The 72,089-nt window shown below is 44.9% G+C and overlaps 1 protein-coding gene across 1 annotated transcript; it reads right to left on the bottom strand.

The window, feature by feature from the left end:
• Positions 1-32,438: 32,438 nt before the first annotated feature.
• Positions 32,439-57,722, bottom strand: FBXO9 (F-box protein 9; the record flags this gene model as incomplete). Its single annotated transcript, XM_080700269.1, has 12 exons — positions 57,633-57,722; positions 53,378-53,533; positions 52,480-52,537; positions 50,842-50,941; positions 47,169-47,299; positions 46,124-46,238; positions 38,311-38,429; positions 38,015-38,105; positions 37,309-37,404; positions 36,878-36,971; positions 34,826-34,977; positions 32,439-32,547 (listed from the first exon to the last, which is right to left on the bottom strand). Exons 2-12 carry the CDS (start codon positions 53,519-53,521, stop codon positions 32,439-32,441), a joined length of 1,209 nt encoding a protein of 402 aa, XP_080556395.1. The 5' UTR covers positions 53,522-53,533; positions 57,633-57,722.
• Between the last annotated feature and the right edge of the window lie 14,367 nt (positions 57,723-72,089).

Raw genomic sequence — 72,089 nt, 5'->3', positions numbered from 1 at the left:
GCTGGCTTCATACCTGTGCAATCCTCCTGTCTCAGCCTCCCAAGCGCAGGGATTACAAGCATACGCTACCACGCCTGGCTCCTATTTTTTATTCTTTATTTTGAAACAGGTTCTAACTAAGTTGCGGAGTACCTCACTAAGAAGCTGAGATCCTCTGGTCTCAGCCTCCCAAATTCTGGGATTACAAACATGCCCAGTTTATTCTTTATTTTGAAACAGGGTTTCACTGAGTTGCAAAAGGCCTAAGTAGCTGAGGCTGTCCATGAACCATGATCCTCCTGTCTCAGCCTACCAAATCTTGGAATGACAAGCGTGCACCACCAAACCCGGCTCCAGCTGATTTTTTTTTGGGGGGGGAGGGGGGTCTGGGAATGGAACCCAGGGGCATTCAACCTCTGAGCCCCTGCCCTATTTTTTATTCTTTATTTTGAAACCGGGTCTCACTGAGTTGCAGAGGGCCTCACTAAGTAGCTGAGGCTGTCCATGAACTGCGATCCTCTGGTCTCAGCCTCCCGAATGCTGGGATTACAAGCGTGCGCCACCATGCCCCACTTCCAGCCCGATTTTTATTTCTTGTTTTGAAACAGGGTCTCATTAGGTTGATTCTTGAGAGTCTTACTACTTGCTAAGACGGTCCTTGAACCTGTGATCTTCCTGTCTTAATCTTCCAAGTATAAAGATTACAGGCATGTGCCACCATTCCCGGGCTAAATAACTTTTTTCTTTTTTTGAGGTACTGGGGATGGACCCCAGGGGCATTCTACCTTTGAGCTATACCCCCAGTCTGATATTTTATTCTTTATTTTGAAATGGGCGTCACTAAGTTGCTGAAGCTGGCCATGAACCGGGATCCTCCTGTTTCAGTCTCCCAAGTACTGGGATTATAAACATATACCACCATGTCTGGCTTAACAGCTATATGTATGTATGCATGTATGTATGTATGCATGTATGTATGCATGTACGTATTTTGTGGTACTGGGATTGAACCCAGAGGCATTTCTACCTCTGAGCTAAGCCCCCAAACCTTATTTTTTGTTTGTGTGTGTGGTACTGGGGATGGAACCCAGGGGTATACTACCTCTGAGCTATACACCTCCACCCCTATTTTTTTTAGTCTTTTTATTGTTTTGAAACAGGGCCTCAATGAGTTGCAAAAGGCCTCACTAAGTAGCTCAGGCTGTCCACGAACTGCGATCTTCCAGTCTCAGCCTCCCAAATGCTAGAATTACAAGTGTGTGCCACTATGCCCGACCCTATTTTTTATTCTTTATTTTGAGACAGGGTCTCTCTGGGTTGCAAATGCTGAGTTTCTAAATGCTGGGATTACAAACATGAGCCACCACATCCAGCTAAACGGCTATTTTTAAAGTAATTGATCTTTTATTTGATTGGTAACAAAGGCGCATGAAACAAAGTTCAAAAGTCAAAGCAAAATCATTCTTAGCCTCCTTCCTGCCACACTGACCAATTTTTTGTCTGTACTTCTAGAGATTAGAGACATTCTCTACATATATAATATACAATTACATATACTTACAGTGTATATGATTACAATATGTTGTAATATATACATGTATATTCATATGCACATATTTGCATGTGTGCACACGTGCACACACATATAGTATGTGGTGTCACGCTAGATTCATTTCTAACATGACTTTTGTCATTTTTAGACACAATTTTTGCATTATGTCCTTAAAGGCAAATAAGACTATAGCTGCCTTATTTTTATTTTCCTGGACCCAGAGCCATTCTACCTTTGAGCTACACCCCCCAGCCCTATTTTTAATTCTTTGTCTTGAAACAGGGTCTCACTAAGTTGCGGAGGGCCTCACTAAGCAGCTGAGGCTCCTGTCTCAGCTTCCCATGTACTGGAACTACAAGCATGCACTAGCGCCCCTCATTTTTAATGGTACATAATTAACTACTATTACAATTAAATAGTCCTTTGGTGATAGAAGCTTCCATGGGTTAGAATCTACCAAGCTTCCTCAAGCATGAAACATACACTCAGTTGGGCAGTTTGAAAGCAGTTCTGGGTAAGCACCACCTGGGCCACAGAGCACACCTTCTGCCTCTGCAGGCCCTCGGTTGCAGTCCCCAGCCCTACCCACCCCTGATCGCAGCCCCTTGGGCACCTCAAAGGTGTGCATGAAGCTGGTTCCTAATAGTTCTGCTAATTCCTTATGGACTCCTAAACACTGGTTTGGCTTAGCCTTTGAGTGGAGGGAACCTAACAAACAGAATCATATATTATACTTTGAGGAATTGTTGATGTGTAATATGATACAGAAAAGCCCATAGGTCAGAGGTGTAGCTCAGTAAGTTGTCTAAGAACATCCCAGAGTAGCTACCATCTGGTTAGTGCATATTCTCTTATGGAACGTGAAGTATTGTTTAGATTAAGGGCAGGCTGTGCGGCAGCCATAGCTACCCACAAAGGTTGGCCTTTCAGTGAGGCTCTCTTGAATATTCAAAGGGCCAAAGAACCAGCAGGCTCAAGGTCACAGGAGCAGTAGGATGGGAAGGGCAGGACAGATTCCTCCTCCAGAAGGCCCCTGCAGCATTGGGAGAACTAAAGGCGGGGACTTTAATTTCTCCTGGTCTGAGGCTTTCCAGGTATTTCAAGCATTTTCCTTCCCAAGACTAAGTGCCCTTTTATCCTGAACCTTTTCTCACTTTAAAAAACCGTAATCTTGATATTCATCAAAGCACGAACATGTACATAGCTTTGAAAAAAAAATCAAATAGTGCCACGACTCTTATAAACAACCGCTCCAAGCGGTGTGCACTGCTGCTTCTCATTCTTAACTCCTGATGGCCAGATAACATGCTTACGAATCTGTTTTTCCATTTCCCCGCCATCCATCTACGGTGTTCTGACTGCAGAGTAGGGCTTAGGGCACACATACTATTACCATCCTCGTTCTTCCTATAAATTTTAGAGAACAGTTATATTAAAGTACAGTTTATGTACAATAAAATTTACTCTCTGTGTGTGTGTGTGTGTGTGTGTGTGTGTGTGTGTGTGTGTATTGCTGGAGATCAAACACAGAGCCTCAAGCAAGCTGGACAAGTGCTCTAACACTGAGTTACATCTGCAGCCTTTTATCTATCTATCTATCTATCTATCTATCTATCTATCATCTATTTATTTATTTATTCATGTATTTATTTTTGCGGTACTGCGGATTGAACCCAGGGGAATTGTACCTCTGAGCTACACCCCCAGCCCTATTTTTTATTCTTTATTTTGGAGCAGGGTCTCCCTAAGTTGGAGAAGGCTTCACTAAGTAGCTGAGGTTGGCCGTGAACCTGCGATCCTCCTTTCTCAGCCTCCCAAATGCTGGGGTTACAAGTGCAAGCCCAGTGGCCTCAGGATTTCGAAGTTCTCTCCTCCTCCCACAAATATTACATAGCAGCCACCTCCACAGAAGCTTTTTCTTTGACCAGGAGGGGTGACACATCACCCCCAGGATTCTTTCCCAGCTATCTTTTGCCCCAAGAAAAATTATAGAGGGAATCAAAAGCATCTTCTATTAACCCTGGAACTTTTTATTTGTCATAGAGAACCATGTTTATTTTGGTACAAAATAAAATACAGTAAGCTGGGTGTGGTGGCTTAAGCTTGTAAACCCAGTACTTGGGAGGCTGAGACAGGAGGATCCGGGTTCAAGGCCAGCCTAAGCTACTTAGTGAGACCCTGTTTCAAAAATAAAGAATAAAAAATAGGGCTGGGTGTGTAACTCAGAGATAAAATGCCCCTGGGTTCCATCTCCAGTGCAGCAAAAAAAAAAATAAATAAATAAAATATGATAATTAGACAGCTTGAGGTCTTTCATGTAGGTCTTCATCCATGCTGAGTTGATTTCTGTTCAGGGCAAGAAGGCGCAAGTTTCTCTATTCTGCATGCACATACCCAGTGTCCTTGTGGAAGAGGCTGTGCTTATCTCCAATGTATGTAGCACTTTTATCAAGAACTGGTTGACTGTAGGTACGTGGGTTTATTTCAGGGATCTCTATTCTGTCCCGTTGTATGTGTCTGCTTTTATGCTAATACCATGTTGTTTGGGTTACCACAGCTGTGTAGTATGCCTTGGAACTGGGTATTGTGATGCCTCCAGCTTTGCTTTCTGTGTGTTGTACTGATGATTGAACCCAAGGGCATTTTACCCAGGCTGGCCTCGAACTTGTGCTCCTCTTGCCTCTGCCTTCTGAGTCCCTGGGATTACAGGCTGTGCCACCGAGTCTCAGTCCAGTTTTGTTCTTCTTGCTCAAGATTACTTCGATTGATTGGGGCCTTTTGTGTTCTCATATGGGTTTGTTATTTATGTTCTTTGTTATGCTGAGATATCGTTCTTGTAGATTTGTTCAGGGTTTTTATTTATGATGAAAACATGTTGCAGTTGGTCAGATGCTTTAGGACTTCTTCCTAGTTCTGTGGAGAATGGCATTGTTGGGATTTTGATGGAGATTGCATGGAAATTGTATATCACTTTGGGTAATAAGTACATTTTTTTTTTTTTTTTTTTTTGGTGGTACTGGGGGTGGAACCCAGAGGCTTTCTACCTCCGGGCTATACTCCCAGACCTATTTTTATATTTTATTTGGAAACAGGGTCTCACTAAGTTGCTGAGAGCCTCACTAAGTAGCTGAGGCTGGCTTCGAACCCGTGCGATCCTCCTGTCTCAGCCTCCCAAGCGCGGGGATTACAAGCGTGCGCCACCACGCCCGGCTAATAAGTACATTTTAATAATATTAATTTTTTCAGTCCATGGACATGGTAGGTCTTTCCATTTTTTAGTGTCTTCTTTAATTATATGATCAGTGTTTTGTAATTTTAATTGCAGAGGTTTTTCATTTCCTTGGTTAAGTTTATTCCTAAGTATTTTATTTTACTTTTATGGCTATTGTGAGTGAGACTGCTTAGGTGATTTATCTCTCGGCAAACTCTGTTTAGTTTAGTTTTGTTTTTGAACCTAGGGGTGTTCTACCTCTGAACTATTTTATTTTTTATTTTGAAACAGGATCTCAGTAAGTTGCTAAGGACCCTACTAAGTTGCTGAGGTTAATTATGAACCTGCAATCCTCCTGTTCCAGCCTCCCAAGTACTGAGATTACAAGCGTGCACCACTGTGTGTGGTTATATTTTATTTTCTTTTGGAAATTTTTACATCCACATTCACCGTGGACATTGGTTTATAATTCTGTTGTTGTTGTGTATTTGTCTGGTTTTGGTGATGGGGTAATCCTGGCCTCAGAGAATGAGTTTGTAAGGGTTCTTTCACTTTCCAGTCTAAGATTGTTTGAGAAGAAATGATAGTAATTCTTTAAAACTTTGAGCAATTTTTGCAGTAAGGTCATCTGGCCCTGATGTTTTCTTTGTTGAGATTTTTATTATTATTATTACTGACTCAACCTCATTACTTCTTGTTAATCTTTTCAGGTTTCTTTTATTAACGATTTGATTTTGGCAGGCTATTTGTGTCCCAAAATGTGTAAAGATGTGTAAATGTATGCTAGGCCTTCCAATCTGACAGCATGCAGTTTTTTATAAGAATCCTTTGTGTTTCTGTGGCATGGTTAAATGTCTCTTTTTATCTCGAATTTACATTTGAGACTTCTTTCTCTCTCAGATAGCATAGCTAAAGGTTTGTCAACTTTGCTCAGGTTTTCAAAGAAGCAATTCTTTGTTCCACTGATCTTTGTTTCATTTCTTAAGTGTCTATTTTGCTTGTTTCTGCTTTGATCTTTCTCTCCTTCAGCTAATTTGTGGTTGTTCTTGCTTTTCTACCTCTGTGAGCCTTTTTTTTTTAGTACTAGGGTGGAACCCAAGGACATTCTACCTCCGAGCAATACCCTCAGCCTATTTTTTATTCTTTATTTTGAAACAGGGTCTCACTGAGTTGCAAAGGGCCTCACTAAGTAGCCGAGGCTGTCCGCGAACCGCGATCCTCCTGTCTCCTGAATGCTAGGATTACAAGTGTGCACCACCACGCCCGGCTTCCTTCTACTTTTTGATGTGGGCCCTCACTGCTCTCAGTTTCCCTTTTAGTACTTCTTTGGAGGAATCCATGTATGCTGTTTTTATTTTCACTTATTTTAAGGAACTTGTAAATTTTCCTTTTCAATTCCTCAGTGATTTACTGTTCTTCAAAGCCTGTGACTCAGTCTTCACAAATTTGTATAATTTTCAAAGTTTTTATTGTTGTTGACTTCTTGTCTGTTCAACTGACGTTTTTTCTTTCTTATTGTACTCATTTTCGAGATTTGTTTAGTTCTCTTTCAAAAATCTCTATCTCTACAGCCGGGCGTGGTGGCTGTAGAGATATAGATTTTGTAATCTATATCTTGTAATCCCAGCATTCGGGAGGCTGAGACAGGAGGATGGCAGTTCGCAGGCAGCCTCAGCTGCTTAGTGAGGCCCTTTGCAACTCAGTGAGACCCTGTTTCAAAATAAAGAATAGAAAACAGGGCTAGGGGGGTAACTCGAAGGTAGAATGCCTCTGGATTCCATCCCCAGTATGGCCAAAATAAATAAATAAATAAATAAAATCTCTATCTCTTTGCTGAATTTCTTTGCTTTCTTCCTTTTTAAAATTATTTTTGTGGCACCCAGGATTGAATCCAGGGGCATTCTTTCTCTAAGATATACACTAGTCCTATTTTATTTTTATTTGGAAACAGGGTCTTGCCAGGGTGCTGAGAGCCTCACTACTTGCTGATGCTGTCTTTGAACCTCCGATCCTCCTATCTCAGCCTCCCAAGTACTGGGATTATAGGTGTGCATAACCACGCCTGGCTGCCGAATTTCATATTTATATGTTGTATTTTCTTCCTAATTTAACTTAAATACTTATCTATTCTCTTGGATTTCATTGAGCTAATATTTATTCACTTATTTACTTATTTATTTATTTAGTGTGATACCGGGGATTGAACCCAGGGGAGTTTTAACTGGGGATTTAATTCAGGGACATTCTACCCCCGAGCTATACCCTTAGCCCTACTTTTTATTCTTTTATTTGAAACAGGGTCTTACTGGGTTGCAGAGGAGTGAACCTGTACTCCTCCCGTCTCAGCCTCCTGAGTACTGGGTTTATAAGCATGCACTGCCACATCGGCTTCATTTTATTTTTTAGTTTGACACAGGGTCTCACTAGGTTGCTGAAAGTCTCACTACATTGTTGAAGCTGTCCTCAAACCCGAGATCCTCCTGTTCTAGCCTCCCAAGTACTGGGATTACAAGCACGCCCCATCATGCCTAAAGAGGTCCGTTCGCTATATAATGCTGGCTCTGATTCTCCCCGGGCTCTGTTTCATATTCTCCCGGAGCTTTTTTGGCTAAGATTAATGGAAGTGCGGGGACCCACTGGGAGTCTAGGCAGGTGTATAGACAGTCTTGCTACTCCTGCACTGGGAATGGCTGTCCCTGTGAGGAAGTGGGGTTTCTCAGATGCCGCTGAGGCCAGCTCTGCCTCCACTGGCACCGGCCATCCTGCATGGCGAGGGGCCTGAAGCGCTTGACCTCTAGCCAGGCAGTGACGTGGGCCCAGATGCTGCCTGAGGTCCCCCGTAGGGCTCACACCGTTCCTGACAGCAGTGCGTGGTCTGCCTTGGTAGCAGCAGCAGGAACCTTGGCATTCCTCTCTGCCACTGGGTGACCATTCTTCTGGGCCTGCGAGCCCAGCTGTGGCTGGACAAAGGTCCTCTTGGGGCTCCTTCAGCCATGTGTGCCCAGGGCTGGGAGTCTTAGAAGGCTGCCCCAGCATGTCTCCACTGCAGAGCAGGCTCCTGGGCCTAGCAGGGCGGGCAGGGAGGGGCTGCAGGAACCTCGTGGGCACCTGCCTTTGGTCCTGGCACTGGCATGAGTCCACAGGTGGCTGACCATGCTCTTGGTCTTGGAGGGAAAGCACCCTGACCTCCTGGTTCTCAAGAGTGGCCCCCATTGCCCTCCGTGTCGCTACTCTCCTCCTTTCCAGGGCAGGGGACCCAGAGCCTTGGGTCACAGTCACCGTTCTGGGCCAAGTTGGGTTTGCAAAGCCGCTATACTGAAACAGTACATTGAGATGTCTGTGGGGTCTTAGAGTGGGACGAAGCAGGGGTTCCTGTCCCCGAGAGCAGTCCAGCTCCCCTCTCCAGGTGCTCCTGGCCTCAGCTTCCTGGGCATCTGCTGGCTCTTGATGTGAGAGCATTGCCAAAGCAAGGCTCCGGTGCAGATTTCAGCTTGCTTATCTAAGTGGGTAAGTGGGCTGTGCGCCTGTGAGGATTGCGAAACTTTCCAGTAGTTAGGGTGGCCATTATCTGGATTGATCGAGTCTTCTGGACTCTCTGTTTCACCTTTACCCCACAGAGGGGAGACTTCTCCTTCCTCAGCCGTGGAGCACCGTGGCAGACACTTTGGTATTTTGCTTCTCAGGATCTGTTGTCCCAGGTCTCTGTCTCTTCTAGGTTCCAGTCTCTCTCGTTCATTCCCGCTCCTGCTCTGCTCACTCACTTCCAAATGCAGCCACGTTCCTCTTTCTTTTTGTTCTTTGTGAAAGAGAAGAGGACTACAAGTCTCTCTCTCTCTCTCTCTCTCTCTCTCTCTCTCTCTCTCTCTCTCTCTCCTCTCTCTCTCTCCCTCTCCTCTCTCTCTCTCTCCTCTCTCTCTCTCCTCTCTCTCTCTCTCCTCTCTCTCTCCTCTCTCTCTCTCTCTCTCTCTCTCTCTCTCTCTCTCTCTCTCTCTCTCTCTCTCTCTCCTCTCTCTCTCTCTCTCTCTCTCTCTCTCCTCTCTCTCTCTCTCCCTCTTCTCTCTCTCTCTCCTCTCTCTCTCTCTCCTCTCTCTCTCTCTCTCTCCTCTCTCCTCTCTCCTCTCTCTCCTCTCTCCCTCTCCTCTCTCTCTCTCTCCTCTCTCTCTCTCTCTCCTCTCTCTCTCCTCTCTCTCTCTCCTCTCTCTCTCTCTCTCTCTCTCTCTCTCTTTCTCTCTCTCTCCTCTCTCTCTCTCTCCTCTCTCTCTCTCTTTCTCTCTCTCTCCTCTCTCTCTCTCCTCTCTCTCTCTCCTCTCTCTCTCCTCTCTCTCCTCTCTCTCTCTCTCTCTCTCTCTCTCTCCTCTCTCTCCTCTCTCTCTCTCTCTCCCTCTCTCTCTCTCTCTCTCTCTCGTAGTACTGGGATTGAACCTAGGAGCAATCCTACCTCCAAGCTACATTCCAGTCCTATTTTATTACTTACTTTGAAACAAGGCCTCGCTAAGTTGTGGAAGGCCTCGCTAAGTTGCTGAGGCGGGCCTTGAACCTGCAGGTCTTACTGTCTCAGCCTCCCAAGTACTGGGTTGCAAGAGTACACCACCCTCCCAGCTCTTGAAGACTTTTTAAACTCTGAAAAGAATATATCGCATACGATTCCTTTAAATAACAAGACAGGGCTCACTCCAGTCAATACAATGTAAATGCAACTGTCTAAGAAAAGAGAAACGGGGAGGTAAAATTCTCATTAGTCCTAATACTTGCGAGTTGGCAGAGTTCAGGGGCTGAGTAAAGCTCCTACTGTGAGTCAGCTGTCGAGTGGGGAACTACACCAACAGCAGCCGCTGCTCTGAAACAGACGCGCCAGCATCCTTGCTTATGGGACACCCCTGGGTTGTGATAAAGAGAACCTAGGCCTTAGCTCCAGAGCACCATGATGTTAGTCTAGGCGACTCCGGGGCACTGACGTTCCTCAGCCTGAAAACTAATGTCCATCACGAGGTACCTTGCTAGTCACGCATAAATGCCTGTTTGGCTTCTGTAACTCCTGCTTAGCGCACGCCTGCAGGGGAACAAAGGCCCTTAGGAACTTTCTATCCTTAAAACAATCAAAAGGTGGACAACAGAGGGACCCACACGGCTTGCTGAGCTCCTGCACAGCGCTGTTCCTGGCTTCTGTGCTTTCCTTGACTTGCACAGTGCTGAAAGAAACTGTTGGGAGTTGTCCATATCTGTGAGAACCTAAACGTGCACTCGTGACTTTTATGTATAAAAGGAGCCCTGAGAAAAGGCTCGGGGCTGCACTCAGGACTAAACACCCTGCAGTGCAGTCGCTGACCGGCTGGTAAAGACTTTCTATTCGGCTTAAACTAAGTCTGAGTGGTCTTCTCTGGTGGTTGCTCTATAACAAGGCCACCTAAGGACATGTGTTTCCCTGAATTGTGAGACTGTTTGCCACATTGACCCAAGTCCCCTCAATTCTATGAAAAAGTTGACTTTTAACCAGTGTCTAATAGTTCTAAAATACCAAGGCGCATCTTTCCACATTCTTGCATATATCCAGCATCGTGTTCTTCTTTTCTTTTATAAATTCCCATAAGAACTGTTAGTACAGTAATGGCTCATTTTACAATCAATAGCACCTAGGTATTAAGAACTCCAAGCAATCTCAGTTGGGCATGGTGGTGCATACATCTGTAATCTCAGTACTTGGGAGGCTGAGACAAGAGAATTGAAGGTGAGCCGGGTGTGGTGGCACATGCTTGTAATGCCAGCATTTGGAAGGTCGAGACAGGAGGATCGCAGTTCACAGACAGCCTCAGCTGCTTTGTGAGGCCCTTTGCAACTCAGTGAGACCCTGTTTCAAAATAAAGAATAAAAAATAGCTTGGGAGTAGAATGCCCCTGGGTTCCATCCTAGTAAAAAAAAAAAAAAAAAAAAAAGGATTGAAGGTTTGAGGCCAGTCTCAGCAACTTAGCAAGACCTTGTTTCAAAATAAATATAAAAAGGCTGGGGGGGGTATAGCTCAGAATGCCCTTGAGTTTAATCCCCAGAACAAAAAAAAAAAAAAAAAAAAAAAAGAAAAGAAAAAAGAAAACAGAAAGAGAAAAAGGAGAGAAAGCGAGAGAAACAATAGTCTAGACAACTGAAAATTTCAAGCACTTTTAGCTCCTATGGGCTCTAACTGCCAGCCCAGTCCTGAGCCAGATTCTTCTCCCCTGTATTTCCAGGGGTCCCAAGCACTGTCTGGCAGGTCTAGCCTAGGTGGACCATGGGTCCACCTGCCTGGGGACAGTCACTTGGGCAGTTTGTCTTGGAGTTCACCACACCTGCTATGTGGCTGTCGCCCGTCCTGCTGCTTCTTGAGCCAGGAAGTCCTCGAGGGGGAAGGGGAGAATGCAGCTCACAGACAGGCACGGCCCTCTTTGTAGCTCCTGGAACATACCTCCAGCCTCTGCTGGGATGGCTCTGCCCTGGGCCACCTCTGCCGGTCAGCTGCAGTAGCACCCGGGCCCTGTCTAACCTCTGCCATGGTGGGGGCTCATCTGCAGCACAGGGTGCTGCCTCGCCCTGACCTCTGACCTCCTGCACAGCACCTCAGTACCTACTTGCTCTTAATTTCTGGTGCTTTCCTTGAGCGGGGGCGAGTCCTTTCTTCCTCTTTCTCCTCCTTTTGGTTCTAGGGACTAAACCAAGAGACATTCTACGTCTGAGCTACACCTTCGGTCCTTTATTTTTATTTGGAAATTGGGTCTTGCTAAGTCACAGAAGCTGGCCTTGAACCTGTGATCCTCCGATCACAGCCTCCCAAGTACTGGGATCACAGGACTCTGCCCAGCTCCTCTCCTTCTTTCGTAGCTCTCTTCTCAGTGGAGCCCCACCTCTGAGAGGCCTGGGCTCTGATGACAGCCACTCCAGGCTGGAAGGCAAGGTTGGTGCGGTGCGCTGCCTCCGGGCCACAGTGTCCTGGAGCTGAGCCTAGCCTTTTGGCCGTACTCCTCGGCAGTCATGGTGATGTGTTCCATGGTGATCTCCACTCGTCCTTTCTACAGCCTCCCTCACAACAAGCCTCCCCGCCTCCTCAGTTCCTCAGCCAAATCTGCCCACCTAGATCTCAGCCACAGAAGCGTTCAAGGGCTCTGTCTTAGAACGCCTGACTCCCTTAAGGGTTTGTGACTCAGGAGGTGGAAAGATGATGGACAGCCACAAAGCCAGTGGAGGAGACGTCAAGACCAAGTGCTCAAATGCCTGGCCAGACCTTAACTCCAAGAGGGCGAGACAAGGGCATACCTGGCTTGACCCTACCACGCAGTGCCTAGGGACGCTGGACCTATGGCCAGGCATCTACAACATCCAGTGACAGTCATCAAGACTCCAACCGTGAGGCCCAGAAAATCCCCCTCTGCGATACTTAGAAATAAAACTTCTTCAAATGCCCCAGGGTCCTCAACATTCCAAGAAGCACACGCATTATCAATCATCAATCTATCTCTGTTGATCTGTTCAGTCATGATAGTTATGACTTATTGTGCTGGAGTTTATTTGTTCTTTGGTAGCAAAGGCTAACACAGGACTTAGGATAGACACCTGGCACTGTGGGCTGAGATGAAGAATTCTGGGCCTGAGCCAGGTGCATGGCACACGCCTGTATCCCCAGTACTTGAGAAGTTGAGGCAGGAAGGTTAAGGTTAGTTTGAGTCCAGCCTAGGCAACTTAGTGAGAATGTATCTCAAAATAAATTATATCAGGTTGGGTGACAGAGCCCTTGCCCAGGATGCACCTATTAAGAGGTTGGAGGTGAAGCCGGACGGGTGGTGCACAGTTGTAATCCCAGCATTTGGGAGGCTGAGACTGGAGGATCGCAGTTCGCGGACAGCCTCAGCTATTTAGTGAGGCCCTCCGCAACTTAGTGAGACCCTGTTTCAAAAATCAAGAATAAAACATAGGATGGGGGTATGTGGCTCAGAGGTAGAATGCCCCCTGGGTTCTACCCCCAGTACTGAAAAAAATAAAAAAGAGGTTGGAGGTGTAGCTTGTAGGTTGGTGGTAGGTGGAACACTTGTCTAGCAAGACCCTGGGTTCAATCACCAGTACCACCAAAAATAAATAAATATTTTAATAAATTCCTGGGTGGTGGGAGCACGCTTTGGGTGAGGTCAAAAGACGAGAGACATTAAGTGACGCTTAGAAACGCTTGTCATTTCCCAGAGAGCATCAAAGCCTGGCATTGTTTGCATCCTGGAGTAATTGGACTGTAAGCAAAATCCTCTTTGAACTAGTCTCTGGCTATGATTTCCACTGGCTGAGCCACATAGCACATTGATGAGCTGCAGGCCAGGCAGCTGGCTTTGGGCTATTGACTCTGAAAAATGCTCCCAAGACCCTGGGAAAGGCTGCCATGACGATGGATCATGGATTGCTAGCTCGCCTCACAAGATAGCAGCCGGGGTGTGACAACGTCAGGTTTGGGTGGAAGGGGCAGATGAGGCGTGGGGACTGAGCCAACGACCTGGGCAATGCTGCTGCCATCTGCATAGGAGCGTGGTCTCAGCATGATGGAGAAGCAGAGAGAGTGCGGGGCCGAGTGTAGGGGAAGGGCAAACCTTTTCCCTATGTTCTCAAGTTCTGCACATGGGGCCCTGGATATTAACCAACAAACATCAGATTATCAGGCAGAAAAGGATGGATGACCTCATGAAAAGGAAATGAAATGAAAACCCCAAAGATGGGGGTCTGACCTAGAGGCTTAAATGCCATTTTATTTTATTTTATTTATTTATTTTTGTGGATCTGGGGATGGAACCCAGGGGCATTCGACCTCAGAGCAACAGCCCCTGCCCTATTTTTTATTCTTTATTTTTAAACCGGTCTCACTGAGTTGCAGAGGGCCTCACTAAGTAGCTGAGGCTGTCTGTGAACCGCGATCCTCCAGTCTCAGCCTCCCAAATGTGGGATTACAAACGTGCGCCACCACACCCGGCTTCTAAATGCCATTTTAATGGCAGGTCGTGAATTTGTGAAGTGACAAAACTAAGGGAAAGAGCTTTCTGTTTGTTTGTTTTTATACTGGGAATGGAACCCAGGGGTGTTCTTCCTCTGAGCTATGCCCCCCTAGCCAGCCCTATTTTTTATTTATTTATTATTATTATTATTATTTTTTTTTTTTTGGTGGTACTGGGGTTCCTGGAAGTCCTTCTACCTCTGGGCTACACTCCCAGACCTATTCTGTATTTTATTTGGAAACAGGGTCTCTTAAGCCAGCGTGGCTGGCTTCGAACCTGCGTGATCCTCCTGTCTCCGCCTCCCAAGCGCGGGCATTACAAGCGTGAGCCACCACACCCGGCTGAGCCAGACTATTTTATTTTTTGTTTTGAAACAGGGTCTAGGTTGTGGAGGGCCTTGCTAAGTTGCTGAGACTAGACTTGAATCTGTGATCCTCCTGTCTCAGCCTCCCAAGTACTGGGATTACAGGTGTATGCAACTGCACCCAGCCAAGCATTTTGAGATAGGGTTTGGATCTGAACTGTCCCCACAAAGGCTCATGACTTAAGGGTTTGGCTCCCACTGTAGCAACGGCCAAAGGTGAAGCTCTTAGGAAATAAGTGTATAATGAGAACTCTGACTACATCTATGGATTTATCTATTTAAAAGATGAATAATTAAGCTGGGCCTGGTGGCATACGCTTGTAATCTCAGTACTTGGGAGACTGAGACAGAAGGCTAGCAGGTTCATGGCCAGCCCAAGCAACTTGTGAGGCTCTCCACAATTTAGTGAGACCCTGTTTTAAAACAAAGAACAAGCGGGGCGTGGTGGCACACACTTGTAATCCCAGCACTTGGGAGGCTGAGACAGGAGGATCACGCAGGTTCGAAGCCAGCCACGCTGGCTTAAGAGACTCTGTTTCCAAATAAAAAATATAAAAATAGGTCTGGCAGTGTAGCCCGGAGGTAGAAGGGTTTCCAGGAACCCCAGTACCACAAAAAATTAATAATGTGAATGAATTCCTGGGAGGGGAGACCTAATGAAGTAGGTCTTCAACTCCCTCTCTCTCTCTCTCTCTCTCTCTCTCTCTCTCTCTCTCTCTCTCCTCCTCAGCTGCCATGAGCCGAGCGGCTTTCCTCCACCAAGCCCTTCTGCCATGACGTCCTCTGTCACCTGAGGCCCAAAGTCATTGAACCAGCAGATCACGGACTGAAGCTGTGAGCAGCAGGGGAACTCTTTCCTCCTTGAAGTCGTTTGTGTGGGGTGCTTGGGTCACAGCAATTAAAAGCTGACTAACACAGGCGTCCAGAGGCAGTGGATTGTGAGAAAGTAAATATCTGAAGGAAGTGAAGTGTAGATAAGGATTATTTTTGAAAGGTTTGTTGCATAGATACCCCAGTGACTAAGAGTCCGTCTGCCTTTCCTAGTACAAGAGAGGGGAAGAAGAGACCTTCAGCAGGAAACATGCACTCTGATTCTAAGAAAACCGTGGGATGTCAAAGTGGTTTTTCTACAGTCTGATCTTTCACAATTTCCTTCGGATAAAACCTTTTTTTAAAAAATTTAGGAAATGGGGATTGAGCCCAATGGCATTCTACCTTTGACCTACATCTTCAGCTCTATTTTAGTTTTTACTTGAAACAGGTTCTCACTAAGTTACTAAGGGTCTTGCTAAGTTGCTGGGGCCGCCTCAAACGTTCCATTCTCCTGTCTCGGCCTCCCAGTTATAGGGAATTACACATGTGCGCCACCATGCCTGATCTCCATTCTAATTTGTAAAATTCACGGACAGTCTCTTTACTGAGAGGCAGGAAGCAATCCCGGGGTGGGGCCCATCTCTCCTGTTACTATTGCATCTTTAGAAACTAAACTCAGTGCCTGGTTCATTTATGTGAACTGAAAATGAATGAACAAATAATTCTGAGCTTTAAGCTTCCGTTTCTTTATCTGTAAAATGAAGGCGATGATCTTGTCTTACCATCTCAAACATCCATTCATACACTGACTTACTCCTTAGCAGAGGTGCCTGCGGTAGGCATGAGAGTGACCAGAGTAATCTTATTTTGAAAATACAAGTGTGTAGAAATGTCTTTGTTTTTCTTTTGCAATTGCACAGAAAACTGGTACCTATTTATAGGGTACACATAACTTGATATACGTATACAATATGTTAGATGTCTTTCTTTGGGTTATTTGCTTTTGGGGACCCCTCCTTCCCATGTCTTCTCTCATTCCCTGACTTAAAACAAACTTTCATATTTCTATACCCTTCATTAGTCCTTGTATTTCATTTATCAAAATCCACTGGACAAGAACCCTCTAAGAGGATGCACCCCCATTTCCGTCATGGTGCATTGGTGATGGTAGGGAAGAGAGTGCTGCTTCTGAAGTTTATGTGAAGAAAACAATCTAAAGCTCTTCCAGCTAGGTAAATCACATGTGGCCCTTCTGGCCACACTGACAGATGAAACTTGTCACACCACCAGAGCCCCAAAAGACGAAAAGAAACCCAATAAGTAAAAGGATATTTATAAACATTTAAAGGGTCTTCTAAAAGTCACATTAAATGCATCGATTCTATGTTTTAAACAATTGGGTTTTCTTAAGATATTGGTCTGCTTTGGGTAAACATTTTTCAAAAACAAGGCAAGGGAACAAAATATTACATGTCATCAAGACAATTTCCCATGTTTCCTGCTGTCTCTATTTTCTGTGTCTAAAACCATAATGATTTAGGTGTTTGTGATCCCAAAATGTACAGGACTTTTAAAATACAAAACATCAGAAAACACCTTCCCAAGCTAATAGCAGCTAAACAGAATTGGAAATATAATGGCCTTTCCAAGTTTATATTTATATAATAAATAATGTTATAATTCTACCTCCTAATTATACCCCCAGCCTGATTTTTTATTCTTTATTTTGAAACCGAGTCTCACTAAGTTGCAGAGGGCCTCACTAAGTCCCTGAGGCCTCACTAAGTCACTGAGTGAGGCCCTCTACAATTTAGTGAGACCCTGTTACAACCTGCGATCCTCCTGTCTCAGCCTAACCAAGTACTGGGATTACAAGCGTGCGCCCCCATGCCTGGTGAACTTTCATATTTCTTAAAAACTTGTCTTTTTTTTCCACTTAAGTGCTATTTTGCCCTCATTTGATTGTTGCTAGGGAGATACAATAAGCAATGATGGAGGCTGGATCAGTCTAGATCAGAGCACCTCTCAGTACATCCACTCCTGGGACAAATGTTTTCCTGGAGCCTGCAGTGTGCAGAGGGCATCCAGGCACATCCCACTCATCCTCCTTGTGCTAAGGAAATTGGACAGAGGAAGGGCATGGCCCGAACTGCCGATGTCACACTGTGAACGCTGCAGTCACAGAGGAAGGAAGGTCAAGGTGAATCGGAAATACCTCTGCAAAAGGGAGTTTTTAAAAATTCGATCTGGAGACAACTCACCTGTGCTTGCAAAACATCTCAAATGGTAGTGGCAAATCTATGGCCCAGTGGGAAAATGTCCTCGGAGTTGGAGTCAGATGTCCTGGGTCCTATCCAGAGCTCACCCTCACCTTGTCCTGCCCAAAGCCATGCTCCTCTGGGCCTCCTTGAGCCTAAATATCTCTAAGGCCTCTCTTGCCTCTGACATTTTAGGATGGTAACAGCAGTACCAAATTAGATCAGACAACTCCAGGTGCCCGCCCGCCCTTCCTTTCTCTCTCTTTCTTTCCTTCTTCCTTTCTTTCATCCATTTATTGTGGAATTGGGATGAAACTCAGGGGGATTCTTCCTCTGAGCCACACCCAACTCTAAGTTGCATTGGGCCTCACTAAGGTAGCTGAGGCTGGCTGCGAACCTGTGATCCTCCTGTCTCAGCCTCCCAAGTATTGGGTTTACAAGCGTGCGCCACCATGCCTGGCAGCACTGTTTCTTTAGGACATCCTGTTTCCAGGAGATGCTGGCTCCCCCTACCGGCCAGAAGGAGTAGCAGCTGCATCCACTCTCCGCCGGGAGCCAGGTGGCTCTTCCTTCATTCCTTTATCAAGGCCTGTTGAAGGGACGCAGGAGGAGATGCTGGCCGTGCCGTGGGAGGAGTGGAGCGCTAATTCTTCAGAGGGATCAATGGTGGAGAAACTCATTGGAGCCAAAGTTCCAACTTAATTCATTCAGGGAGAAATGTGAGCCAAGGTGTACGCAGACCTTGATGATTAGTGAAAGAATCTACCTCTGAAACCATCTACAGGGTAATGTGACCAAACCTCTCGCCCATCCTCCTTCCTTCAGGACAACCCAGTGATCCCCCCAGGGCAGGGATGAGGTGATTTTACCCCTCCGGAGACACCTGGCAGCCATGTGTAGAGAAATTTGGGGTTGAGAAACTGAGTTGTGACAAGTTGCCACCTATATCTGGGGGACACAGGCCAGGAATGTTACTAGACCCCTGCCGTGAACAACAGGGCGTCAGGGTAAAGCATTACCCAGCCCAAGAGGTCAACGGAGCCCAGCTGAAAAGCCCTCAGGTGGACAAGAGTGGGTCAGCCTCTCACAGCCAGCGAGTCAGAAACACACTCTGTGGGCGCATCAGTAAAGGCAGCGGCCCTCGGATGGGTCCCCTCAGTCCTGAACATCTGGTGGTCCCTTCCTCTGCCCACAGTCCGGACCAACCCCAGCTCGGGCATTTATGAAAAGCACTTCTGGTGAGAGTGAGTTCCAATTCAGAGTAGTCTCTAACTGTGAAGGAGTGTGCTTTCTGTGAAGCACGCTTCACACCTGTGGTCTTCCTACTGCTGGTCCTCCAGACATGCCGGGGCCATTCTGACACCTTACTCCTTTGATCACATCTTCCCAGAGCTGAGCAGAGAATTCCAGAGCCTTATTTCTAAGGGCTAATCCTAGGATAGCTCCTAAGTAAGCCTTCTCCCTCCATATTTCCCCATCACCCCTATCTACCAAAGAAAACCAGGTAGCCACAGCCTGTCTAGAGAAGCCCGGTCTAGCAGTGGGGCACAGGGCGGAGCCCAAGGCTAAGGTTTAAAAACCATTCACAAAACCTTGCTAGAAAGCCAGGCGTGGTGGCATACGCTTGTAATCCCAGCATTCGGGAGGCTGAGACCGGAGGATCACGGTTCACGGACAGCCTCAGCTACTTTGTGGGGCCCTTTGCAACTCAGTGAGACCCTGTTTCAAAATAAAAAGAATAAAAAATTGGGCAGGGGGTGTAGCTTGGAGGTCGAATGCCTCTTGCCTCTGGGTTCAATCCCCAGACCTGCAAAAAATCCAAAAAAACAAACAAAAAAACTGTACTGGTATTGGGAAGAGGGTTTAAAATGTATTAATGTGTCAATACTGGGAAAGTTGTCCAATCTTGAAATATATCTTCTTTACTAAGAAAGCCAGGGTTAGCTAACATGTCCTTGCATTCCTAAGAACAATTTAACACATTTTGGGGGAGAAGATGAAAGGTAAAAGCCTGTGTCTGGAGACAGAGATTGCCTCCCTCTCAGGCCATAAATCTGAGCCTGTGTTTGGAGACAGATGTCTCCCCCTTTAGGCCATAAATTCGGCTGGAGAGTTAACAGAAGCAGAGCCGGGGTTGGAGATAAGGGGTAACATGATCTCCAAAATCAGAGGGAACTGCTGGACTTAGGATAAAAACTCAGTAAACTGGAGTTCGTTGGCATTTTCATTCAAATTGCCCCCCTGTGCCCCGCTCCGGCACAGGGCTGTAACTATCTCTATATTTCTATCTTTTTAATAAACTTCTTTAAATCTTCAGCAGCTGTCCAAGTGATGAATACTTATTCTTAGCTTAGGACAAGAATCCACGGTTTTTCTGTTTGTCTATCTGTGTGATAGTGTGTGTGTGTGGGGGGATTATTTCTCCACACACACACACCACGCACCTTTCCCCCCCAACCTATCCCCTGCAACAAAACACCCTGCTGGATGCTGCAATAAGTAGGGTGCATATAAGTAGGGTTTGGACATAACTGAATCATTGCTAGGGAACTTTGCACAGCTGATCGGGCATAGAGGTTTCCCCACCGTACCTAGGAGAAAATGGGGCCATTGAAGGAATGTGTCTCAAACCCTGAAGAGTGGGGTTAGCTCTGTTTCTAGTAGGTGAACTACCTATCCCTCATGGAGGCTATTAAAGACTTATCTTCACCTAATTTGTGCCCAGTCCAACCAGTAAGTACTATTGTTGCACCTCCAGTCCTAGTGCAGCAAACGCACACCGTGCTTTTAAGTCACTTTGCATGACCCCAATTCTCCTTGTGGCAACCGTTCCTTCTGCCCTTGCCTGCCATCTCCCCCAGCCCAAACCCTGCCAGTACTGCTCCTGGTGAAACACCGGCAAAGAGACACTAAGAACATCTCCCTCACTTGCCGACGCCCACAGCACACATGCCCAAGAGTGGCCAGGGTGCCCATCCATCCATGACGGCTGTTGGCCTGACCAGTGTAAACAGTGGTGATCTCTGATGGTAGGCTTATGAGTAATTCCTAATTTCTTCTCTATGTCTCCCCACATTTTCCAAAGGGAATTTATTAATTTTGTACCAGAAAAAATGGTTTTTGGGTTTTTTTTTCTTTCTTTCTTTCTTTTTTGTGTTACTGGGGCTGAAACCTGGGGCATTCTACCTCCAAGCTACACCCCAGCCCTATTTTTATTCTTTATTTTGAAACAGGGTCTCACTGAGTTGCAAAGGGCCTAAGTAGCTGAGGCTGTCTGCGAACTGTGATCCTCCTCTCAGCCTCCTGAATGCTGGGATTGCAAGCGTGCACCACCCTGCCTGGCTTAAAAAATAGTTTTGAAATACATATTTAAAAAATAAAAAAAAAACAACCAACCACAAGAAGCCGGGCATGGTGGCACACGCTTGTAATCCCCGCACTTGGGAGGCTGAGACAGGAGGATTACTCAGGTTCTAAGCCAGCCTCAGCTACATAGTGAGGCTCTCAGCAACTTAGTGAAACGCTGTTTCCAAATAAAATATCAAATATAAAATATCAAATAGGGCTGGGAGTATAGTCCGGAGGTAGAAAGCTCCTGGGTTCCACCCCCAGTACCAAAAAAAAAAAAAAAAAAAAACCCACAAGAAAGAAATAAGTTTAGAACCTACATCATGTCAAACTGAGCCTGGCTGCGAACTTAATCATGTTTGCCAAAAAGTTTAGAAAAATCGCCGATGCTTCCCAATCGGCCGTGCCATTTTGAAGTACTGGAGAAAAAAGAGGAAGGGATATTGAGAGTCCCAGGAAGATGAGGGGCATACTGGGCCACGGGCAGGATGCGTGGCCCTCAAGGGGACAAGCTGAGTGGTGACCGTGTGGGCAGTGGTCCTCACACACTTGATGGTAGGAAAAGCCTGTCACCAAAACACGTTCTAATCCTAAAGCAAAACCTCTTGATCTCTGTATTTCTCTTGATTCTTCAAGCTCTTCCAGCTCGTTCTTCATGTCAGAGTCTGCTTTAAATACAGCAATTTTGAGCCGGGCGTGGTGGCGCACGCTTGAAATCCCAATATTCGGGAAGCTGAGACCAGAGGATCGCAGTTCATGGACAGCCTCAGCTACTTAGTGAGGCCCTCAGCAACTTAGTGAGACCCTGTTTCCAAATAAAGAATAAAAAATAGGGCTGGGGGTGGAGCTCAGTGGTAGAATGCCCCTGGGTTCCATCCCCAGACCCGCAATAAATAAATAAATAAATAAATAAATAAATAAATAAATAAATAAATAAATGGGGTAGGGTATATTTCAGAGGTAGAATGACCCTGGGTTCAATCTTTTTTTTTTTTTTTTTACTCTATCATTAAAGAAAAACAAGATCGTATCCACCCAATTCTTAAGCCTTCTCATAATAGATTTATTGAGACAGCCAGTACTTGGAGCGAGGACATTGGATTTTGGGAAAAAGCTTTAAATTTAGGAACATTAGAGGTTTTCTTGCTTCTGGCATTTTGGCTATTTATAAACTGCTGCCTCTTAAACTAATGTTTTCAAGACAATATAGGCCATATGCTTCAGTGTGTGTGTGTGTGTGTGTGTGTGTGTGTGTGTGTGTGTGTGTGGTACTGGGGTTAGAACCCAGGGGCCTTATACCTCCAGGCTATACCTCCAGCCCTAATATATATATATATATATATATATATATATATATATATATATATATATATATATTATTTATTTATTGGTGGTACTGGGGTTCCTGGAAGCCCTCCTACCTCCGGGCTACGCTCCCAGACCTATTTTTATAATTTTTTTTAAAATTTGGAAACAGTGTCTCTTCGAACCTGCGCGATCCTCCTGTCTCCGCCTCCCAAGCGAGGGGATTACAAACGTGCGCCTCCACGCCCGGCTATATTTTTATTTTTAAATGAGTCTCACTAAGTTGCTGAGGCAAGCTTGGAACCTACAATCCTCCTGTGTCAGCCTCCTAAGTACTGGGATTTCAAGCGTGCGCCACCACGCCCGGCCCATTTGCTTCAGTTTGATGTTCTCTACCATGACCATGAATGCTCTTTAACTGGGTCTTCTGTGGACTTACTTGGGGTTTCTCAATATTCTGAATTGACTTATTCAGGCAATTTCTCAGGTTCTTTCGACTGTCTGCTGGGGCTGTTCCTGGGTAGAGTTAAGGAAGTCATAAAATTTGCCCAACATACCATCCAGGATTTCCTGTGAAATATGCCCAATATACCACCAGTATTTCCTCTTAGATATGCCTTTGGAGCACCGCTGCCTTTCATTTATTTTCCTAAACTAGCCCAAACTTGAGTTCTGCCCTAGACTTCCAGATTCTTGCCTGTAAGGGTGGTCTCACCCAATGGAGGGAAAGGAGCAAAGGGTAATTGTGTAGTAGACGTGTCTCTGCCCCCAATTCTGTGCTCAGAGCAGGCATCACTAATCAATCATTCATGGCTTGTTTCCCCAACACCGAGTGCAGTCTTGGCATCAGAACCCTTCCCAGTGAGCACTTGAGGCAACCATTACCAATCAGGCTCAGTTACTGGTTTGATAAGTTAAAACTTACTTGCCCTGGAATAAACCGCCCAGTTCAGATATAGGTCACGAGTATGGTCTTCATTATTGTTGTTTTAGGTTTATGGATTTAGAGTCTTCTTTCTAGGGACTCCCAGTCCTTGGTCCCTTTTTGATATGGAGCTGCCTTCTCCACTGACTCTTAAGTGTTACTGTCCTTTATAATAGTGAAGGGGAGAAATTATAATTTTCCCCCTCACCCTCAAAAGTTAAAAGTTGGGACAGATTGTTGCAATACAAGACATATTAATAAGAGAAAAACAAGTAGGTTTATTGATTTTGTGTGTGTGTGTGTGTGTGTGTGTGTGTGTGTGTGTGGTACTTGGGGTGGAACCCAGAGGCTTTCTACCACTGGGCTATATTCCCAGGCCTATTTTATATTTTATTTGGAAACAGGGTCTCACTAAGTTGCTGAGAGCCTCACTAAGTAGCTGAGGTTGGCTTCGAACCTGTGCGATCCTCCTGTCTCAGCCTCCCAAGCGCGGGGACTACAAGTGTGCGCCACCACGCCTGGCTATGGTTTATTGATTTTAACATGCACCTTGTGCAGGAGAAAAGTAACTCAAGGTTTAGAGGTCTGGCTTAAACAGTATTTCAACAAGAACAATGCATCTCAGAGAACTGAGAAGACAAAGAAGAGCTGTTCCAGGCTTTGGAGGTGGGGGAGCTGTGAGAAGGTAGATTTATGAGAAGAAGCTCTGCTTGCGGATTTCTTTGGTGCCACCTTCTCTGAAATGATAAATGTTATGAGGAATTTACATCCTGTTTTTTGGTGGAAAGGGGTACAGAAAAGATCCTTCTCCTCCTTCTCCTTCTCCTTCTCCCCCCTCTCTCTCCTTCTCTCCCCAGCACTGTGGGTTGGACCCAGGGATTCTACCTCCAAGCTACATCCCTAACCCTTTCTATTTTTTTTTTTTAAATACAGTCTTGCTAGGTTGCTATGAGTCTTTCTGTGTTCCTGAGGGTGGTCTCAAGCCTGTGCTCCTCCTGTCTCAGCCTCCCAAGTACTGGGATTACAGGTGTGCACCGCCGCTCCGCGCTGGCCTTTGGGTTTTGAAATCTTGGTTCTGCTTTCAGGTAAACAGAGGGAGAGCAGAGTTCCCTGGATTTTTTGAATGTCTCCAGCTCAACGGCCCTTTATATTTTGGGGATGAATCTTTAGGCTCCTTCAGTGGCCTCCCTATATAGAAGGACTGTTTGTTATGTGTTTAACCTCTGTAGTAAATTTTATTGCTACAGCAATCCTGAAGGCAGTTATCATTGTCCCTAGTTTACAAAAGAGCCCCCTCCAGGTCATTTGGAGAAGGACCACAGATGGGGGCCAAGATGGGAGAAGGCAGGAGGGGGAGACTCTGCTTCTAGCCCTAAAGAAACTGCAAGTCACCAGGCAAGGGGAGGGCATCTCTTGGCAGCTGCCCACATGAACGTGGGGTTATAGGTCCACACTGGAAGGAATCAGCCAGTCGTTAACAACATCAGACTGAAGTCAGGAACAAACACAAGAAAAGCAGAAACTGACCCGTGGACTCGGCACCTTTTCAAGCTGTCTGTAATGCCGACGCTGAAGCCTGCGTTAGCCAAATGCGGAAGGCGGTGGGCCTTCTAAAGGCTTCCAGAGTGGAGCCTCTGGGAAGTGGATCCACAGCAAAACTAGGGAAGGGGTGGAGTCTCCTGAGAGCCACTCTGCTCTGTGTATACTAGGAAACACCGCAGGCACTTCCTTTTCTGTCAGAAGAAAGAAAGATAACAAGAATGGAACAAAGAATCCTCAAGTTAAATCTAATGTAAAGCCAGTTGTAGTACAATGGAGAGAGAGAGAGAGGGAGACAGACAGACAGACAGACTGACCATCTTCCCAGTTTGCCCAGGAGAGAGCCTGCTTTCTGATTGTTGTCCTGTGTAATTATCAAAAAACAATGGTCTTCCCACTAAAAAGTGTCCAATGGTCTTCCCACTAAAAAGTGTCCTGGCTTTAGCGATAAACTGACCATACCACCGCCTTGCTTCTAGAGCAGGCGTCGGCCGACTGCTCTTCTGGCCTGAATACAACAACTTGGGTTGGACATACTGCCAGGATCTGAGGAAAGGTTTTTCTGCCCGGAAAAGTCATTTTGTCAGAAAAAAGCTGATGCTCCTGAGTAAATTTCTATGCAATTGATTATTTCTCAGTCCACCGTGTGTGTGTGCGTGCGCGCGTGCGTGCGCGCACACACGCGCGCGCGCACACACACACACACACACACACACACACACACCATATCTGGTGTAGGTCCGTATTTTTAGAAGTCTTGCATGCTTTTCTGAATCTGTTTTGCTGCTGAATGGATTGACAGCAAATAGGTGTGGATGTGGCAGCCTTGAGTGGATTTAAATAACAATCCGCTAAAATCTCTGCCCTGAGGAAAAGATTGCAGGAAAGGGATATTTCGGCCTCCCCAGATGGTCCCTGATGGGGCCACTTGCTTGTCAACCTGAGGCAGGTTGGCTTATCTTCTCACTCCCTCTTAATTTCCCCAAACCTAGGATCCTTTTTCTATTCATTCCAAAGTAGAATATTCAATTTCCTCCAACAGCCAAGACCAACTGGCCAGAGAGAAAGTGACCAAGAAAACGGATTTGTTGACGCGTTGTTGAGGAATTCCACTGCATCATTTAAGCCCTCTTCCCAAGGTGGCATTTCCTTTTAGAGAGCACCTTAACTCACACATCACTATTGGCAGCTTTGAAGGCCAATGGCTGAGGGTGCTTCTACTTTCTCTCGGGTGATGGAAACCAGCTCCCCCAGCAGGGACCACAGAGAACCGAAAAGAAACAAAACGCCGGGGACAAGAGCGCCACCTGGTGGCAAGAGCATGCCTCCTTCACTTCTTTTAGGAAGAGCCCGCGGAACATGCTTGCTTTGTGGAGATTTATTATCTTCAATATTCACAGTGCTGATGTGCTTTGGAATCAAGGATTTAAAAGAATTAGGCCCCGTCGTCAAAGAACCCACAGTTTGATGGAGGGTATTGACATGTGAAGGCAAAATGAGATTGGATTGTGGAATAAGGGTTCTAGTCAGCTTCCTTCAGCCTGCAAAGTCTGGGGGCGAACCTGAGCAAGTGTAGGTTTGCTTAACCTCCATTTTCTTATCCATAAAATGTGGCAGTGAGCCGGGCGTGGTGGGCACGCTTGTAATCCCCGCGCTTGGGAGGCGGAGACAGGAGGATCGCGCAGGTTCGAAGCCAGCCTCTCTGATTTAAGAGACCCTGTTTCCAAATTTTAAAAGTTTAAATAGGTCTGGGAGTATAGCCTGGAGGTAGAAGGGCTTCCAGGAACCCCAGTACCATACACACACACACACACACACAAAGTGGCAATGATACCTGTGTTTTGTGATCATAAATGAGATAACTCTACAAGCTAATGCCTTTTGCCCCATACTTAACGCATAAACGTTAAGATTCTAAACAATTTTCATAGAGTATTATTTACATATAATAAGTTCTTTCTCCATGTTTAATTCTTAAATGTTTTGGTATTGGGGGTTCAACTCAGGGGTGTTCTAGTCCAGAGCTACATCCCCACTAAGCCCTATTTTATTTTTGGTCTTGAAATACGGTCATACCAAGTTGCTGAATGTCTCACTAAACTGCTAAGACTGGCCTTGAATCTGAGATCGCCCGTTTCAGCCTCCTAAGTACTGGAATTACAGGTGTGTGCCACCATACCTAGCTCCATATTTATATTTTAATTGACTAATAATAGTATACATCTGGGGTACAATGATGCTTTGATACTTGTGTACATTGTGAAATGATAAATCAAGTCCATTAACACATCCATCATGACACATTCTTAACCTTCCTTTATGGCAAAAACACCTGAAATTTATTAACAATTTTGAAATATACTTTAGTAACTGTGATCACCATGCGTACACCACCACACCCAGTTTACAGTAAGTTCTCAATGAAAATTGAGACTAAATTTTCCTGAGTACTGATCACTGTCCATCCCTTTGCATTAAACTTTTTAATTTTATTTATTTATTTATTTATTTATTTATTTATTTATTTATTATTTTGGTGGTACTGGGGTTCCTGGAAACCCTTCTACCTCTGGGCTAAACTCCCAGACCTATTTTTATACTTTTTTTTTTTTTTTTAAATTTGGAAACAGGGTCTCTTAAGCCAGCGTGGCTGGCTTTGGCTTTGAACCTATGCGATCCTCCTGTCTCCACCTCCCAAACGTGGGGATTACAAGCGTGCGCCACCACGCCTGGCTTTCTAACTTTTTTTTTAACCTGGTTCTACCAACGACTTCACTCTTCAAGATTCCTTTTGTGATTAGACACAGAATGTCCCCTGAGGAACTCAGGTATTCGTGTTTAGAGTTGATATACTTAAGTCGTGAGGGTTGCAGTGGACTTAATGGGTGATGGTGGTAACCTAGGCAGGTGTGGTGAGTGAGGACGTGGGTCCCTGTGTGTGTGGCCTTAGGGACTGTGCTCTGTCTTTGAATTTCCTCGCTTGCTGACTGTCTCTTGCTTCTGGTCTCCATCATGTGGGAGCAGAGCTTTGAGGGCTCATGCACACGCTTTCCCTGTCTGTCTGTCTGTCTGTCTGTCTCTCCCTACATCTCTTTCCTACCTCTATGCCCTGAGCTCTGTATGTCCACTCGGCCTCACATGGACTAAACCCAGGGCCCTCTAAAAATTGTGAGCAAATAAATATTGCTTCCTCTAAGTTGAGGCTGCTGAGACAACCCTCTTTTCCTCACCTCCATATGGGGCTAGTTGACCAATGAATGACTTCTAAGTAACTTCTAGCTTTCATATCCTGTTTCATCTGAAATTTAAAAGAATTCTAAATTATTGACGTGGTGGCATACACACATAGTTCTGGAACTTGGGAGAGGTCGAGACAGGAGGATGGCAAGTTTAAGACCAGACTCAGCAACTTAGCGAGACCCTGTTTTCAAAACAAAAGCTAATAAAGGTTGGAGGTATAGCTTGGAGGTAGAATGCCTCTGGACTCAATCCTCAGTCCCACAAAATAATAAGTTTACCTATAATATTTGTAATAGCCCAAGGATCATGTCCCTTTTCTGTTTATTGGCTAAGTTTGATTCTCTGTGTCCCATGTTCAAGATTTTCTCTTCAAATGCATGGCATTCCTTGTTAATCTGAGACGCTAACAGGAGACTGTGTGGGTGGCACCTGTGAACTCTGGGAGGTGCGGGCTTGACCATTTTGTTGAGACTCTTAAATCCCAGTCTCTGTAGATCTGCTGTTGAGTGGTGAGAGGGGCTGTCTTCCCAGAGAGGAAACCTCACTTGCCTGCCTGGTGGTTGTTAGTCTGGCAATTTGCTCTTCCCTGCGGGTCTTGCTTTTCCCTCTTGCACCTTACCTCTCCCTGGAGGTCAGTGGTGTGCATTTGCTGTTTTGAGCATCCCGTGCATCTGGCTCTTGGAAGCGTTTCTGCAGCAATAACAGACATACCAATAAATATAATGGTTGCTATTTGATCAGGATGTTGTCCTAAGCAATTGACACAGGGTGCACCTTTCCTGCCTCTCCACTCTTTGGGTAGGTATAATTATCTCCTCCAATACATGGGTGTGACGTGGAGAGCTTATGCAACTTGCTCACAGCCACCACTTAGTCCACTTTGTGTTGCTGTGACCAAAATACCTAACAACAACAACTCAGAAAGCCGGGCGTGGTGACACACGCTTGCAATCCTACTACTTGGGAGGCTGAGCCAGGAGGATCACAGGTTTGTGGCCAGCCTTGAGGCCCTCTGCAACTAGGTGAGACTGTTTCAAAGTAAAAACATAGGGCTGGGGGTATAGCTTGGAGGTAGAATGCCCCTGGGTTCAATCCCTAGTTCCAAAAAACAAAACAATTTAGAAGAAAGATTTATTTTGATTCGTGGAGGTTCAGTCCATGGTTAGCGGGCTCCAAGGCAGACATAACATGTTGGGAAGGTGTGGTGGAGAAGGGCTGCCCAGTTCATGATGGCCATTAAGTAGAAAGCGGAAGAAGGGACCAGGGACAGGGATGGCCTTGCCCCCACACCCCAGCCAAGTAAATGTGTGGTTTTTTTTTTTTTTTTTTTTTTTTTTTTTTTTTTTCCCGTGGTATGAGATTGAAGCACCCGGGTGCTTCTTTCTACCCCCAAGCTACATTCCTAGCACTTTAAAATTTTATATTTTTAGTACTGGGGATTGAAGGCAGAGGCATTCTACCTCCAAGATGTACCCCCAGTCCTATTTTTATTTTTTATTTTGAAGCAGGGTCTCACTAAGTTGCCGAGGTTGGCCAAGCCTGCGATCCTCCTGTCTCAGCCTCCCGAGTACTGGGATTACAGGTGTGTGCCATCATGCCCAGCTTGGTAAATTCGCTAACCCATCAATGGATATATCCACCGAGGTTAGAACCCTCATCATTCAGTGATGGCACCTCTGGATGTTGCTGCGTTGCCTAAAACATGAGGTTTGGGTGTCACGCCAGATCCAATCTGCCAAAGTCTCAAAGTCAGAGATCCAGAAACTCAATCCAGTCAAACTGCTTTTTACTGAAAAACACTCATCTCTCTTATCAGAGGCTAGTGCCTCTTCTATTCTCATCTTGGAGGACTTAAGCCTTTTTCTTCTTTATTGCCATTTTAGTGGGGTTTCGGGAGCGAGCAGAGACAAGTGTACCAGTTTTGTTTACATATGTAACCAAAGATTGAAACTACTTTTTGGATGGAGGTGGCCTTCGTGACCGGTCACGATGACTGACAGATGATCACTCGTGTGGGATCCCACCGCGATGCCCTGACTTATTCTTCTCTGATCCATTAGATGCTATTGTCAGAGAAGACTCAGGAAAACGGAAGGCGTTTCTCTGTATGGTTGAAAAATCACACATTCATGTATAAGGTCAGAGTGACTTATACCAAAAAGTGAATAGATTCTGTTGGGTGAAATGACTAGATGACTTATTGTCCTTTCTATTCATCCATTTTCCAATTTTTCTATGTTGTATATGGTATTTACCATTTCCAGAAATGTTTAAGGTATTTAAAAATTCGCTTTGATCCAGTGGTTCTACTTGGAAACAACCTAAAGAAACAAAGACCCATGTGAAGATTTAACTACAGTAACATTAATTCCCGAAATGATTATATAAGTATTAAAAAAGCAAAATAGCTAAAGAGAAGTTTAAGGTTGGACTATGAAGCCATTAAAAGTATTAATGAAATGATGCATATGACCTACAATGAGGGGAAGGCGGCTTAAAAAGCATTATGTACAACATCATCTTTGTGTATGTGTGCACACAGGCAAATGTGGGAGATTGAATCTAGGACCTCAGGCGTGTTAAGCCTATATTCTACCACTGAGCTGTCTCCCCAGCCCATAATCCTATTTTTAACAGATGAATAGAACAGTCAAAAGACAAATACCAGAAGGTTGACAGCAATTACTAGAGAGTCAGGGAGAGAGGATTCAAGGCTAATGCTTTGCCCTAGATACGCAATTCAGTCCACGACCCCAGCCCCAAGGGTCCTCAGCAATCCCATTTTATTACAAAGGAAGCTGAGAGGAAAACACAAGCAAGGAAGAGGTGATCTGACACATCGGTGCTTTTGCCAGATCCCCTCTGAGGACACCTGAGCATAGACAGTACAAAGCAGGATATTATAAAATGCAATTTTTAGAAAATGTTTTTGTTGCTGGGCGTGGTGGCGCCCGCTTATAATCCCAGCATTTGGGAGGCGAAGACCTGAGGACGGTGGTTCGCGGACTGCCTCAGCTACTTAGCGAGGCCCTTTGCAACTCAGTGAGACCCTGCTTCAAAAAGAGGGCTGGGGGTGTGGCTCAGAGGTACAAAGCCCCTGGGTAAGGATCAATCTGGACACGGCTGTCAGCTTTTCACAGTACTGGTTTCTGTAATGCCCAAAGAGCAAAGGATGGCCTCCTGAAATTAAAAAGCTTCTACAGTGCAATCTAGAGAACAGGGGAAAGGGCAAATATTATTCCTGGTTATCTTTGGGTGACAGGATTATTTTTTTGTGTATTCTAATTTTCTCACGATTAAAAAAAAAAACACTATTTGAAATACACAGAAAATGTGATCTGTAAAAAGCTGCTATTTCCAGGCTAAGGAAGAGAAGGCGTTTAGCATCGCCAGTACCCTGAAGTTTGAAGCTGGTATATACCGGCTGGCTATAAGACATCATTTGATTTAGGAATGAATTGCAAAACACTGTCTCTTCAAATTCTGCTTTTCTTGGGAATATATTTTTCTAGCCTTATTTGACTAGGCCCTAACCGTAAGTTCTATGAATTGTCAAAATAGTTAACAGCATGAAGAGCTGCCTTATCGTAGACACCTGGCTTTTCTCTTTTCCAACTTGAGAAAACAGTCCGTGATTTCTGCCAAGAGCCAAGGGAAGTGGAAATCTCTTTTTTCTGTATATACTGGATGTGTGATTTTCATCTTTAACATAATGTCTGAAGACTTCTGTTTTCATTTTGATGCTGGGTATTAAACCCAGGTCCTCTACCACTTATGCCCCTGCCTCAGTGAGCGAGCTTTTTTTTTTTTTTAATTATAGTTTTTTGTGGTACTGGGGTGGAACCCAGAGGCTTTCTATCTCCGGGCTATACTCCCAGACCTATTTTATACTTTATTTGGAAACAGCGTCTCACTAAGTTGCTGAGAGCCTCACTAAGTAGCTGAGGCTGGCCTTGAACCTGTGCGATCCTGCTGTCTCAGCCTCCCAAGTGCTGGGATTACAAGTGTGCACCACCACACCTGGCTCGTGAGTGAGCTTTTAAAGATGCCTGACCCAGAGGGAATTGTGGGAACTTATGAAGTGTCTTTAATGCCAATACGAACTTGACCCAGTGGCTATAGATGTTGATTTCTGAAGCTCCATGTGCACTTGACTCTACCAGGTTTGGTGTATTCGAATCATCCAATATAGATCTGAATCTGCTGGAGGTCTACCAGAGACAAACTCTGAAATTCAACACTGACAGGACCACAGTTTACTAGAGAGGGTGCTCCTTGAGATGAAACGGTCACACGACTTACGAGGTGCTGGCTTTCTGTGCACATGGTTTGTGTGTGGATGCTTTGTCTGATCAAGTGCTCTTTTATGAAGAAAGATGACTCGGGGTGAGCTGGCTGAGCCCTTGAAGTGCTCCCGTGCTGAGGGATTTCTTACTCATGCACTCATAAGGCACCTGGCTGAGACATTTATTTATGATCTTTATTGGTTAAACAATTTCAAACAAATCCAGAAAAGGTTTTCACACTTTGCACCTGAGTGCAAAGACACGATGTCATGCGGGAAGTAAAATCCTTATCCAGTGAAGCTCCCCTGATGCACTGAAATACCAGAATGATCACGAAGAGGAATTATGAGACAGATCTGCTCATAAATGGACATGATTTAAACCTCTAGTAAGGTTTTAACAACATAAATGTGCTCAAACAACTTATAATTTCAAAATAAAACACCCAAGAATCAACTATCTCTTTAAATAAAAAAAATAATCAATTTATACTCCTCTTAAAAGAATCCCAACAATTTAAAATAAGTTCCAATTCCATATATATATATATATGTATGTACATTTATAACTTAGGTGCTCTCTTGCGCTATAGACTTGAATTCATGCAACGGTGACGGGACGTGCGGCTCTAGAGCGGCCTTTCCGAGAAGGCCGTGTAGCTCCTCACTCTGGCGAAGAACAAGGGCGTGTACATCTTGTCGATCTCAAAAGCACTGACTGCAGTCTCACCAGTGGACCTGGAGAGGAAGACACGATTACCAGGACAGGGGAATCCGACTGCTCTAAAACGCTTGAGCGTTGGTGGGCGTGGGTTTATTTGATGTTTTAGCCTTTATTTTTAATTCATTTCAGTATATTCTAAGTAATACAGGCACACTGTAGAACATTTAAACCATTTAGAAAAGCCACTCATAATTCTACTATCCAGATATAGCCAAGTAAAGCATTTTCCAGTGTTTGTGAGACCACACTGTATAAGTAACCCTGCTTCTTTTAACGTCCTGACGTGTGGATTTCCTCTGCAGAACTATTTTTATGGCTGCTCTGTATTACATTGGCTGCTTGTAGCACAACTTACTTAGTAATTCCCCCTTTGGAGATTTAGATTGTTTCCAATTCTAGGCAATTAAAATACTGTGATTCTTTCTGTTCAGTGCTACAGATGGATCCAGGGCCTTGCTCGCTCTGGGCAAATGTTCTACCACTGAGCTATATCTCTAGCTCTTTTTATTTTCTTTTGAGACAGCGTCTCACTAAATTGTCCAGGATGGCCTTAAACCTAAGAAATCTGCCTTGTGAGTAGCTGGGATTATAGGTATGCACCTCCAGGCTGGTAAATACGCCATTTAAAAAAAAAATATGACCTTTAAACATATTCCTAAGAGAAGTTCTAACTCAAAGGCCATAAACAATTTAATGTTCTTGTCAAATTACAGGAGAGGCAGGCAGGTAATAAATCATGCTACCAAAGCATTTTATGACTCCTCTCCTTCACAAAAGAGAAACAGACACAAGCGGAAAAGTGATTGTTGACTATTATGAGGGTCAACACAATCACTAACAGTTACACACAATGCCTATTATGATATCTTGTTTGGGTTCCTGGAAATCCTTCTACCTCCGGGCTACACTCCCAGATATAAATATGTTTTAATTTGGAAACAGGGTCTCTTAAGCCAGCGAGGCTGACTTCGAACCTGCGTGATCCTCCTGTCTCCACCTCCCAAGCGCGGGGATTACAAGCGTGCGCCACCACGCCCGGCTGATATCTTGCTTTCTCCTAAAAACCAATCCTAATTTGCAAATGGCTCAAGCAGGAACCACCAGCTTCTAGCTTTTTTCTTTGAAAAGAAGGGGAAAAAAATCTGCATCAGATTACAGAGAGAAGGAAAAAAGACGCCGGACTGGTAGCTTTAGTGTGAACACGCCCCTCCCCCCCAAAAAAGGGAAAAAATGCTTCTCCTCAGTTACTAGGGCCTTCCAACTGAGCAGGAAAAGTCACCTGTAAGGTGGACATTTGACCAAGTCTGCAACTATGTGGTCATGGCTGTAAAGAAAGCTGACTTCAAAGTCTCAGAATTCTGGATTCCTCCTGAATGGACAGCCCTGAGTCATGCACCAATATCCTTTCAAATCCACCACTGCTAAGCTTAATATCTATGCAAGTGCATTTCCGTTCCTTGATTCCTTTTTAAATGTTTGCTCATTCTCTATTGCTTCTCTCTCTCTCATACACTCTTCAGTTCGTTAATGATCCCACACTGTTTAAATTCTATCTTACAGGACAAAGTGCTTTAAACAGGTCTCACCCGATAGATCTGCCTTTGGAATCTATGAGCTTTTATTTTTTAGAACTCCGGGTGTTTCAAAAGTGCCCGAGTGAGCGCCACCTGCTGTGTGTGGGGGCGCCGGCTCCCGCGGGCTCTCCGCTGAGTTGTCAGCTCAGCCTTCTGCAGCCTGACCCTCTGCTGGGTTTGTAGCAGTGTCACGTTACACCAGCTTTCACTTTACAATGTTAATTCTGAGGATTTCAAAACATCCTTGAGTTTCCAAGCTGGATGCGAAGTATATACACTTATGCTGATCTTGTTCTTTTTTTTCTTTTTTTCTTTTTGTGGTACTAGGGATTGAACTCAGGGGCATTCTACTCCTGTCCTATATCCCCAGGCCTATTTTATTTTTTTTAAATTTTCTTTCTTTTTTGTGTGTGTGGTACTGGGGGTGGAACCCAGGGGCTTTTCTACCTCCCGGCTCTACTCCCAGGGTCTCACTCAGGAGCTGAAGCTGGCTTTCAACCTGTGTGATCCTTCTGTCTCAGCCTCCGGAGCGCTGGGATTACAAGCGTGTGCCACCACGCCCAGTTCTATTTAATTTTTGAAACAGGGTCTCACTGGGTTGATGACTTGCTGAAGCTGTCCTTGAATCTGAGATCATCCTGTCTTAGCCTCTCAAGTACTGGAATTACAGACATGTGCCAACAAACCCAGCTTGATGTTTTTTATTACATTTACCTACTTGTAAGTAATGTGACAAGAATGATGGATCCAGATGAGTTTGTTGAACCTCTGGTGTCCACTGGAACACAGCTGTAGGCCCACATGGAAACTGTGATCTGCTTCTTGGACAGGGACACGACGAAAATATCTGTATTTATAGTCAAGTGGTTTCTATAAAAGAAAAAGTACATGAGCTATTAAAACTTATTTCACTTGTATATAATGTTTATGGGAATAGGTTACATGAGAGTGACACAGAAATAACATAATATTTGCACACTATGAAGAGCCATCTTGGTTAGGATTTGAAAATATCTATGTGTGCTTTGAAAATCTACAATTACCTAAGGTTTGCCTCAAAAATATCAGGTCCCCCCCTTATCGGTAACACATGATAAATATTTCCGCATAATTTCTACTTAAGGGCTGAAAACATGATGATCTAAGGAGGGCAAACATGTTAACCAAAGTTAAACTTTTATCTCCTAAGTGTAGTATTTCCTGTACCTTAGAAAATACTTCGAAGCTGGGCGTGGTGGCGCACGCTTGTAATCCCAGCACTCGGGAGGCTGAGACAGGAGGATCCCAGGCTCCCGGCCAGCCTCAGCTACTTAGCAAGGCCCTCTGCAATTTAGTGAGACTGTTTCATAATAAAGAATAAAAAAATAGCACTGCGGTGTAGCTCGGAGGTAGAATGCCCCTGGGTTCAATCCCTAGTACTGCAAAAGAAAAAAACCCAAAACAAAATGACAACAAAAACCTTAGAAATTTTGAAAGAGAGGAAGTGACAGTGGTAACTGGTGGCAGCTACATGAAAAGCAAATGGCAGCGCTTGTGTTTGCAGTGATCAACAGATAGCAGATGTAACAAGGCTCATTAAAAACCACTTTTGCAAATAATGCTGCTGAAGCACAAAACATGTAAATACTGTGAATGGTTCCTTATAAAAGAAAACAGAGCCGGGTGTGGAGGCGCACGCTTGTCATCCCAGTACTTGGGAGGCTGAGACAGGAGGATCATCGTGGTTCATGGACAGCTGCAGCTACTTAGTGAGGCCCTTTGCAACTCAGTGAGACCTTGTTTCAAAATGAACAATAAAAAGATAGGGCTGGGTGTAGCTCAGAGGTAGAATGCCCCTGGGTTCAATCCCTAGTATCACACACAAAAAAGAAAACTGATGATCTTAATAAGATTCCTAAACAACTTTCATTAAATAAAACCTAAATAACTAGGGCCTTTCATAATTCTCAAATTTGACCTCCGGAAACTCCTGGTCACAGTCAGAGCAACTATCTCTGTCCTTCAGGACGCTGCCCCAGTCCCCGGGCCTATCGCTGGGCGTGAAGAGCCAGTGACAGATGGTCACAGGGAGATAGGACTCACAGATGAAATGCTGCCCTGTTTTGATACAGGTGGCTAGAAAAGAGAGAGATTTCATGTAAGGCAAATTTCTTTCCCAAACTACTACTGACAAAGGAAACAGGCAAATATTTATCTCTCATAACTGACTTCTTGGATATATATTCTGTTTCTTAACTAGATTTGATAAAATGCACTAGAAGAAAGTTGTGAAAAAACTGGGCCTTCAGTCCGTTAATTCTAGCACTCTAGAATATAATGTCAGTAATCACATTTGCTTGATTTTGTTTTTCTTTTGCAAGAGAAGGAAGAAGTAAAGCTTATTTCCGATAGAAACTGAAGTTCTAAGAATGCCTTTGTGAAAAACTCATCTGTATGGGCTAATTAAGGAAGAAAAAAACCCTCTATGATTCAGTATGAGAAAAGCCAGAAAACAAATTCAATATAATTTTGCTAGTTATTTCACAGGAGACTTTGGCTTTACCTTTTCCTGTGTAAAAACAGTGGCCCAGAGAAGAAAATCATTAGAAGAGAAATAAGCTGATCCAGTTAAAAAAACAAAAACAAAACTTAGAAAACTCTGTAGCTCTCTTCAGAAATATGTTAGAAGTCAGTATGCATTGTTCTATAGTGAGGCAGTATTTTATTCCAATTGAGAATGCATAAATGAGTGGGTTATTGAAATAAACTCAATTCTACCCCATATACTCACTTCTTCTTTTTTCTTAGTTATCACAGCAAATACTTTGGTCTGATTGTCTGTATCTTGTGACAAGCGATAATGACCCAGGAGAATTGCATCAGTTCTAAAAAATTAAAAATACACTTAAAATCTAAACCTACTAGTACTCTATGTATTTAAGTAATCTAGGAAGCTGTGAATTACAACAGCATATACTCAGCTTGCTGAGAAGAATTAGCAAGGATATGAGTAAACCTCGATCCAAAGCCCTTGAAGCCTGCTGCAGCGGAGTCTCTGTGGAGAGGCCCAGGTATTTCTCAAGTGAGAAACAGGCCCACACCCCGTACTGGTTTCTAATCATCCAGTATTAAGTCAGTGAATGCATTAACGTATTAATCATCCAGTATTAACGTGAGCTTAACGTGAAATGTGACTTGGAGAAAGCTACAGAAAAGCATTACCTGGTATTCCTAGTTCTTAACCGGGGGACGATGGACTGAGGCTCCTCGGGGGTTGTCAACATCATCACGTGGCCGTCAGGAAAGAATCTTATGTACCTACAGAAAAAGAAAAGAACACCAAACACACCACACCAGGTATAAAACATGTCCTTACTTTTCAGGACCTAGCCCTATTCGTAGCTATGAGACATCACTAAAACAAACATGGCTGACAGTCCAGCAACAAAGAATGAAAGCCCTTTTACTGTCTTCCTTACGGAATTGGTGAGCGTTAATTTTACTCACTGAATAAAATTAAGTATTGCTCTTTTATTAAAGTCCTGTGGCTTTCCTAAAGCACTGATCAATGTCAAACAAAAGTGAGATGCATAACACACACAGTGGTTAACATAAGTCTATTTCTGTATGACATTAAGATTTGGTGAACCGAGGACTGGGCAAAAAGCACAAACTCACTGAAAAGGCCAATGGGCACACCCATCGCAACAATGAGGGAGCGCGCCGAAACAGAAGCAGAAGCTAGATGAACTACATCATCCCCGGGGAACTTCGGTTGAGCACAGGTCCTATGTCATGGCATGTTTAGAAAACAGCGAAGGCCATTTTGTGGATACACCGAAAGCAACAAAAGAACAGACCAACTAAGTCCTGAGCTACTACTGGGAGAGAGAGAATTTTCCACTCACTCAGTTTACTACAGTTCTACCTGTAATATTCCACTTGGTGCCAGGCTCTATAGAAACCATCAAGAGACTGTTCCCCTTGGCGAATGTATGTGGTTTTACTGATATATACTCCTGTTTAAAAAAAAAGTAACTTTTTAAAGAACATAATCAATGAAACTGTAAGTTACAACCATATAACACATTTCCAGCTTCATTTCTATTGTGGTTTCCTTTAAATATACTCATAGCACTTAGGCCCATTTCTGAAAATTAAACCACGAACTCATCAAACCCATTACAGCTCACTATGTCTCCTGCATTCTAGAATCCAGCTTACCATCAAACCGAACACGAGGCCGTTCCAAAAACATCTCTCTCCAGGATGAGTATGGCACAAGTTTGACACAGCTTCTGCCCCATACCTTCAAGCAGGCCAGACGCCATATTTCAGGGTCTCTAGGTTAAAAAGCACATCAATAAATATGAAAAGACAAGACCCTACAGGCAGCTATAAATACTTTTGCCTTCTTCTATTCAACAAGATTTGCTGGGTATTTGCGAGGTGCTATCCAACAGCTGGGCAGACGATGAAAGGCAAGGCAAAGGTCCCACTCTTCCTGGTGGGAACGGCGGGGCAGAGTTTCAAGCAGTAAGCTCAGTGTGGAAATTCAGCCAAGAAAGTAGAGTAAGCAGACAGAAATGATGGTGCTGAGGCGGCAGACTGCTGGGAAAGCAGCCACTGTGGTGGGGAATGCTCGCCGGCAGCAGCTGTAGTGAGTGCGAGGAGCTCGGGTTTGACTGGCGGGCTCAGCAAAGGGCCAGAAGGAGCAGGTGGCTGCAGCAGAGAGGAGAGTGAGTGGGTGTTTACACGAGGCGAACGCCACTGGAGGGCTCTGAGCACTCTGCTGCTGTGTGCGGACGTGTGCGCGCGTGTGCGCTTGTACTGTGCGTGTGTGTTACTGGGGAGTGAATCCGTGGAATTCTACCTCTGAGCCACGTCCCCAGCCCTATGTTTTATTTTGAATCAGGGTCTCACCAAGTTGTGGAGGGCCTTCCTAAATTGCTAAGTCTGGCCATGAACCTGCAATCCTCCTGTCTCAGCCTCTCAAGTACTGGGATTACAGGTACGCGCCACCACGCCCAGCTCTTACTTTTGCTTTTAAAGATCATCCGGGAGAGAAGGCAGAGCAAGGTGGCAGGTTAGGACTCCATCAGAGAAATTTAACAGCAAAATTGAAATGAAAATATCAGAACTCCTAGAACTAAAAAAGAAAATGAAATGAATGATCAAATACAACAGGGGATATAAACAGCAGAATTGAAGAGGCAGAATTATGAACCTGAAAACATTGTCAGAAGAAGGAAAAAGATGAAAGAAAAAATATTACAAAAGTTATGAGTCAGCATCAAAAGAGCAGAGGCACTAATCAGTTATTCAAGACTAATCAGTTATTCTCTATGCTTAGAGAATGATGAGGGGCAGGAGAGTTGTTAAAAGAATTAACTGCAGAGCCGGGCGTGGTGGCGCACGCTTGTAATCCCCGCCTTGGGAGGCTGAGACAGGAGGATCGCACAGGTTCGAAGCCAGCCTCAGCTACTTAGTGAGACCCTGTTTCCAAATAAAATATAAAAAAAGGTCTGGGAGTATAGCCCGGAGGTAGAAAGCCTCTGGGTTCCACCCCCAGTACCACCAAAAAAAAAAAAAAAAAAAAAAAAGAATTAACAGCAGAAAACTTTCCGAACCTGGAGAAAGATGCTAAGATCTAGGCACAGGTAAAGGTTTCCAATCAGATTTCCAAATTAAGACTGTCTTAAAATATACTACTCATCTGCCAAAGGTCAAAATAAAGAAAGGGCAAGCCGCTGTGGTGGCGCACACTTGTAATCCCAGCATTCGGGAGGCTGAGTCCGGTTCTCAGACAGCCTCAGCTACTTAGTGAGACCCTCTGCAACTCAGTGAGACCCTGTTTCAAAATAAAGAATCAAAAGTAGGGCAGGGGTTTTAGGTTGGAGGGTGAATGCCCCTGGGTTCTATCCCCAGACCTGCAAAAGAAAGAAAGAAAGAAAAAAGGGTACTAAAAGCAGCAAGGGAAAAAAAAAACAAGTGACCTATAAAGACGTCTACTTTACCACTCTTATTTACTACAGTACTGGAAGTCTTAGCAAGGATATTTAGGCAAGAAAAAGGAATAAAGGGCATCCAAACTGAAAAGGAAGGAGTTAAATTGTCCACATTTACAGTAAAGTTGCAGAGCACAAAATCTGCATATGAACAAAGGACTGACATCCAACAAGGGATTGATATCCATAATATATAACTATATTATACTACAATAATAAGCAGAACACAAAAAGGAAAAAAAACCTTAAATAATAGAATTTAAAAATGGGCTAAAGATCTGAAAAACACTTCTCAAATGAAGACACAAAATGGCCAACAAATATATGAAAAAATGCTCAATTTCACTAACCAGGAAAATTCCAATTGAAGTCAGAATGAGATATCATTTCACCCCACATAAGATGATTATTATCAAAAATCAAAAAAGAGGACCAGACGCTTGAGAAAATGGTGACCGTGGGACGCAGCACATATCAGTAGTTGTGGCAAACAAAAATCAACTATCGAGAAGGCAGGTCTTTGACAAGAAAACAAAGCAGTGAAGATGATACGAAGAAAAACACAAAAATGGGAACTATGGCAGAATACAATCCAGTAGTCAGAACTTCAGACGGCAAAGAGCCCGAGCATGCGACTGACCTGGTGTGCAGGCCGCACCGTCTCGGGCTCTGTGGCCCTAAGAAAACCCCCGGCAAGGAAGTCAAGGACTTGAGGTCAAGTGAGCGGCGGCAGAACTCTAACATCTTAAGTCACCAGCACCATGCCTCAGGGATGGAGGGGGAATAAAAGATCCACAGCCTATGCGCTCACCAGAACCCTGCACCTACACAGCTCACTGTGCCCTCCGGAGGTCCGGGCCACAGGTCAGTATGATAACTCTATTTCTCAGTGGACGACCACACAGAGCAGCCCCAGGGACTCTGGTGCGCTAGGATCTGGCAGCCCAGCCCTGAGGTCGGGTTATAACCTACAGAGACATAGGAAAGGCCCATAGTGCCCAGGGCGCAATGCCCACGTAAGGTCACAGGGGGCAGTGTGGGGGGTAGTTTTGAGATTACCCTGGACACCCTCTGCCAGTATGGGTAGGGAGGTGCAGTGGAAAACGCAGAACCCTGCGCTTACACGAAACTCATTTACCGTGACACTCGCCGCCCTTAGGCCTGAGTGCAAAGCGCTGAGAGGCGGGAGAGGGGCACAGACACTCCAAGAGTGGTTCCCAAAACTGACAATAGGTTACTGAAAGATACTGGAACATGCTCCAGAACCTACTACAGTGAACAGACATTAAACAGCTCAAAGTACCCCTGCAGAGGTCAAGTGGGCCCTTTATACATAAATCTGCAGTATTGTTTTTTCCCATCGTTCTTTATTTTTTTGGTTGGTTTTGTTTTTGATTTGCTATTGTTACTGTTAGTTTCTTGGTTGATGTTTTGTGCATGTTTGTTTCCTCCCTCTATCCTACCTACTCTCATCTTTCAAAACTTTTTTCTTTCTGTATCTCCATGTTTTATATTCAAGCTATTTCATATATATATATATATATATATATATATATATATATATACATACACATATATTATATATATGTATACACTCATTGTACAATGACTACAAGAATCCTACTATATATTCAATATCTCTCATCTCAACCAGATACTAATTATACTTAAACTCTTACTCAACTTGATCATAACCTCTACTTTACCCTACTCCTGTACCCATCACCCCAGCTCCCCCTCACCTAACCCTCACCATTAAAAACAATACTACTTTCCCGTGATGTTCTGAAACAGTCTCACTAGGTTTCTGAGAGCTCACTATGTTGCAAAGGCTGTCCTTGAACTTGTGATCCTCCTGTCTCAGCCTTCCATACCTGGCTCAGTGTGGGATACTACCTGCTCTGGAAAGAGTCACCATGGCTGGAACAGCCTCAGGCTCCCGCATCCTATCTGTGGTCGCCAGCACTGGCAGGCAGTCACATGCTGAGCTCACAGCACAGCACTGCAGTAGGGCCAAGGCCCACACCGCCATGGCTACCTGTTGCTGAAGTGTACCCATGGCCCAAGAGTGCTGTGACCAGCCACAGGCGATACTGGCCGGAACAGAAGCCTGAGAGATTGCTGCCGCACATCTTCCTGTGGCAGTGGATCGGTCTAGACTCTGGGCAAGCCTGGGGCTAGAGACCAAGCGTTAGGCCTCACCACTCAAGCACTAAGTTCCATGGCTCACTCTGTGCTTACTACCCCGCCCCCAGCAAATGGAGTCTTGTGTCACTCCGTGCTGCCCAAGGTTGGGGTAGTCCTGCTGAAGGCAATGCTGCCTACATGTTGCCACGTATGCCGGTGCTAACCTGGGTCATGGATGCTAACAGACACAGGATGTGAACATCTCGGGTGCACCTGCGTCCATATCACAGCTGGCAGTGATGCTGGGGCACTGGCCTGGAGACAGCTGTGCTGCCCAAGGTTGGGAGAAGGGTCCTAGAGATGGTCCCTTGGCTAGTGCTCAGTGGGGCTGCTCCTGAGCCTCCCAGCTGCAGGGGATGCACAGACTCTGGAGAGGCAAGGTGTGTCCCAGACCCACTCCAAGGCTGGCGCGGATGCAGGCCCAAAGCTGCATCTGTCCTCCGGTGCACAGGTCTCACCTGATGCCAGGGCTGTTCTAAAGTCTCCGTCTCTGAGCTCTGGCCTGTATACAGAGTCTTGAGTTTCTTTTTAAGTGCTTGGTTTTACTGTAGTACCCCTGCTGCTGGGCTCCAGAACAAAGCCCCGGGCCGGCTTTTGTCCCCCACCCTGCCTGAGGTTGAAGGAGGGTAATGAGGCCGTCGGCCGCCCGGCCTAACTCAATTCCAGCTGCTCGTCCTCAGGCATTGGCCGGGCAGTAGGGGTGGTGAGGGATTCCCCAAAATTGGGTTTCACCATGGCCAGCCTGGTACTGAGTTTCCAGTTCAAAGCCTGGACTTCATTCTCTCTCCCTCCCCCTAGTGGGAGGCAGCTCTTCCCACGCCGGCCGCTGGAGTTGAGGGAGGTGTGACTTGGACACTTCTTTCTAGACTGCCTTCTTCATTGTATCTTTAGCATTGTTATACGAAAAGCAGGCACTGTGGTCTCTCATCTGTCACACGCACAAAGAGAATGTAATCCATTGGCATTCAGAGTAATTACTGATCAGTGAGGCCACACTGTAGAAGACAGTCTCTTCAATAAACGGTGCTGGCAAACTGAACATCTGCACACAGATTAGTGAAGCTAGATCCCTGTCTTATACCAGCTACAAAAAAATCGCTCAAAACGGATTAAAGACTTACAGTAAGACCAGAAACGATGAAGAAAACAGGGGAAAGAACTAAGGAGATTGGAATGAACAAGGATTTTTTGGGAAAAGATCCCCAAATCAAAAATTGACAAATAAGACTGTATCAAATTAAAAAGCTTTTGCATAGCAAAAACAATGAACAGAACGCAGAGACAAACCACAGAATGGGAGAAATTATTTGCAAACTACACAACTGACACAGGGTTGATATCCAATTTATAAGGAACTCCAAAAGTCAACAGCAAAAAACCAAATAACCCAATTAAAAATGGGCAATAGATCTAAATAAACAGTTCTGAAAAGAAAACATACAAATGATCAATAGCTACGTGAAAAAACACTAAACACACAAACAAGAAAAGAAATGCAAATCAAAACCGCAGTGAGAATGTCCTCACCTTAAGTAAGAAGGCTAATGTCAAGAGGACTAAAGCAGCACCAGGCGTGGTGGCACACGCCTGTCATCCCAGCATTTGGGAGGCTGAGACAGGAGGATGGCGGTTTGTGGACAGCTTCAGCTACTACTTAGGCCCTTCTCAACTCAGTGATACCGTGTTTCAAAATAAAGAATAAAAAATAGGGCTGGGGAAATGCTCGGAGATAGAAGCCCCTGGGTTCTATTCCTAGTACAGCAAAAAAAAAAAAAAAGACTAAAGATACCAAGTGCCAATGAGGACGTGGTGAGAGGAAACCCTTGCCACTGTTGGTGAGAACCAAATTAGTACAGCAGCCATTATGGAAAACAGTGCGAAAGTCCCCAAACTATTACAACTACAACTCCCATTTCATGATCATTTTCAAAGAAAATGAAATCAAGACGTTGAAGAGGTATCTGCATTTCCATGTTGGTCATCAACCAATAAATGGACGAAGAAGAAACATGGCAAACAGAATACTATTCAGCAATAAAAAGGAAAAATCCTGCCGAATGTAGCAACATGGATGAAGCTATATATCATTATGTTAAGTGACATAAGTCAGGAACAGAAAGACAAGTCACACATGATCTCACTCCTGTGTGACATAAAGAGTTCACCTCACAGAAGTCGTGAGAAGATGGTGTGACCGAGGTCTGGGAGAGCTCGGGGTGAGGCAGGAAGGGTGATTGAAGGCACTAACGTCCAGCTGGACAGAGGCCAGCGGCACAAAGGAAACGGCAGACAGCAAAAGGGGCATCTCAAGAAGCTGGAGGAGCGGGCTTGGTGGTGCTGACTGTGCGCTCAGTACTCCGGAGGCGGAGACAGGACAATCTCAGGCTCAAGGACAGCCTCAACAATGTAGCAAGATTCTCAGCAATTTAGAGAGGCATAGCTCAGAGGTAGAATGTCCCTAGGTTTGATCTGTAGTACCACAAAAATAATAAATACAAACATACATATAAATAAATTGAAGGTAGTGGAATCAGTCAAACAGTTTCTTAATAGGTTAAACAGAATCACCAAAACCAAGGGCCTAATTTGAACATTTTATAAAAAATATTCCAAATAGAATTAGGTTATTTTAAAAATAATGAATCCACTGTGCGTGGTGGCGTATGCTTGTAATCCCCGCGCTTGGGAGGCTGAGACAGGAGGATTGCACGGGTTCGAAGCCAGCCTCAGCTACTTAGTGAGGCTTTCAGCAACTTAGTGAGACCCTGTTTCCAAATAAAAATATAAAATAGGTCTGGGAGTATAGCCCGGAGGCAGAAAGCTCCCGGGTTCCACCGCTAGTACCACAAAAAATAAAAATAAAAATAACAAATACAATTATTTTGTGTGTATGTGTGGTGCTGGGCATTGAATCCACGGGCATGTTACTTCTGAGCTACACCCCCCAGCCCTAATTTTTTTATTCTGTATTTTGAAACAGGGTCTCACTAAGTTGTATAGTGTCTCACTAAGTAGCTGAGGCTGGCCGAGAACCTGGATCCTCCTGTCTCAGCCTCCCAAATACTGGGATTACTAGTGTGTGCCACCACGTTCGGCTTATAAATCTGAATTTTTAAGAACAAAAGTTATAAAAAATTTTAGATGCTAAAGACTAAGTGTATATTTTTATCTAAGAAATGCGTAAAAGATCAGTCTCAAATAATTTTATATTAAACTATGATTTTTTTCACACAGCACTATTTTTTTTAAGCATCCAATAACTTTGACGGGGTCAAAAGAAAATTTCAGCAATCTAAGCTTAAATCATTGCCACTGATCAAGGTTAGAGTTACTGTAAGAATAACTTTTCTAAAATGATTCTTTTTTCTAGTCAGCCAAGCTGAAAGGCAAATTCCACAGAAATAGTATGTATGACTATATTTTCTACATATTGTTTGATCCCCTGAAAACATTCTAACCTTTAAATGCTAAGTTATTTGAGACAATCACATTAAATACAGCTTTGCAAAACTTCTGTTCATTCTAAGCTTTTATTCAGAACATCAATCAGGTTCCTTAATTGAAACTGGCAAAAGATCATAACCCTTTTTCCCACTGCATGAATTGTTTAAAAAATAATAATAAGCCGGGCATGGTGACACATGCCTGTAATCCCAGTACTTGGGAGGCTGAGACAGGAGGTTCAAAGATAGCCTCAACAACATAGCGAGGCTCTCGGCAACCTAGCAAGATCCTGTTTCAAAAAAAAAAAAGGAATGTTCAGAGGTAGAATGCCCCTGGGTCCAATTTCCAGTAACACACACACACACACACACACACACACACACACACACACACAGTACCTGGCACAGATATAGAATCCTCTGCACACCAGTGACAACTGCTCTAAGGATCTTAGGTCCAAATCGCTAGACACCACCCATCTGAAGATGTACATCAGGACCTCCATAGGCAGCACTGCAAAAGAGAACCATCCTTCAGTCACCCTCCTGGCTGGCGTTCGAGCACTGGAACCACGTTCTCAGTGCATTTATGTATTACTCTCAGTACTGCGCAGAGCTACAACAAGAGCGCGCTTGACCACTCAGTAGTCATGCTTCCTAACATGAGGACATAGATGGCATTGCCTTTTCAGTAAAGATTTGAAGCTACTTATAAAATGTGCTTTTCTCTCATAATTTTATAAGAAAAAAGCCACCAAGATGTACTGAAATAATATGGTAGAGCTGAGCACAGTATGCCTATAATCCCAGGATCATAGGGTTGACACCATTGACTGGTAATTTAGCAAGATCCTGTTTCAGATCAAATAAAAAATAAAATCACATAGGGCTGAGGGTGTAGCTCAGGTAGATGTGCCTGAATTCGATACCCACTAACACACACACACACACACACACACACACACACACACACACACACACACACACACAGTGTTAGAAAGTATTCTACTGTGCGTATGTGTGTGATCCAGATTGTACTTATTCACGCTAAAGTTAGTTTTAATCCCTTGAAAACTTTAAATTGTTCTCCTCTGAAAAATCCCCTAACAATATTGGAAGTGACATTAACTTCTAACCGTCTGGCTCAGGCCTACTGTCCACCTGGCCGACATCTTCATGACAGCGGCATCGCCCTCATTTTCTCAGGGCTACCTCCACCTCCCTGGCTGAGTTTCGCAGAACTTCACAGAAAAAAAAGCACAGTATCCCTGAGCGAGAGCGGGCCGACTCTGCCCCGCTTTGGATTTTGAAGAGCCCATGATCTGTCTAAACAGTAACTGTAACTAGGTCTCTCAGCATATTCTGCAGCAAGGTGGCAATGACCTGCAGTGCGACTGCACCTAAGGTAAAGCATTGCCGAGGGCGGGACAAGAGGAGCCCTCACCGGATATGTGAGTCTGACTGCTCTCCACCTCGGGCTGACACAGTTTGAGCACCGACTCCTGAAACGTGAGCTGCTGCTGGAAGCAGGACAAGAGGTCTGCCACTGTGCGCTCGTCGTTGTTGTCTTCCATGCTGGAAAGGCAGGGAGGCGGAGAGGTCAGGGCCCAGGCGAGGAACAGACGGTTTAGAAACGAACTTTACACAGAACTCTCGATTCTGCTCTTCCGAAAGCCACCTAAAGCCAGGCATGCTGGCACACACCTGTAATCCCAGAACTTGGGAGGCAGAGACGGTAGGATTGCAGGTCACGGCCAGGCTCGGCTACTTAGCAAGACCCTGTTTCAAAATGAAGAATAAAAAATAAGGCTAGGGGTGTGGCTCGGAGATAGAAAGCCCCGGGGTTTCATCCCCAGTACTGGGGGGGGGGGAGGGGATAGAAGGGAAAAGAAAAAAGAAAAAGAAAGTCACTTAAGAGCAAAACTTTCTCACTACTCTAAAAAATACAAAAACACCTTATCCTGAGGCGGGCATGGTGGCACACACGTGGCAGGCTGAGACAGGAGGATCCAAGTTCGTGCTAGCCTCAGCTAGTTAGTGAGGTCCTCTGCAACTCGGTGAGACCCTGTTTCAAAATAAAGAATAAAAAAACAGGGCTTGAGGGGGAGCTCAGAGGTAGAATGCTGCTGGGTTCCATCCCCAGTACCACACACACACACAAAAGTTTATCCTGCCTTGCAAAAAAGTGTGTTACCAAGTTTTTCAAAGAGTAGTATTTCAGTGATTCCCATTCAGAAAGTTTAGATTCAGGTAATGAGATTTAATTAGTTTTATTTTAGAGATTTTATGAGTAATGAAAAATTTCAAATGATTTGAAAATCTTATATTAATTCTTTAATTTTTTTTTTTTTTTCAGTACTGGGGATGGAACCCAGGGGCATTCTACCTCCGAGCTACACCCCCAGCCCCATTTTTTATTCTTTATTTTGAAACAGCGTCTCACTGAACTGCAAAAGGCCTCACTAAGTAGCTGAGGCTGTCCACGAACTGTGATCCTATTTCAGCCTCCCTAATGCTGGTATTGTAAGTGTGTGCCACCACGCCTGGCTTAATTCTTTAATTTTAATCCTTTCTAAATGGAGAAAAAGTAAATATACAGATGTTACTGAAAGTACTTACTTACCAACAATTTTCTAATAGATATACCTTTATTACCTTGCACTTAAAGGGGAGAACATGTATTTTGAAGAAATCTTAGGGTTCACAAATCAACTACCAACATATAAAAATGTATAGCTAAAAGTTCTAAATAGTCAAGCTTTCCTTTTTGCTGAAGTCAACCTTAAAGATGATCAAACTTAAAAAAAGGCAGAGATGAGCATGAAGTTTGAACACCAGAAAAGCTTTTATAATACAACAGAAAGAAAGTATGGGGGAGGCCAGTTGGACTCGAAAGCTACTCTACTAACATTTCACTGAAGAAAGCAAAAACCCAAACTATCTCAATCAACACTCTCACCTCAACAAACAAACAAACACCCATCAAAGGAGCTTTCACAGTTGGGCGTGGTGGCACAGGCTTATAACCCCAGCATTCGGGAGGCTGAGACCAGACGATCGTGGTTCGTGGACAGCCTCAGCTACTTAGGCCCTCTGCAACTTAGTGAGACCCTATCTTAAAATAAAGAATAAAAAATAGGTCTGGGATGTAGCTCGGTGGCGCACACTTGTAATCCCAGTACTTGGGAGGCTGAGACAGTTAGATCACATGTTTGCCATCAGCCTCAGCTACTTAGTGAGGTCCTCTACAACTTAGTGAGACCCTGTTTCAAATAAAGAATAAAAAATAGGGCTGGGGGTGTAGTTCGGAGGTAGAGTGCCACTTTACCAATCCCGGGTAAAGAAAGAATAAAAAAAAAGAAGAAGACTGTGTCCTTAAAGAATGTTCAAAGCATCTGGGTTTGTAAAAAGGGAAGGGACAGAAAACAAATGCTTCTTAATGTTCTAATAAAATCTTCCTGAACGGCAGCTGGCACTTTACACAAGTGTTGGGAAGAGCCAGGTCTGAGTGACTTTACTCAAAGAAGATGTAGAAAAAGGCAGAGCTGAGAAAGTAGGCACACGCCTGTGATCCCAGTACCTGCGAAGCTGAGACAGGAAGACTGCAGACTTTTGTATTAGATAATTGAACCTAAGGGTATCCTGCCTCTAAACACTCATCCCTTTCTTTATTTTTTATTTTGAAACAGGGTCTCACCAAGTTGCTTAGGCTGGCTTTGAACTTGCAGTCTTCCTGTCTCATAATAATAATAAAAAAAAGAACCCTGTTTCAAAAACTAAAATAGGGCTGGCGGTATAGCTTAGACGTAGAATGACCCCAAGTTCTATCCCCAGAACCACGAAAGGAATGCATGAATGAATGGATGGATGGATGGATAGGGCTCTGAGTATAGCCTAAAAGTAGACTGCCCCTGAGTTTAATCCTTAGTACCACTCAAAAAAACACCAAACAAAAAACACATTCCTATAATCTCAACTACTCAGGAGGTTAAGGCAGGATCACAAGTTCAAGGTCAGCCTGGGCAATTTAACAAGACTCCGACTCAAAATAAACAAAAAGAATAAACAAATAAAAGGCTGGGAAAGTAGCTCAATGGTAGAATGCTTTCCTATCATGTGCAAGGCTCTGGGGTCACTCTCTATTACTACAAAAATACAAAGAACAAAAAACAAAAATAATATAACTTACTAACTTTGTGACAGTGAATAAAATAATAACTAATATCTTCTAACCAAAACTGTGTTGCTATGTAATGTCCACTTTAAACCAGACATTCTCTCAAAGGTGCAGACACCCTTCCTTTCTGATATCAAAATAGGATTTGGGGAATAGAGGTATTAAGCCAAACAATTTTATAGTTCAAAAGCACTGGCTTAAAAATATGTTCTCTTAGCCAGGCATGGTGAGGCACACTTGTAATCCCAGTACTTGGAAGGCTGAGACAGGAGGATTGCAAGTCCATGGCCAGCCTCAGCTACTTAGTGAGGCCCTCCACAATTCAGTGAAACCCTGTTTCAAACTAAAAAATAAAAAATAGGGCTGGGGGTATGGCTCAGAGATAGAATGCCCCTGGGTTCAATCCCAGTATCTCCCCCTCCCCACACCTAAATGTTCTCTTGATCTCTGTCCACATTAAACCAACAATACTGTTTTACTAAAACAAAAACAAAAAAAACCCTCTTTTATCATCACCTTACTTTTGTTAGAGCTATTTTAAAATATACATTTCTACATTTTAACTTAAGGTTAATTTTTTTTTTTTTTTTTTGGTGGTACTGGGGTTCCTGGAAGCCCTTCTACCTCGGGGCTATACTCCCAGACCTATTTTTTTTATTTGGAAACAGGGTCTCCTAAGCCAGCGCGCACGTCTGGTTTCGAACCTGCGCCATCCTCCTGTCTCTGCCTCCCAAGCGCGGGGATGACAAGCGTGCGCCACCACGCCCGGCTAACCTTAAATTTTCCTTACTTAAGCTTCTACAGCTTTATAAACAAGGATATACTAGACACTATACGGCTTGACAGAATTCGTATCCTCTTATCATGTTCGAAGTCAATTTAGCAAAGACGATTAGCTTTAACAAACTATGGGTTACCGGCTATCACATTATATACGCACTAGCTGCTTCCACCGCCATCGCCATCTGGAGACCGGGTGTAAGTGATCTTGAACTCTATATCAGGCACAAGTTGCATGGCCCTACGATAAAACTTGATGGCTAAAAGAATAAATAAATCTAAGTTAGCTATGACCACACACACTGTCATTGCCCTTGATTATCCTGAACTGTAGTTAAATTTGGTAACTTTTTTTACAGACAGCAAAATTTTCTTTTTCTACACACAAGAGTAGACAAACTTATTTTCATATTTTAGTGATCAGAAAGAAACTTCCTCTGGAAGCTAAACTGTTATGAACACATACGATGTATTTTACTCTTTTGCCCTTCTTTGGGCTGTCCTTCTTTGGGCTCTAAAAATACAACTGCTACAACGCCAACAAAAACACTTCAAAGCAGTATTTCCTTTCTGAGAAAAAGAATTGAATAAAATCAAATGTTTCCTCCTATATGTAATAGAAGAGTTTTGGAATTAATCCTTCACAGCCAACTTCCTTTAGCCCAGCTGCCTCTTATTAAGCTGAGTAACCTTTAAAGCCCATTTGTCACAAACTTCCTTGCAGGTGGCTTAAAGCTGTAATGGTCAATAATGTCTCCCCCGGGGGATAAGCCACTGGAACCCAAGGCTGTAGGCTGACTGGCCTTTTCCCCCTTGTATTCATACATTCATACATATTCTGTTCAGTTCAATATATTCTTCCATGTTCTATTTTATGCTGAATGAATTACCATACACTAAGTAGAGGTTGGAGCCTTGCCAACCAATGAACACTGCACAGAAACTTGACCAATAGGACAAATAAATATAGTAACTGCAAATGAGGTTTTTGGGGGGTATTTTCAAATGATTCAGGAATAAGCATTTTTCCCATGCCCCAACTATTATCTTTACCATCAAAAAATTAAAGCAATTACAAATCTATTATGGTAAATAGTCCAATCACTTTGTTTATATGAGTGTTTCCTTGGGGTTAGTAAAAAGAGTTAAAGACGAAGCATATTCCTTTGGTAAAATGTAAATTAGATCTTACAAAAGATCTATATGTTCCTTGATTTATCCTTTATTTATCCTTTCCTAAATGTTATATGTGACAGGAATACATCCTATTTTAAAATTAATAAAAATGCTAAGACCTTTTTATTTTTTGGTGGTACTGGGGTTCCTGGAAGCCCTTCTACCTCCGGGCTACACTCCCAGAGCTACTTTTTATATTTTTATTTGGAAACAGGGTCTCTTAAGCCAGCGCGGCTGGCTTTGAACCTGTGCGATCCTCCTGTCTCCGCCTCCCAAGTGCGGGGATTACAAGCGTGAGCCACCACGCCCAGCTTGGAATGTTAAGACCTTATTAATGAAGAACTAGTAAATAATAAAACTAAATGTAGAAAAATATTATTTTACTCATGTACTAATATGATGATGTTTCCCAGCAATATTTTTTGGAAACAGACAAATTGTATAAGAATATAATTTTATTAATTTTATTTTTATTTTAAGAACAATTTCAAATATAAAGATATCAAAGTTCTATATCAAACAAGTTATAATAGAAACTGATTATGATAAAAATTGATCACTATAAAAAAACTAATCACTTTAAAAACTGATCACTATATAATTTTGGGCCCTGAGTTTTTACCTTCATAGAGAGCTCCGTTTTGTTCTTCCTCTACAGCTTTTAAAAAGAGTTCTCGAGCCTATAAACATAAAAAGTGAAGAAACCATTTTGAACAACTGTATGATGAGGAATATAATGGCAGAACAGCCTTTTCAACAACTGGACACCATGGGCAAAATAATGAACTTACACTTTACATAAAAATTGACTTGAAATGGATCATAGACTTAAGTGTAAACTACAAAACCTATAAACTTTAAGACAGAGAGAAGAGATCAAAACCAGTTGATGTTCACCAGGCACGGTGGCCCACGCTTGTAATCCCAGTACTTGGGAGGCTGAGACAGGAGGACCAAAGGTTGTGGCCAGCCTCAACTACCGAGTGAGGCCCTCTGCAACTTAGTGAGACTCCATTTCAAAATAGAGAATAAACAATAGGACTTGGGGTGTATCTCGGAGGTAGAATGCCCGTGGGTCCCATCCCCCGCACCGTGAGCACTTGCAAAAATTTCCAGAGTAAGGAAATTATTAATGTAGCATTATATGTTCAACTAAATATATAACAAAATAATGCATGAACTTAACACTGCCTTTGAAAAGCCATTAACATCTGACCGTTTTCTGTTAATAAATCAGAGGCATCAATCTTTTAGAGACCAAGTGGATCTCAAGGGTCTATACATTTAAAAAAAGACATGCCACAAAGACAGTGTGCAGACAGAGAGAAGCCCATAGTAGTCGTATCACTCAAAGCACCCAGTAGTAAAGGGAGGCGTATAAACTGGCAAAGTAGTCAAAAATTTTCCACATAGGGAAAAGTGTTTTATTTTACAAATTACACATTTATGTCAACAGTCTTATGACTAATGGTTACTATGTCAGAGAAAGAGAGAATCTGTTAAACATCTTTAGTACTTAACTTTTCTTCTTTTGCCAGTTCTTGTTTTCCTTTGGTATCTGCTGCTTTCAGTAAAGAGCCTTTGGCTGCTCTACAAGGTCGAGTTTCTAAACTGCTAGAGCCTACACCTGGGGCAAGTTCAAACATCCACTGTGCTCGGAACATCTGGAGTTGTGCCTAAGAGTAAAAATATTTTAAGAGTCATTAATGAAAAATAGCTAAACTCTGGAACAATTTATCAGTATGCCCAACATCTATGTCCATGTATATTCTTGTTATTCTAAGACTGAAAAAGCCTCTTAAATTACTAAATATCCACTAAACATATATTATCTTTTAAAATAATTTTCTGCTTAAAACTTTATAAAGAATAGCCGGGGTGGTGGCGCACGCTTGCAATCCTGCGCTTGGGAGGTGGAGACAGGAGGATCACGCAGGTCCGAAGCCAGCCGCGTGTGCTGGCTTAGGAGACCCTGTTTCCAAATAAAAATGTAAAAATAGGTCTAGAAGTGTAGCCCAGAGGTAGAAGGGCTTCCAGGAACCACAGTACCACAAAAAAAAAAAAAAAAAAAAAAAAAAAACTTTAAAGAATGAACATTATCTAAAATCTATCTGTATATACAGCAAAAGTCTAAAGGAAAACTATTCAAATAAACTATTAAAATAAAATTATAATTTTATTTTAATTTTTGCGGTACTGGGGATAAAACCCAGGGTCATTCTATCCCCAAGCCCAATTTTTTTTCCTTATTTTGAAACAGGGTCTCTTTTTCTTATTTTGAAACTGACTTGCAAAGGGCCTCACTAAGTAGCTGAGGCTGTCCACGAATCACGATCCTCCTGTCTCAGCCTCCCAAATGCCGGGATTACAAGTTTTGCCACCTGGCAAAACTGAATTTTAAACAGAATTGAAAATATAAAGCCGGGCATAGTGGTCCGCACTTGTAATCCCAGTTTTTGGAAGGCTGAAACTGGAGGATTGCAGGTTTGCGGCCAACCTTAGGTACTTAATAAGGCCTTCTGCAACTTAGTGAGACCCTGTTTCCAAATAAAGAATAAAAAATTGGGCTAGGGCTGTAGGTTGGAAGTAGACATTCCCTGGGTTCAATCCCAGTATTATAAAAATATAAAATATAAAAAGAAATACTTTTCCTAGCTTGTTGTGGTGCTGCACGCCTGTAATCCCAGTACTTGGAAGGCTAAGACAAGAGAATTACAGGTTCAAGGACAGCCTCAGCAAGTAGTAAGACTCTCATCCACCTAGTGGGACTTTGTTTCAAACTCAAATGAAAAATAAATGAAAAACAGGGCTGGGGGGTGCATGTGATTCAGGGGTAGAATGTTCCTGGGTTCAATTTCTAGTACCACCAAGAAAAGGGAAAAAAATAAAAAAATAAAAGCCATGACTTAGGGACTAAACTTAAAAGCTTCCAATAATGTGTCAATGAATACATCATCTAGTTGGCACTAAGGGTATTGCTAAGCTGGGCATGGTGTCACAAACCTATAATCCCAGTATTATAGGGGATACCAGAAAGGAGGATCACATGTTCAAGGCCAGCCTTAGCAACTTAGTGGGACCCTGTTTCAAAATAAAATAGGGCTGCAGGTGTAACATGGAGATATAACATGCCTGGGTTCAATACCTAGTAACACACACGCACACACACACAAACAGTGCTGTAAAAGTTCTATAGGTAAGCCCAAAGTCTTCTTTCTTTTAACATTGTATATTTTAAAAAGAAAGTATTTTTCTAACATGTATGTTATTGAAAATGTAAAAAACAGAAAAAAGAAATCTTACATGTGTGGGCCACAATAGGCTACTCAGATCCCTTTTCAGGAATACAGAACTTGTCACCCCGAGCTGTGAGCCCTTTGGCAGTAAGCTCACAGCGTCTGATGGCTGGTCCAGGCGGGTCCTGAAAGGCGATTCCACCTTCAGAACTCCCGCAGGGCACCCAAGGCTGTCCTTTGGGGCTGCCCTCCAGCTGCCTCTGCGCTCCCTCCCTCCACGGGCACCGCAGCCAGGGGTGCTCCTCAATAAGCCCTGCACGGCACTCTCCACCTCACCTGCTCCTAGAGACCCAGACCAGCTCCAAGAGAAGGCCCTTGCTAACAAGATGAGTGCATTATTCTTGGCTTCGCTTTTTAAAAAGGTAATCATTAAATATAGTTTTTCAAAGTAATTTTTCTATATACCCTGTACACGGTACTTTCTCATTCTTCTTTTTAAGATTTTTAAAAAATTTTATTATTTTATTTATTTATGTATTTATTTTGGTGGTACTGGGGTTCTTGGAAGCCCTTCTACCTCCGGGCTACACTCCCAGACCTATTTTATACTTTTTATTTGGAAACAGGGTCTCTTAAGCCAGCGCGGCTGGCTTTGAACCTGTGTGATCCTCCTGTCTCCGCCTCCCAAGTGCGGGGATTACAAGCGTGCGCCACCACGCCCGGCTCATTCTTACTTCTAACATGTTATATAGATCTCTGATTTAAAAAACCGTTAGCATTCTAAATATCATAGAGCTTGTAAGTTCAATAATTAAATTATTACAACAAACCTTTCCCCCTTATTTCAATGTACGAAAATTTACTCTATCCTTCTAATTAGCTGCGGTATGTTTCATCCTACACTATAAAAGCACCTTTATTTATTTACTTATTTATCTATTTATTTATTTGTGCGGTACTGGGGATGGAACCCAGGGATTCTACCTCTGAGCTATACCCCCAGCCCTATTTTTTATTCTGTATTTTGAAACAGGGTCTGAGTTGCAAAGGGCATCACTAAGTAGCTGAGGTTGTCCATGAACCCAGATCCTCCTGTCTCAGCCTCCCAAATGTTGGGATTTCAAAGCGTGCGAAAGCACCATTATTTAAAGGACATAACGGACATGTAGGTTGTATGACACTTTCCATATAAACATCTTTCTGCATGCATATTAACTCACTTTCCTCATTACTGCCAGAGGCTTAGTTTCCTGGAAGTAAAACAGCTCCCTCAAAGGGACCGCATGGTTTGCATTTGATCCATATGCCCAGCTGCCCTCCGGAGCTGTGGCGGTTCACACTTTCTTTTATTCCGCATGAGTGTTCTCACAGACTATAGCAATGGATGTTATTCACTGAATACAGAACCAGGCATTAAACCTGGTGCATTCTACCTCTGAGCCACACCCCCAGCCCTATTATTTTTAAAACAGGGTCTCTCTGAGCTACAGGGGGCCTCCCTACATCGTGGAGGCTGGTCATGAATCTTTGATCCTCCTGTCTCAGCCTCCCAAGTACCAGGATTACAAGAGTGGACCACCAAACCTGGCTTCACTCAATTTTTAAAACATGTTATGCTTTTTCCCAGTAATGGGAATGAAACCTAGGGTGTTTTATGATCTACATCCCCAGCCCTTATTTATTTATTTATTTATTTATTTATTTAGACAGGGTCAAAACTTAAGTTGCCCACACTGGCCTCCGTCTTCCTGCCTCAGCCTCCCGGGCAGCAGGACAGGCACATACATACCACTGCATCCACCTGCTCAAATTGTCAATGGGCTCATTATCTCTTCGAGTATTTAATAGCCATTCATATTTTTTCTATCAACTGTCCACTCACATCTTCCTATTCCGTTACTCTAATTTACAAGGGTACTCTGCGTACAGAAGGTATTCGGACTCTACCCATATGTAGGAAACAGTTATTTCTTTTAATAGTTCGAGCTATTTCTTTTAACTTCAGTCATGACGCCTTTTGTTATACACAGGCTTTCAACTTTTAGGTAGTCAAACCTGTCAATCTTTTTTTTAAGGGTATGGATTTCAAGTAATGCATAAGTCTTTAAAACCACTTACTGAAATACATAGCAGCATTGGTGTGTTTTTTTTTTTTTTTTGGTACTGGGAATTGAACCCAGGGGCATTCTACCTCAGGGCTCTACTACACCCCCAGCCCATTTTACTTTTTTTGTTTTGAAACAGGGTTTTGCTAGGTTGCTGAGAGTCTCAACGACTTGCTGAGGCTGTCCTCCAACCTGCAATCCTCCTGTCTCCGCCTCCCAAGTACTGGGATTACAGACATGTACCTCCACACCCAATTTAGCAAAGAAAAAAAAAAAAATCCACAGCATAGTTTAAATATTCTATAAAGCAGTATGAGAACAGTTCAATTCAATGCAAACAACAAGAACCTTCAATTCTCCACAATTATGACAATTTCTACTTACATATGGGAAGCAAGGAAATAAGAATTAGCTACATGACTGAAGATACATGCCTGCAGGTCTGCTGCAGCAGGACTCTCATGTTCATCATCATCTGCTCTGACAGTATCAGAATGACAATCTTCCTCAGCTTCTGCCTGAGGGGGAAAAGCAAAATCACATCGGGAAGAGTACAGGTTCCTGTGCGCTGTGTGCTTCCCTGTGCAGTCTCCTCTCCCACTCAGCTAATGGCCATTTAGTACCACAATGTAATCGGGTAAATGAAGCAGATTCTTCCATCAACGCAACATGCACCATAGAACTTGTCGTAATCCATACTAAAATTGTTTTCGCTTTTTCTTGGAAAAAATAAATAAATGGGAACATTTTGCTTTTCCCTTTCAGTTCTACAATCAAACAAGTGTACTCTGTTTTAAATTTTTATGAGAAAATATTTAAACGTATTTGAAAATAAAGAGAATCGTGTAATTAATCCCCAATCATGACCCAACTTCAACAATTACCAATATGAACAAATGCCTTAATTACAAATACTAGTGGTATTCACATGTTTGAAAATGTCTTTTTTATGTTAATTACACATTTTATTGTTTGTGAAATCAAGATCCGAGTGAGGTTCAAATACTACGGTTGGTTAACATGTCTCAATTCTTTCGTAATCCTGTTTCGCGGTGCCAGATGTTGAGCCCAGGGTTTCAAGCGCACCAGGCGAGTGCTCTGCCCCTGAGCGATAGCTACAGCCCCCCCGCCATTTTTTAAATTTTTACTTTTTTAGACAGGATCTCCCTAAGTTGTCCAGGAGTTCTTCAAAGTGCTACCCTCCCGCCTCAGCCTACCAAGGGGCTGGCTTTACAGGCATGTGCCTGCATATCTGGCTTCTCTTTCTTTTTTTAATCATTTATTTGTGATGAGAACGGGTCAGTTTTCTCTAGGGTTAGAATCACAGATTCTCCAAGTCGGTGGTACTGCCCCCTGGGAGGGGGGTGCTGGACCCACGGGAGGCGGTGCTCAGGTGCAACTACTGGGAGGGGTGTTGACTAAAAATAAAGGCACGGTCCAAACACCCAGGCGGTTACTGAAGAGTTTTCTTCTGAAAAGCAGTGGTAAGCCAGTAAGTCTGGGAACTATGGACTCGTCTTGCTGAGGTAATATGTCCCTTTGCCCTTTTAGTTCCTGTGAATTGTGCCTGGATCCAGAGTCATGAACGATTTTGCTTAGCCTTTCTCTGTTTCCTTCCCAAGACTACCTTACAGGGGACACTGTGGTTTTCACTGGAAAGGGAAGTTCTGAAATGCAAATGACAAAGAGCTATGTGAGATTTAATCCAACTGGGGCAAGGAAAAAAACAAAAAAACCTCAATTTTATTGGCCATAAACTTAACCAAATTCCCTAAACAGAATACTATGTTTTGAGCCGGTGGAATATGGAGTTGCTTCTCTTAAATACCTTCTTCACCAGTTAAATGATACCAATAAGATAAAACCTACTGTACTTTTTAAAAAATATTGTAGAATTAACAATGCCACTCTGCTCCAGTTAAAAAGGGTTTAGTTGCTGGGTACAATCTCGGTACTCGGGAGGCTGGGACAGAAGGGATGTAGATTTGAGGCCTGCCTCAGCATCTTAGTAAGACTCTATTTCAAAATAAAAACTAAAAAGAGCTGGGAGTGTAGCTTGGAGATGAAATGCCCCTGGGTTCAATCCCTAGTACCAAAAAGGAAAATAGAATGTTTTAGTAAGTAGTTAAAAAGACTCTGCTTCAGAAAATAATATTTAGTTGTGGTATAAAGTTCAGTAAACAGTTTTTATTTCATAGATCCCTTTATTTTTTTTATTTTTTGGTGGTACTGGGGTTCCTGGAAGCCCCTCTACCTCCGGGCTACACTCCCTATTTTTTTTTTTTTTTTGGAAACAGGGTCTTTTTAAGCTAGCGCCGCTGGCTTCGAACCCACGCGATCCTCCTGTCTCTGCCTCCCAAGCGCGGAGACAAGCGTGCGCCACCACGCCCGGCCTCATAGATCCCTTTAAAGGTAACATTCCCCCAAAAAGATATATATAACTGGAACGTTATTAAACATGCTCTGTGCAAATATGACTTCCGCTTATTAATATTTTAAATATACTAGGAAAGTTCATTAGTCAAAGCACTGTAACAGTAAATGCTTTTATCAAGAAACTCCTGCGTCTTGTAAATTCAGTCCTCACATTTTGGAGCGGCTTAAGGTGGAACAGTGCTGAACCATAATTGCTGTGGGTGGCGTTGGGCTTAACAGGTTTCGGGTTAAAGTCCGTTCATTTCATTCTGTTATTCTCAACCAGTGTTTGTTAAAGTGAATCCCACCTTCCAGTAAAAATGAGCTGCTCCCTCGGTTCAGTGTTAGCTAATAGATGCATTAGCAAACGGAACTTGCTCAGCACTGGACATGCTCAGTCCTGTTCGGAAATGTGACAATCAAGGAAATGACCTTGAAAGTCGGCTAGAAATGACAGTAATAAAACCCGCTCTACCTAGTTCCAAAGACAGAAAGCTTTACGACTGCAATTTTTAGTTGTGAATTATTTCCAGGGGAAAAAATGTTTCTATTAACAGATCTTTGAACACAGGAACCAGATATACTTTCACCACATCACAGGGCAACAGAAGCCTTGCTTCCTATTTTATCTCTGGAAACCAGACTCAAGGCAGGGTTGCCTTTAACAGTTATACTGGTTGGTATATACTTGGCACATCATAAAAGTAAAATACTTGGCACATCATAAAAGAAAAATCAGTAAATAAGTAAAAGAAAGAGGCAGGCACCCGAAGATGAGAGCTTCTCCTACCACTATGGCTTGGCCACCTGCATTCCATAGGTCATTATGTGAAAGCTCGGGCCCCGGAGTGGCACGATTGGGACCTAGCACAATATTTAGGATGTGGGGCCTAGTGGGATGTCCGTAGGTCTCTGGGGAACGCCCCCCAAGTGAATTGTGGGACCCCTTTTGCTTCCTGGCTGATTAGGTCAGCAGTTGGCTCTGCTGTGTGTTGCTGCCCAGAGCAAAGGGCCTCTGATGGCTCTTAGATGGATTTTAGAGTGGAACCTCTAGAACCATGAGCCAAAATAAACTTTCTCTTATCTCAGGTATTTTGTTATAGTAACCGGAAGCTGACTACTTTACCTAGTAGGAAAATATTAGGGACTTTGACTATAGAGATCTCACTGAGAAGTATATGTCGGTCTCTACTCAAATAGTCTGATTTGCTGTAAAGTCTTAGCACAGTCAATGAGAAGACCACAGACCCGTAGGGTATCCTCTTGAAGACTCAGCCTACTGACTCCTCTGGGAGTCAGAGTCCACTGACTCTTTCTGTTGTTATTGGAGACTGAACCCAGGGATATTTTACCTCCAAGCTATACCCACAGTCATTTCATTTTTTTACTTTGAAACAGGGTCTCACTAGGTTGCTGAGAGTCTAAGTTGCTGAGGCTGGCCTGGAATGTGGGATTCTTCTGACTCAGCCTCTCAAGTACTGGAATTACAGATGCGTGCCACGATGCCCAGCTAAGTCTTTTTTTTTTTTTTCCTGGAGTAGAGTACACCAAAGACAAAACACATCTTGGTCATCTTTGTAACCTTAGGGCCAAACACAGTTGCTTGAGTCACAGTAAGTCTAGGTCTCAGCTGTCTCTTTATTTTTATTTATTTATTTAATTAATTAATTTATTTATTTATTTTGGTGGTACTGGGGTTCCTGGAAGCCCTTCTACCTCCGGGCTACAATCCCAGACCTATTTTTACATTTTTATTTGGAAACAGGGTCTCCTAAGCCAGAACGCGTGGCTGGCTTCGAACCTGCGCAATCCTCCCGTCTCTGCCTCCCAAGCGCGGCGATTACAAGCGTGTGCCACCAGGCCCGGCTCAGCTGTCTCTTTAAAGAGAGATTTGTAGCTGGGAGTGGTGGCGCACACTTGTCATCCCAGCATTCGGGAGGCTGAGACTGGAGGATGGTGGTGCATGGACAGCCTCAGCTACGTAGTGAGGCCCTCCGCAACTTAGTGAGACCCTGTTTCAAAATAAAGAATAAAAAATAGGGCAGGGGGTGTAGCTCGGAGGTCGAATGCCCCTGGGTTCTGTCCCCAGACCCGCAAAAATAAATAAATAAATATTTGTGATATATTATAATGCACCAACAAAAGTATATTAATGTAAAATAAGAGCTGGGTGTGGTGGCGCATACCCGCAATCCCAGTACTGGGGAGGCTGAAACAGGATCGCAGGTACACAGACAGCCTCAGCTACTGAGTGAAGCCCTCTGCAGCTTTGTGAGACCCTGTTTCAAATTAAAGAATGAAAAAATAGGATTGGGGGTACAGCTCAGAGGTAGAATGCTCCTGGTTTCAATCTTCAGTACTGCAATAATAAATAAAAGCTTTTATTTACTGAGAAAGACTTGTGTGAAGACATTTGGTAATTTCTGAAATCCCTTTTCAGATGTGATGTTCCAAAATCAAGTGTGTCATAGCCAGGTACAGTGGCGCACTCCTGTAATTCCAGTATTTGGGAGGTCTAGACAGGAGGCGCTGAGGTTCAAAGGCAGCCTCGACAACCTAATGAGATTGTTTCAAAATAAAAATGGTGGGGGTGGAATGTCCCTGGGTTCAATCCCAAGTACTATATAAAAATTTATCTTGAGCTGGGCGTGGTGGCGCACGCTTGTAATCCCAGCATTCGGGAGGCTGAGACAGGAGGATTGCGGTTCGCGGCCAGCCTCAGCTACTTTGTGGGGCCGTCTGCAACTTAGTGAGACCCTGTTTTAAATAAAGAATATAAAAAAAAATAGGGCAGGGGTGTAGCTCAGAGGTATAATACCTCTAGGTTCCATCCTCAGACCCACCAATAAAATAAAATAAAATAAAAATATATCTCATATTTCTGATATGAAAGTATAAAATAATCACAATGTATCAGAAATCACCTTGTAGGTTTGATTTTATTAGAGATCTAGTTTTGTGTTAGAGTCTAATAGCATGCCAAGCTAATAAGTGCTCAAAACCTCAGTTGAAGCCGGGTGTGGTGGTGCACTCTTATAATCCCGGCATTTGGGAGGCTGAGACAGGAGGATCACATTCTCCAGCAGCCTCAACTACTTAGTGAGGCCGGGTTTCAAAATAAAGACTAAAAAATAGGGCTGGGGGTGTAGCTTCGGAGGTAGAATGCCCCTGGGTTCCATCCCCAGTACCGCAAAACAAAACAAAACAAAACAAAAAACCCACCAAACCAAACAACAGTTGAGCTGGCCATGGTGGGGCACTCCTGTAATCCCCGTACCTGGGAGGCTGAGGCAGGAGAATCGCAGGTTTGAGGACAGCCTCAGCAAGTAGTAGGACTCCCAGCAATCTAGCTAGATCCTCTTTCGAAATAAAGATAAGGCTGGAGGTGTAGCTTGGAGATAGAATACCCCTGGGGTTCAATCCCCAGTACCATATACACACAAAAAGCAAAAAAAAAACCTGTTGAACTAACAAATAAAATGTCCTGTGGGGACATAAAACACATCTCAAGCAGGAGGAAAAGAAATGGGAAACCTGTAATGAGTGACGTCTTCCTGCTCCCCTGGGCTTGATATAATGGGAGTTCTATTCTACTACCTTGACTTTGACAGTAAGTTCACAAACACAGAAATCTGGTGTTTTAGAACATTTGGTCAACTCACAAACCACTTGAAATAAGCAGGGCCTCTGTTGCCACCCTAAGACGTCCATTTTCCTTTCTGAGTTTGACCTAGGTATCACCTTTCACTTGACCAGCGCATGTGTTTCTGAGTGGAATTAATGAAATATAAAGGCCTGGTCAGAGCACTCCGTCGGAAAGCGGAGAAGCAGAGGCAACTGGTGAATCTTGAACCCTCTGGATCAGTTATGTGAAGTGCATTCATTCAGCAGGCAGGCGTTTCTCGCAGACACTACGGATCCACGCGACAGTCCTAGGGAATGTGTGATGTCAAACTCTGGAGTTCAGCTCCGTCTACCAGGCCCCCAGGGAAGCTGCTGAGCCCCTGGGGGGGTCGGCGGGATCCTCCCCACCGAGCCGCCGGCCACCTGCGCGGGGTCCTAGCGCCGCACCGCCGTGCGCTCTGAACTCGGGCCTGGAGGGGCTGGCTGGGGCCGCCGAGGCCCCCGCTTCCCGGAGGAGGGGCAGGCAACAAGTGTCTGCTCCTCAGGGCTCCCTCCCGGATCCACACCGGGACGGGCTCCTGAACCCCCACGGGAGGGGGGCGAGCCCAGAAGGGGCATTTTTCTGGGCTGTGCTGCAACCCCGTCCTCACCCCGGGACCGGCTGCAGGCTGCGGCGGGAACGAGCCCGGGGCGCGGGGGGCGGCGTCCGCTCCGCCCCGGTCGGGCCCTGGACGGCGGCGCGCAGCCCCCGGGGCCTCCCCCCGGCCCCCTCCCGAGTTACCATGCTGGCGGGGCGGCGGCCGCGCTCCGGGGGCTCTCCGCGCCCCTCCGCACCGCCCCCGGGGGACGGTGCTGGCTGCCGGGTGTCTACTCCTGCCTCTCACTGCAGCGGGGCTTAGCAGAGTTCTCGGTCGGAGAAGCGCACCAGGCAGCGGCAGTAACTGCGGGCCCGGCGTACGGCAGCCATCTTCGCGGGGCAGGGGGCCAGATCCGGGCGCGCTGGGCGGCGGCCGGGCCGGGCTGCGGGGCCGCAGGGGAGCGGACGAGCGCGGAGCGGGGGCCTGCGGGGCACCGGGAGCCGCGGCGGAGCTGCCGGCTCGCTGCGGGGACTGCGCGACGCACCGGGCATGCGCAGTGGCGGCCCCGCTCGGCGGACGCCGGGCTGGCGTGAGCGGGCGGATCGCAGGAGCGCTGTCACCCGCACGGAGGGCTGCGCCCGAGCCCCGCCGCCCGGGGCACCTGGGTCCCGGCCACGCGCCAGGCACGCGGGGGAGACGGTTTAACTCGACCACCGCCGCGAGCCGCTGTTATACAGGCCAAATTCAAGAGCAAAGATCGGAGATGGAGGGGACGACGCGCTTCGGTGCGCAGGAAATGGAGAGTGAGCAAACCGCCGGCGCGCGGCACGGCTCACTACAGGCCCCACAATGCAGCGCGGAGGCCGCGCTGCTTCGTGGACGCCGGCAAGGCATTCTGGGACTTGTAGTCCGCTATAGCCCACGTTGAGCGCTGGAACTTACACGGGGGTAGGCCCCGCCTTTTAAAGCCCAGCTTAGCTTTTAACTTGATTTAGCAAACACCTGCTTGCTAAACTTCTGAGGTTTAAGTGCCAGGGATTGTCATCAGTAATTCAGGGTTCTGCATTCAGTGAGTTCACAGAATTTAAATTTCTAATCTGTTTATTTTTTTCTAGAGCTTTTAAAAATGCAGTATATTTTTGGCAGAGAAATGGAGACAAAAAAAGGGAGAGGGTTTAATGAGCTACAATAAGGAAATCCAAATGTTACACTTTAAAGATACACCCTTCCAATGGGTGTTTTTATTTGTACCCTGAATTAGCTACCTATAAAAATTTCTTATGATTAGCAGGCCAATATTTAATAGTTTTTCACTATTTGTGTGTGTGTGTGTGTGTGTGTGTGTGTGTGTGTGTGTGTGTGCTACTGGGGTTCCTGGAAACCCTTCTACCTCCGGGCTACACTCCCAGACCTATTTTATATTTTTTTATTTGGAAACAGGGTCTCTTAAGCCAGCACTGCTGGCTTCGAACCTGCGCGATCCTCCTGTCTCCGCCTCCCAAATGCGGGGATTACAAGTGTGCACCACTCCCGGCTAGTTTTTCACTATTAAAGAATACTGCATGGCTTGGTTCTTTTAAGGAAAGTTTTACTCCCACAACCCCTTTAAAATTGGATTTGAAACTTAAATTGAGGAAAAGAGTTAATTCTTAGGATTTATAACAGAAGAAAACGATTAAAATGATTCTTGAATTAGGAATATCAGTTTTGCAAAGGAGAATGGCGTTGAAAGCAGCTTCGGAACTAGTTGAATATGTTCAATGTGTAAGGTGTGGCGAATGGTAAGTTTGCATAGCTGATTTTTGTTATTCTAGCAAGCAACTAAATTATAAAGCTCACTGAAATAAATACTTTTAGAGATTCATTCAGTACACGTGCTTTTGTTATACTTCATGGCTACTAAAGAACTGTTGTAACCTATTTACTATTCTAGTGAATACTTGCCGAAGGTAGACCACGCCATTTCCTCTCTTTGCCAGGAATCTTGTTTGTACAATTGAATTTGACCAAAACGAATCATTTTACTTTAAAAATTGCTTTTCAGCCGGGTGGTGGTGCAGACTTGTAATCCTAGTACTTGGGAGGCTAAGACAGGAGGATCGTGGGTTCACAGCCAGCCTCAGCAACTTTATGAGGCCCTCTGCAACTTAATTAGACCCTTCTGCAAAAGGAAAAATAAGACTGAAGGTGTAGCTCAGAGGTAGAATGCTCCTGTGTTCAATCCCCAGTATCAAAAAACATTGCTTTTCATGGGAATTGTATATACTTTAGTGGGCTCCTTGTCCCCATGTCTATTCACTAGGGTTGATTTGCAATTTTCATGTGCCATATGGTTTGGTTGTTATGTAGGAAAACACAAAGGTAGATAAATGGTACATATATTTGCCAAGTAGCCAGATAATCCTTCCCCTCTCCAGAGAGAAAGCCTAAGAAAGCTTGACTGTCTTGTGGGCTTCTTAAACAGGAGAAAGAAGAAAGATTCCAGCCTTTGGTTATATACTTTCAGGAAAAAACAATCTAGGTTGGGATTATAAATCAGTGGCAAAGCATTTTCCTAACCTGCCCAAGGTTCTGGGTTCAATCCCCAGTAATATGCGCATGTGCACGCCCCCCCCCCCACACACACACCTTCTTTTACTCCTAAGATTCAGAATAAACAATGAAAGAAAACTGATATAGTGATGAGATGGGAAATTTAAACTCAGAGAAAGATTCAGAATGTGTCAAAGGGTTAATAATTTATTCATTAAAACTGTGTTGCTTAAGGGTTAATAATTTATTCATTAAAACTGTGTTGCTTAAGGCAGCATGATTACTCTCAGCAAAGGCAGAGGCACCAGAAACTCTTGTGATCCTAGTGCCTTCTGCACAGGACCCAGACCCATTGGCTTGCAACAACTGCCTAAATTTAAACCAGGGACCTGGAAGCGATTTCTTTTTTCAAAGAGTTTCAGAGCCAACCCTTGCAGTAATTTAAGATAAAGTTGACAGTATAATTTATGATACAAGTGAAGGTGTTTAAAAAGCATATGCTCAGTGTTGGATTTTCACCTGAGTAGTTATACAGAAAGGACTACTCTAGAGGACGCGTCAGCTTTGCCCTCTTGATTAAGAATCCAATCTTTGCCTCCCAATACTTGGGAGGCTGAGACAGGAGGATCGCAGGTTCATGGCCAGCCTCAGCTACTGAGTGAGGCCCTTTGCAACTCAGTGAGACCCTGTTTCAAAAATAAAATAAACACACACACACTAAAAAAATAGGGCTGGGGCTGTAGCTTGGAGGTACAGTGCCCCTGGGCTCCATCCCCAGTACTGCAAAATCCATCCATCCATCCATCCATCCATCCATCCATCCATACATACATAAATGGAATAAATAAAAATAAAAAACAAGACTGGGGGTGTAGCTCAGAGGTACAATGCCCCTGGGTTCCAGCCTCAGTACCGCAAAAATAAACACATAAATAAACAAATAAAAATAAATAAATAATAGGGCTGGGGGTGTAGCTCGAAGGTAGCACGCCCCTGGGTTCCATCCCTAATACCTCAAATAAATAAATAAATAAATAAATAGTCTTTTAAATTTAACCTGAAGCTGGGCGTGGTGGTGCATGCTTGTAATCTCGGCACTTGGGAGGCTGAGACAGGAGTATCTCACAGGTTCAAAGTCAGCTTCAGCTACTTAGTGAGGCTCTCAGCAACTTAGTGAGACCCTGTTTCCAAATAAAATCATAAAAATAGGTCTGGAAGTATAGCCCGGAGGTAGAAAAGCCCCTGGGTTCCACCCCAAGTACCACAAGAATAAACAAACAAATTTGACTTGCTAACAATATAAACATTCTTAAAGGAATGCTAGCCGGTCATGGTGGCATTTTTACTTTAAACATTTTCCTATAGTGGTGAACCATAGATAACAATTTTACCGTTTTCAGCATTTTTGAGTGTATGCAGAGTGGTGCAACTCCAGCTACATTTTTGATTACCTACATATTTTCACTATGATTACCTTTAATTAGGTAATGTGCTCAGACCAGGCATCGATGGTCTGCATTTCTACATCTGTGGGGTGTAAACGGTCTGCGTTCTGCGTCTCAGGGTGTAGACGGCCTGCGTTCTACATCTTGGGGTGTAGACGGCCTGCGTTCTGCATCTGTGGGGTGTAGACGGTCTGCGTTCTGCGTCTCAGGGTGTAGACGGCCTGCGTTCTACATCTTGGGATGTAGACGGCCTGCGTTCTGCATCTGTGGGGTGTAGACGGTCTGCATCCTGCATCTCGGGGTGTAGACAACCTTAGTCCTGCATCTCGGGGTGTAGACGCCCTGCGTCCTGCATCTCCAGGTGTAGACCGCCTGCGTCATACATCTCGGGGTGCAGACGGCCTGCGTCCTGCATCTCGGGGTGTAGACGGCCTGCGTCCTGCATCTCGGGGTGTAGATGGCCTGAGTCCTGCATCTGTGGGGTGCAGACGGCCTGCGTCCTGCATCTCAGGGTGTAGACGGGCTGAGACCTGCATCTGTGGGGTGCAGATGGCCTGCGTCCTGCTCTCGGGGTGCAGACACCCTGCGTCCTGCTCTCGGGGTGTAGACCGCCTGCGTCCTGCTCTCGGGGTGTAGACACCCTGCGTCCTGCTCTTGGGGTGTAGACCGCCTGCGTTCTGCATCTCGGGGTGCAGACGGCCTGCATCCTGCATCTCGGGGTGCAGCCGGCCTGCGTCCTGCTCTCGGGGTGTAGACACCCTGCGTCCTGCTCTCGGGGTGTAGACCGCCTGCGTCCTGCATCTCGGGGTGCAGCCGGCCTGCGTCCTGCTCTCGGGGTATAGACCGCCTGCGTCCTGCTCTCGGGGTGCAGACGGCCTGCGTCCTGCTCTCGGGGTGCAGACACCCTGCGTCCTGCTCTGGGGTGTAGACACCCTGTGTCCTGCTCTCGGGGTGTAGACCGCCTGCGTCCTGCATCTCGGGGTGCAGACGGCCTGCATCCTGCATCTCGGGGTGCAGCCGGCCTGCGTCCTGCTCTCGGGGTGTAGACCGCCTGCGTCCTGCTCTCGGGGTGTAGACGGCCTGCGTCCTGCTCTCGGGGTGCAGACACCCTGCGTCCTGCTCTGGGGTGTAGACACCCTGCGTCCTGCTCTCGGGGTGTAGACCGCCTGCGTCCTGCTCTCGGGGTGTAGACGGCCTGCGTCCTGCTCTCGGGGTGCAGACACCCTGCGTCCTGCTCTGGGGTGTAGACACCCTGCGTCCTGCTCTCGGGGTGTAGACCGCCTGCGTCCTGCATCTCGGGGTGCAGACGGCCTGCATCCTGCATCTCGGGGTGCAGCCGGCCTGCGTCCTGCTCTCGGGGTGTAGACCGCCTGCGCCCTGCTCTCGGGGTGTAGACACCCTGCGTCCTGCTCTCGGGGTGTAGACCGCCTGCGTCCTGCATCTCGGGGTGCAGACGGCCTGCATCCTGCATCTCGGGGTGCAGCCGGCCTGCGTCCTGCTCTCGGGGTGTAGACCGCCTGCGTCCTGCTCTCGGGGTGTAGACCGCCTGCGTCCTGCTCTCGGGGTGTAGACCGCCTGCGTCCTGCTCTCGGGGTGCAGACCGCCTGCGTCCTGCTCTCGGGGTGTAGACCGCCTGCGTCCTACTCTCGGGGTGTAGACCGCCTGCGTCCTGCTCTCGGGGTGTAGACCGCCTGCGTCCTGCATCTCGGGGTGCAGACGGCCTGCATCCTGCATCTCGGGGTGCAGCCGGCCTGCGTCCTGCTCTCGGGGTGTAGACCGCCTGCGTCCTGCTCTCGGGGTGTAGACCGCCTGCGTCCTGCTCTCGGGGTGTAGACCGCCTGCGTCCTGCTCTCGGGGTGCGCTGCCGGGCCGCCGCGCTGCAGGGACGCGCAGGGCCCGCGAGGGGAGCTGCAGGGTAACTTTTCCCGGGGAAGGCGCGGGTCCCCGCTCGCAGCCGCCCAGCCTTTGTTTGTTTTCCTGCGGAGCGGAGGGCGGCCGGGCTCGGGCTGCCCTGCCATGCGCCGCGCGGCCCGGGCGCCTCTCGGGACCCGCCGGGCGTCCCCGCGCGCAGCCCGCGGCCGGTCCTAGCAGCGCCCGGGCCCCGGCTCCGGCCCCGGCTCCGGATCCAGCTCCGGCTCCCGCCCGCCGAGCCGCAGGGGCGGGCCCCGCCTGTGGTCGCCGCCCGTAAGTGGGGCTCCGGGGCTGAGGGGTGCCGGGCGCCCCGTCGCGCGGGGTGCGGGCCTTGGGGTCCCCTGCCCCCGGCCCGGCGGTGGATGGGGGCGGGAAGCGGCTCCCCGGCGGTAGTTTCTCTGCAACCGCGGTGCCGAGGGTCTCTGCCTGCTGGCTGGAAAAACTCCCGAGTCAGGCGGATTCTGATGGGTGTGTTTACATTTTACTCTGGAGGCGGGGGCCGTCCGGGCCGATTTGAAGCCCCTGGGGGCGAGGCTTCAGGGATTTGCTTCACGAGGCCCTGGGCTGTCCCGCAAGGGGTCTGTCTGTCTGAGCAAGAATCTTCCCAGACTTACTTGCAACCATCTTTTTCGCTGGACTCTGTTCTGATCTGATTTCTGTTTTGCTCATTTGAGTAGATGTTTTGAGAAGGAGGCTAAGGGCTTTAACAGAATCATTTCTTTTGGCGATGTTAACCTTTTCAAGCTTGACGACCAGAAGGGCACATAAAAATGTAGTTGAACGCATCATTCCGCAGAAAAGAACGCTCTTTTCCACTTAAAACTAAATAAAAACTTGCTTTGGCTAAAGCTGGACTAAGCTAAGGGAATACAGCCCAGAATTTTGCAAGCAGGACGGGATTTCTCTAAGATATTGACACTTTTGTTGGGGGGGATGCTATTTGTAATAATAGAAGTTTGATAGTTGCACTTTTCGTTTCCCAGTAAAGTGTGTTTGAGGGTGTGTCACCATAGTGAATGTTGCCATTGCTGGATATAAAATTTAAATGACTTTTAAATGCGTAGTCAACATATAAATTATTAAGAAGAATTTGTGCCTCCACCATATGCTTAACAGCGCCAGGAGCTAATATATGCATAAATATGCACATTTGAAATAGTTTCGGAACAAAGCTCTACAATTTGGTAAGGAATCTTTACTGCCTTCCTATCTATTTGAGGACTAGGAATTATAAAACCCTAGTAAGTGGGCGTAGAAACGAGAGCCGAGCTTGGGTTTCTTAATGAAAGTGACATCCTGCACCGTTTCCCACCCCTAAGGTTCAACCTTTCAGCGACCCTGCACACACCTTGTTTCTCCCATTCAATTTTGCCTCGCCCCCATCTTCACAAATGGTAGCTGGGTGCGAGGGGGCCACGTACTGAGACCAATCTAGTTTCAGAGGGTGGAGAGTGTGCTGGATGGAGCCAAGCTCTGCCGTCCTTGCCAAGGGAACTCGGCATTTATAGGAGTCACAAAGAAATGGTGGCGCACACTTGTAATCCCAGCACTTGGGAGGCTGAGGCAGGAGGATCTCGGAGGTTCGAAGCCAGCCTCAGCTGCTTGGTGAGGCTCTCAGCAGCTTAATGAGACCCTGTTCCCAAATAAAATATAAATTACGTCTGGGAGTATAGCCTGGAGATAGAAAGCTCCTGGGGGTTCCACCCCTAGTACCACACACACACACACAAAAAAAAAAAAAAGAAAGAAAGAAAGAAAGAAAGAAAAAGAAAGAAAGAGGCTAAAAAAGAAAGAATGGTGACTTTGCTCACTGAAGTTTCTTCCCCATAGACTGTGTGTAAAGGAGCTACCAGGATAAAAACGGGCCAGTGGGGCTTTATTTATTGGCTGTTCAACATCATCAAGCCCTTTAAGTCATCCTTTCACCATTCGTTTTTATTCTCATTGCTTTTTGAGGGTCCCAGGAAAGGGATCTTGAAACTTCGTAACTGCCTTTAGCCATCCTTGCCTTCATCCTCTGTCACTGAGTCACCAAGACCTTTGGAATGTGTTTTTAGACAGATCCTTCCCTCTGCGTTCTACTTAGCTCTCACCCTTCCTGTCCAGGAACTGTCTTTACCCAGCAACAAAACCCGGATCTTGGTAAACTTAATGGAATCTGCCCAATGAATGAAGGAATGAACGAGATGATTCCCTCCCCGTCTTTTCAGATTTCTATCCCACCAAATCTTTTAAAAGCATAATTCCTTCCTGCCTTCTGGCCTTGCGACCTTTAGCCTCTCTCCCTTATCTTTTATCTCAGCTTTGCCTGGCATGCTGGTCTAGAGGCCCTCCTTAAGGCCCACACCTGTCTAAATCCTTTGCTCTCTGTCCTGCTGAGGGGCTG

The sequence above is a fragment of the Muscardinus avellanarius genome (genome assembly GCF_963383645.1).
Source record: "Muscardinus avellanarius genome assembly, chromosome: 8".
NCBI classification, from domain to species: domain Eukaryota; kingdom Metazoa; phylum Chordata; class Mammalia; order Rodentia; family Gliridae; genus Muscardinus; species Muscardinus avellanarius.
Note: the sequence above shows the minus strand (reverse complement) of the source record. Positions and strands in the feature narration are given on the sequence as shown.